At 46.1% G+C, this 72,089-nt stretch overlaps 1 protein-coding gene across 1 annotated transcript; it reads left to right on the forward strand.

Moving 5' to 3' along the window:
• Nucleotides 1–24,833: 24,833 nt before the first annotated feature.
• LOC142295536 (dysbindin domain-containing protein 2-like) lies at nt 24,834–56,887 on the forward strand. The gene is made up of 4 exons (XM_075338635.1): nt 24,834–24,937; nt 25,483–25,618; nt 54,308–54,445; nt 56,102–56,887. The coding sequence occupies exons 1-4, from the start codon at nt 24,920–24,922 to the stop codon at nt 56,290–56,292; spliced, it is 483 nt and encodes a 160-aa protein (XP_075194750.1). The 5' UTR covers nt 24,834–24,919; the 3' UTR covers nt 56,293–56,887.
• Nucleotides 56,888–72,089: the final 15,202 nt, after the last annotated feature.

The following is a 72,089-nucleotide window of genomic DNA, read 5'->3' on the forward strand; positions in this document are numbered from 1 at the left end:
AAATGCTGATTGGTGGGGTGCAGACATCTGACACTCCCACTAATCTGCTATTCATCGATGTCTCCCTGACAGAACCAGAAGCAGATGGCTTTGTTCACTGTGTAATGGATCTGCCAGGTTAATTTAGCTCAGTTCAGAGTCACTAGTATGGGAGCTGAGCTGCTGCAGTCTGGCATGGCCACTGCATAGTAAATTTAGCTATCTGCTTCGGGCTCCTTTCACAATGTAGATCTTGCTATGGTGGCTCTACACCCTCTGATCAGATTCAAGCCTATCCTGACGATATTGCATTAACATGCAAAACTCAAACTCATTTAAAAGGAAACCTGTCAGGTGGAATATACACAATAACTTACAGATTGAGAAAAAGAAATCTTGTGTGGCATGGCGCACCAGTGAGAAGCGCTGGTGCGCCATGCCACACAAGGCATTTACAGTTGCTGTACAGCTGCTATTGTTCGCTGCACAGCGAATGTAAATAGAACATGGCCGGTTCTATTGAGCTAGACGCGCCCTATTGTATTTGCAGCGGCGAATATAAATAGAACGTGGCCACGATTTTAATGGAACGTGGCCGCTTCTATTCAGCCGTCCGTGTTCTATTGTATATGCAGGACTGCCCGCGGCTAAAGTAAATTTGCCATGATTTATTTACTTTATTTACAGGTTTGTGTCCTGTCTTACTATGTAGGCGCAGAAAACAGACAGGCTGTTGCATTTCCTGGCCGACCCTGCTGGTGCTGGCTTGTTCTCAGCCGATCCAGCACATGAGGACTGTAGGAGGGCTCAGGGTATCTACAGGAGGGCATACAGGAGGTGACCTACAGGCTGGCTATAGGAGGGCGCAGAAGGGCACAGGCTGCTACATTTCCAGGCTAACCCTGCCGGTGCCGACTTGTTCTTGGCCAACCCAGCAAAGGAGGGCACAGGGTACCTACTGGCTGGCTACAGGAGGGTACAGGGGACTTACATACTGGTTACAGAAGAGCAGTGGGGGGCTACAGAGGGGCACAGGCTGCTGTATTTCCCACCCTCGGCTTATATGAGGGTCAAAGTTTTTTCCCACTTTTTTATGTTAAAAGTCAGGGGGGTTGGCTTATACACGAGTATATACAGTATTCATTTTATATATATAATCTTTTTCTTCTTTGGAACAAATTCAGCACCAAAGTGAGTCAGAGCTTGGGCAGGACCATAAACTAAAGAAATCAGAAGGCATGTGTTCTTTTAAATTTTATATTGTATTGGAATACTATATCATGCAATTCTCATATATTGATATGAAAACCGGTATTTTAAAATATATATTTTTTTTTTTATTTTTCAGGCCGAAAACCTGTAAAGAAGATACCTTGGAACAGGGAGGAAGTGAAGGCTATAGAGAAACATATGATTACATTTATGAATAAATGTAAAGTGCCTGGAAAAAATGACTGTGTGGCATGTATCGCTGCAGAACCATCTGCACTGAAAGACAGAAACTGGCTTGCTGTTAAGTTTTACATAAAGAACCGCATAACAGCTCTAAAACGCAATCCGATAGAATAAACACAACATTTTGAGCCAGGCACCGGGTTTTAAGTTTGGTTAAATTATAGGTTAGCATACTAGAAAAGAACAAAAGAAATTTAATTCTACCTAAAACCTAACAGTTCTATCCCCTACTCTGAGCCTCAAACTCATGGGGCTTATAGTAGGTGGGACAGGAAATCCGGTGATGTATTTTTTATACTTGCCCCCATTCCCATACTGTGCTAGTCCACTGTCAGTAGATGCACAAGAAGAGTGACTCTTTTCATTCTATTCTCTATGGGAAAGCAGAGTGAAAAGTCACTTTTCTGTTTATGCTCAGACTTTGGAACGACACAGTGCAAGAATTTACTATAGGGGTATAAAATGACAGTTGTTACACGGATATAAAATGAAAAGTTTTTATTAACAATAAATACTAGACCATGGTAATGTGGCAACGTTTCGGGCTACAAGCCCTTTGTCAAGCCGTAACATAAAATGCGCAGGGTCTAGAATGATAAAATACATATAATCAATTAAAATATTAATAAACACAAAAGAAGATATAAAAAAGTTTACATGTCGTACATACTATAAATGAAACCGGGGTATCCTGATTCTGAATCATAAACACACAATTATGTATATACACATATACACACATGTACATATGTCGTATCTCCACTAAATAATAGTACATCATAAATCATTTGTTTGTTGAATTAGTCATAGAAAATCCATTGATACACAGATATGCATAGGCTATTACCTTAAGCAGTGTATAATACCATAATATGTCCAGTTACATTATTCTATATAGGGGAGAGAGTTAAGAAACAGGTCCCAGTGACTCCTGTACAATAATGAGTTTTCAAAGATAGTGAGAAATAGCTTACCTAGAGTGCTTTAGTTATGTGACCAACGGCCCCATAGTGTAAAGTGTAGAGCTTCAGAGCAGTTGATAGGCAACACCTAAAAGTTAGCCAGAGTATTACAGACCGTTGTAAGGCTACGGTACACCCCACGTGGATGCCGGAGCCCGCTGCACCTAAGAGGCACGGGCTCCTTTGCTGCCCACATGCACACGCTGCTGTGACTCCGCATCACCCCTCAGATAGGTAAGATCACTCTTCACCAAGGGTCTCCTGTGGGTCTAATGCTTCTATACACGTGAGGACCGTAGCCTTACAACGCCCTGTAATACTCTAGCTAACTTTTAGGTGTTGCCTATCGACTGCTCTGAAGCTCTACACTTTACACTATGGGGCCGTTGGTCACATAACCAAAGCACTCTAGGTAAGCTATTCCTCACTATCTTTGAAAACTCATTATTGTACAGGAGTCACTGGGACCTGTTTCTTAACTCTCTCCCCTATATAGAATAATGTAACTGGACATATTATGGTATTATACACTGCTTAAGGTAATAGCCTATGCATATCTGTGTATCAATGGATTTTCTATGACTAATTCAACAAACAATGATTTATGATGTACTATTATTTAGTGGAGATACGACATATGTACGTGTGTGTATATGTGTATATACATAATTGTGTGTTTATGATTCAGAATCAGGATAACCCGGTTTTATTTATATTATGTACGACATGTAAACTTTTTTATATCTTCTTATGTGTTTATTAATATTTTAATTGATTATATGTATTCTCATTCTAGAACCTGCGCATTTTATGTTACGGCTTGACAAAGGGCTTGTATCCCGAAACGTTGCCACATTACCATGGTCTAGTATTTATTGTTAATAAAAACTTTTCATTTTATATCCGTCTAACAACTGTCATGTTATACCCCTATAGTAAATTTAGACCTACAGAAGTAATGGTTCCATCGACTTGATCGTGGGTGACTTTATTGGTTCTCTTGTTGTAAACTCTACGGAAACACGTATCAGTTTTCCGGTATACACCATGCGGTCCCACCACCAAGTGTGGGGTAGCCATTTAATTTGGCCAAGTCCTTCCAGGGGGTTATTGTGTGTATATATTTTTTACTGCTTTGGTCATCCCCAAGTGGCACCACTCTTTCCTTCCTTTTTAGTCAACTATTTTTGTTTTAGAACAGTGCAAGAATGGGTGACCATATGAGTATAAAAACCCAGACTCCTTGGTCCCCCTACTTTCAAGAGGTACTGCATTGCTGTGTTGGGCAGAGAGCATGCGCCTGGGTATTACAACCCGACACATAGCAGGCGGGCGGAGAACGGGGCCGTACGTATTGCAACCAGTACGGCATGGCCCCAGCTCTCTATCTTACTTGTCAAATGACAGTACCCCTTTAAGCCCTATATGTTACTTTATGGGATTCATAATAGCTGACAGAGCTCCTTTAATATATCCAAATAAAAGTCCATGTACCTGGGCAACATAAAAATAACTACAAAAATGAACCAATATAAATAGCAAATACACACAGTCAAGCATTGCAAGTGAGTTATTGATATGATAAGGCCAATTAATGTCCCTTTATTGAACAGCTGGCCCTACCCAGCAGCAGGACAACTGCCGCCATGATAATGAAATGTTTGTAAGTGATCAATAAAAACAAGCGACCCCACTGATGTTCGGGTCAAACCAGATTGACCTGATTTCACTTATAATCAGGATTGAGATGCCCAAATCTGATCTTTCTCTCTCCAGCATTAATTTGAAAAACATTTTTTTCCTTCAGTCTTCAAAGTCATCCCTAGTCAATAAAACAACAAAAATGTATAGCAATATACAAATGCAAGAGATGATGGGCAAGTAAAATTATAAAAGATTAAGGTGCTGGAAACAGTTATTACAGAAAACATTTGTGGCAATTGTTTAAAAAAAAACCTATAATCCCAAAAGTGTGTGTAACATGATGATCAATATGTGCTAACAATAACTGTCGAGTTGTTGAAGGGGTTCTGTTGTCACAACTTTTTTTCTGCAATATGATATAGTAATCGGTGTGCCATAGCATGTTGCAGAAATGCGACTTCCCTCCTCCCACCGCTCCTCCAGGTCTTCTCCGGTCCTCTTTGCCGTTGTTTACTGGCAGGTATTCCAGGATGCATTGGTGCGGAGCATTTGACTGCTGTGGAGCAAATCTCACGTTTACAGTGGTCACATGCTCTGCACCACCATCCCAGGCAATGCTTCCACTGTGCATGCCTGGGATTTCGTGAAGGTGCCGCCCCATTCATGGGTTGGAACGCCATCATATGATCGGATACACTGCACCTTCCGGCCTTTAGTCCTTCAGCCACAAGTGGCTAGAAATGCTCAAGAAGAGTGTTTCTAACAGAGGTGCTGGAGAGCCAGGATGCCAGAATTGCTCTGGGAACACCATTATTGTCCGGACCAGGACCTTGGGGCGCAACAATAGGCGAGTACACCTGTTTGGTTCCAGAACCCCTTTAGGTTTAATAATAAAAGACTTGTACCTGCATGTCTGAAAGTGGTATAGTACAAGCAAGTGTGCAATATAGCCGCTTGTCCTTTATTTGATATGGTACACTAGGGATATCAATAGGCCCTATTATATGAATAGCACACCTGTAAATCTTGACTGTGCGTTTTGTTTTTCACACTTATTTTCATAGTGCTGTAAGCTTATGTTGCTCAGTTACATAAGCTTTTACTTGGACATATTGAATGGTAAGTATTAGATAGAATGAAATTATTTTTGTTCTCGGTTTCTCTAAAGCATTTTACCATTGCTAACATTGTGTCTAGTTGTTTAGTCAACATGACTAAATAGTTTTGGGTTAATTTCAACTTAAATTTTAAATGGAAAGAAGGTTTCCCAAAAACCCAGGACCAACAAAGGTATTACTAAAAGAAACTCCAAGATTTTGATCTGTTTTACCAAAGGCTTTTTGTGACCTCAGTGTACTCGCCCTCCTTCCAGAGCTTGTGAACTGTTCTTACTCCACTCTGTTTCAACCCTGCAACTTCAATTGTTTTACATATGTATTTTATATAAAATGTTGAATAAATTTGTTACTTTGGCATTCAATATTTGTCTGTCACATTTATTTATTAATTTACCTACACTGTAGGTCTAACTGTATTACTGTCTAACTTCAGTACTGGGATCATAGTTCGCTCCAACCCCATCCATTGTAGCAATAGCCCAGCTGTATATTAGTACTGCTTTTGTGCTCACTTCATCCAAATCATGTTACCATATGTCAATTGTAAACTAGTCTCTTAAAAACTTAAAGGAGTATTCCGGGAATAGAGAATTCTTGTCAGCCGGCAGGACACCTGTAGGGATAGGAGGCGGACTGGTACTTACCATCATCCGCGGTCTCTTGTCCTGAGCAGGGGCTCCCGTCACCGGCGCTACAAAAACCGGAAGTGTCTGTTACCACGTCATTGTACACGTGATTGCCAGCCACTCACAGGCTTCAGAAGCAGATCGAGCCTAACCAGTGAAGCGTGAGTAGCCACTGGTAACATGAACGATAGATGCCGGCCCAACACTTTGGGACTTTGCGGCGCCGGTGATGGAGGCTGATGCATGGCATGGAAGGCCGCCGGTGACGAGACTATAAGCACCAGTCCCCCTTTTCTCCTTACAGGTGTCCTGCCAGGTACTGGGAATTCTGTATTCCCAGAATACCCCTTTAATGTAGAGTTAGGTCATTTTGCGGGAAGGAAATAATACATGAACTTTAAGGGCCTGAATGCAACATCAATGGTAAAATTGGTAAGGCTGGTGTTACACGCACCATTTTCTATAAAAATCCATTGGCCTGTACTTATCACTCTGTCTTAATCACCTATAGCAACTAATCAGAGGTTGATACCAAAGCTGTGATTGGTTATTATGGGCAAATCAAACAATTTTTGTTCTCAAACAGATTAAATGTTTATACCTGTTTTTTTTCGCAGAAAAATGCTGCTGACAGATTGGCTAGCACTGAACAGGGAAAGTATAATAACCACAAAATGAAAAGCATTGTAGATGGAGCATTTTCTCACTTTGTATTTCTTGGGTAATTGGCAGTTTGTTTAAAAAAACAGCATGGTCTTGGTGTGGTGATTTTTTTTTCAACAAGTTAGGACTCTCCCATACGAATGTATTTGCCCGTCTGTGCAGTGTCCGCAATTAGGGACCAAAGCTTTGGTCCCTATTTGCGGACACTGCACAGACGGGCAAATACGCTTGTAAGGGCGAGCCTTAAATGTAATTTCTCCTATAGACCTCCATTGTTAGTGACCTAACAGCAGAAAAATATCTTAGTCCCCAGGTGGTTAAAACCCTGAGATGTGTGTATTTACAGATGTCCTCAGATGGTCATTGTTCATGAAACGGTCCTCACAAGGATAGTAAAAGTCAGGTTCCTTATTTTAAGCAATATTGATTAGCTCAAGTGATAACTGTGGTTACACATTGCACTAAAATATTCCTATATGTTTGCCTTGTTAATATCACTGCAGGGAATGGTAGTCCCCACAATACATGTTCCAGTCAGGTGTCCCTCTAAACCACCAAAAACGAGTATGTGTGTGTGTGTGTGTGTGTGTGTGTGTATATATATATATATATATATATACACATACTAGAAGTTGGCCCGATTCTAACGTATCGGGTAGTCTAGTGTTACGTTCAGTCCAGGAGTGGACCCGCTGGGCTGTACATCGGACTCCCCCAGGGAGGCCACCAGGAGCAAACCCCTATGCAGGGACTGTCTGGCGACCACCCCAGAGGGCCTAGACGCACAGTGGCCGGAACACAGGCGGGATACCGGGAGCGTCCTCGGAAAGTCCGGAGGGAATAGTGAGGCCAGTCCCGTGATGACTTCGGACCGGAGGGAATCAGAACGGATGACCGGAGCCGGGTGAAGACAGCAGGCGGAGTCCGGGACCAGTGACGAGTGCAGGCTGGAGACTTCAGATGTAATCCGGAGCCGGTGGCTAAGTGAAGCAGAGGGACGATGGAGAGGTCCACTGCAAACGGACACCGGGGAATCTCCAGGGAGCCGGACCAGCTGTGGCACACACCGGGCGTCAGGTTCTGAGGACAGAAAAAGGGTTAATCCAGGAACAGAACACAGAGGGCTTGAACACTATCACAAGATACTAAGCTGTGAGAACTTGTTGAACAAGCACCGCCCGTATGTAACAGGAAGTATTTTATACCCTGCACCTGCAATCAGCCACATCCTGTTCCAGGGACGCCGGCCCTTTAAGAAAAGGTGAATGAGCGCGCCCGCACCCTAATGCGCATGCGCGAAGCCCGGGAGCCAGAGGCAAACACAGGAGGCCGGGTACAGGATGCAGAGGAGCCGGAGGCAGAGTCCCGAGTCGCAGCAAGCCGGGGGGACTGCCAAGCAGGGAGCACGGGGGATGCAGGGGAGCAGGAGCGGGAGCAGCGGCAGCGGTCGGTGAGCATGTGGACCGGGTCAGTGGGTACGGAGCGGCGCCGGGACCCCAGGGCCGGATCAGTGGGTAAGGAGTGGTGCCGGGACCCCGGGAGCGTGACATCTAGAATGTTTATGTAGGTTAGTAGATTGAATAATAAGGAAATGAATGGACTGGATGGGTTAGGTTTAATTTAGTATTCTTATAATTGTTGATTGGTTTTGTGTGTGTGTGTGTGTGTGTGTGTTCAGTGTATACATGCGGAGGGCGGAGTGCGGGTGGGGAAGAGCCGAGTGGGGTAATGTGTGCGGTGGGCGGAGTGGGGGGGTAGAGCCGAGCGTGGGCCATGACGCTGAGGACGTCAGTGTTGGGGACTGCATGGTTGGGGACAGGTCACTATTCGTCTGTGTTTGTGTGTGTGTTCAGTGTATACATGCGGAGGGCGGAGGGCGGGGGGGCGGAGCCGAGCGGGGTAATGTGTGCGGTGGGCGGAGTGCGGAGGGGTGGAGTCAAGCGGGGCCATGGCGCTGAGGACGTCAGTGCTGGGGACTGCATGGCTGGGGACGGGTGACTATTCGTGTGTGTGTGTGTTTGTGTGTGTATGTATGTGTATGTGTGTGTTCGTTCAGTGTATACGTGCGGAGGGCGGGGGGGCAGAGCCAAGTGGGGTAATCTGTGCGGGGGCGGAGGCGAGTGGTGAGTATGTGTCGGCTGGGTTCCCGGTGTGGGCTCCCGGGGGTGCAGCACTCACCGGGAAGTCGGGGCTCCGTGTGGGTGTGGGGAAAAGTGTAAGGCAATTTATATTTATATATATATATATATATATATAATACATACATACATACATACATACATACATACATACATACATACATTATATATATAATGTATATATATATATATATATAATGTAAATTTATATATACTGTTTTCTGTAAGGGCGGCTTTGCACGTGCGATGTCGGTGGGGTCAAATCGAAAGTGACGCACATCCGGCATCACTTTCGACATCGTAGTGTGTAAATCTTAGATGATACGATTAACGAACGCAAAAGCGTCATTATCGTATCATCGGTGCAGGCTCCGACTTTTTCAAAATTACGCTGCCGCGACAGGTACGATGTTGTTCCTCGTTCCTGCGGCAGCACACATCGCTGTGTGTGAAGCCGCAGGAGCGCGGAACATCACCTTACCTGCCACCGGCGGCTATACGGAAGGAAAAGGTGGGCGGGATGTTTACATCTTGCTCATCTCCGCCCCTGCGCTTTGATTGGCCCCCTGCCGTGTGACGTCGCTCTGACGACGTACGACCCGCCCCCTTAGGAAGGAGGCGGGACGCCGGCCAGAGCGACGTCGCAGGACAGGTGAAGCTGGCGTAGTGATAATGTTCGCTACGCCAGGAATCACAAGATATCGCTGCTGCAACGGGGGCGGGTACTATCGCGTGCGACATCGCAGCATCGGCTTGCGATGTCACAACGTGCAAAGCCCACCTAAGTGTGGCTAATCAATCAGAATATTACAAGACATGTGGTTTTGACATGTCATGCCCTACATTGGTAATCTGTATCCATGCTTGGGCTCGTTTTTGGGACAGAAATGTTCTGCCCTGTACCATGGAGATGTAGCTCATGGTTCTTTTTCATAATTCTGTAATTCCGCAGTATTCTGACTCAGGGATATGTAGAATGTGATGATGCCTGAAGTTTTCTTCCTTGACTATTCGTATCTCCTGTACTCACGTTCATATCAGTTCCTCAGATAGTTTAACTCAACCATGATCTCATTGTAAGAAAACTCCAGGAAAAGATGGATGTTTAATAGAGTTGATCGAACACCAAAAACCGGGACCGGCGGATCACAGCCAGATTTTAAAAAGAGCCCGATCCACTCCGGAATCCGGTGCCCATATAAGTCAATGGGAACCAGAATCCGGAAATTAAAAACGTTTGTGGAGGGGATAGGGGGGGTAGGACCGAGTGCGGCATACTCACCGAGGTGGTGTCATGGCGACACACTCCTTCCGTGTCACACTCTTCTTTTCCGGAGCCGACAATTCAATATTCACTACTTTGCCCGCCCATCAGCGCATGTAATTGGTTGCAGTTAGACGCGCCCCAAGCCTGAGTGTCAGGGTGTCAGCTGAGTGCAACCAATCACAGGCGCCAGGACGGCCGGTGGGCAGGGAAAGCAGTGTACCCCTTGCAAGTGTGACTCCGTTTTTTTTTTTTAAATAAATAATTAAAAAAAAACAAAAAAACGACGTGCGGTCCCCCTAATTTTCATCTCCAGCCATGATAACGCCGGCTGGTGGCTGGTATTCTCAGCTCGCAGCCGCTCGGTATTGCCGCGTCTATTTGATGTGACAATCCTGATGCGATACCGGCCCCTCCCGTTGGACTGATGTAGTGCCAATCGGGGTACTAAGCGGTTAATAGCAGCGCACAGCTGCTACTATGCCCTAGGTTTGTGATGGCACAGGCGTCTATCAGATACCTGCATCACACTAACCTGTAAGTAAATATAAAGAAGCACACACACATGGAAAAATCCTTTATTTGGAATAAAGTACAATCGTGCACCCAGAATCCTGTGGGGAATGCTGACATCACAGAGCTACAGGGAGGGGAAAGGGACAAAATACAAGGAAAGTCATTACAATACAAAGCAATAGAAACATTGAATAATTCCCAAGTCTGGAACATGACACGCAAGCTTCTATATTATTTTCAATTTGCATGATAAATCTAAAGATACAAATATGCAGCCAAGTCATGTCACAATCATTGCCAAGGGAAGACAAGTTTATTATTTCCTCAGATGTGAACCACCTCTGTGCTATTCTTGACCGAACTATTTAGGACATTGTGTTATCCATGTCAGACCCAGATGCTTTCTTCAACCCATTGGTTATTTATAGATAGATAAAAGTGATAGACAATTCCAGAATATCTCATGATACATTAGAATACAAGCATTACAATACTGTAACATGAAAACATACAGATAAATACAAGGCGGTGTGGAAAGACATTTGGCCAAGGCTAGAAAAAGAATACGTTTTCAAAGTAATACTAATTAATTCAACATAATCACCTCTCAGCTTGAAAAAAAGAAAACAATGTTATCTTATTCCGCAAACCATGACTCCACAGCAGTAATTATCATGTTTGTTGTAACTTTTTGTTCTGTTAATGATTTTTTTTAGTTTTATAAAGAAATAAATGGGACGAAATCATGAGAATATGGCAGATGATCGACAATTTTGAAGCCAATTTTATTGATTTTTTTTTTCAGGGCAATACAAGACTGGTGCATGGTGCATTATACTGCAAAAACAAGATGTCTTTGGAAAGTTTTTGCTGACGTTCCAATCTTCACCTGACAGGGTTAAATTTTCTTAATTACAATTTCAAAATGACGTAATCTTTTCTGTTTAAATTTAGCAAAGTTAATACTTTGTTTCCATAGCAATAGGATATACTGTATTTTTGGGACGGCCAAATATTGGTCAATACCGCCTCGTAATAGTAATAAAAATAGTAATCAGAAACAGCCGCACTTGTTTAGTTCCTGATTATGTCGGGCTGCTAGTCGCGGGACTAGTAATCATAATTGAGCCGGAAGGCTTGCATCATAAGAAGTCCTCAAAGAATGACATCACTATCTCACTACATGTCCAGACAATGCTCTTGGGTTCTTTATAATTCTTTCTAGGATACATGTTCCCATGCCACATATTTATTTACCTCTTTCTCATTGACATCAATTGGAGATCCTCTTTACACATCAGCACAATATTGGTAGGAGCAACACAATGCCAGGTGACAGCCAATAATATCCTGATTCTAAAATTTGCATTAAATATGAAATGAATCTCTGCCCAAATTGCTGATTGTGACTATTTTCTGAAATTATTGCCCGTCAGACACAGGTCTGATTTTACAATATACAATCTGAACATTTTCATCCATTGTATTAGAATTTTTGCGCTGATCGCTTTCACAATCAGTAGTTTAGGACACTATTACAGTAGTCAATCAGATGTTAGACATAAGGCCGCTTTACACGCTGCGACATCGCTCAAGCGATTTCGTTGGGGTCACGGAATTTGTGACGCACATCCGGTCGCATTAGCGATGTCGTTGCGTGTGACACCTTTGAGTGATTTTTTATCATTGTAAAAACGTGCAAAATCGCTCATCGGTGACATGGTGGTCCATTCTCTAATATCGTTGCTGCAGCAGTAACGAAGTTGTTCCTCGTGCCTGCGGCAGCACACATCGGTACGTGTCACACTGCAGGAACGAGGAACCTCTCCTTACCTGCGTCCCACCCGCAATGCGGAAGAAAGGAGGTGGGCGGGATGTTACGTCCTGCTCATCTCCGCCCCTCCGCTTCTATTGGGCGGCGGTTCGGTGACGTCACTGTGACGCTGTAGTGTAAAAGCGGCCTATATAGTTTATTTTTCTTTTTTTCCTCGCTGTATTTGATTATATTTAATTATCCAGTGGTGTTATTCTTTTAGTACTTATATGGTCTAAAAGTACATTAGGATGTTTTGAATTTCATCCGTTGTGATGCCCAGTTGGTACAAAATTTTAAAACCAAGTTTTGGGGCCCCTGGACATCCCAGATTACCGACTCTCAGATATAGGCAGCCAGGCACAGCATCTGCCATCACTACAGTAATATCATCTGATTAATTTTATTTTTCTAAGGTAACTTTTCATTTTTGTCTTGTTGTATTTGTTGTCATTTTTGCAAAATGGTGTATGTGGTTTCATAGTTTTTCAGGTTGAAGGTAGACATAAGTCCACCAGGTTCAATGAGTTTGTCAAAATCGCATGAGGCATGTGCTAATTTCCCCATATCAGAGGAAAAATTCCTTCCCGACTCCACATATGACAATCAAACTAGTTCCATTGATCAACAACCCTACACAATCTAGTGACCATAACCTGTAATATATTATTCAAGTAAAACGATCATATCCAAAATGGCAAATAGAGAAAATAAAAGATGAACAAATAGAAAATAGACTTAGGCTATGTGCGCACGTTGCGTCGGTGTACCTGCAGTTTATTCTGCACGTTTTCCTTCCCTTGGTTTTTGACCAAATGGCTTTTGACCATTTTTTAGCGCTAAAAACGCATGCGTTTTTACCGCGTTTTTAGTGCGTTTTTAGCGCTTTTTACCTGCGTTTTCACCTGCGTTTCTGCAGATGCGTTTTTGAGATCAAGACACTGAGAAATAAAGTTGAATTAGTCAAAAAGAATGAAAAAAGAGAAAAAATGTATAAAATAAACTTTTAATAAAATTATATGGGAAATTATCAATTTTAATGTAATAATAGTGGTTATGCACATTTTAACAGAAAAATAGCTAAAGTTTATTATTTTTTAACATTTAAATTTTCGGTTATTGTGTGTGTGTAAAGGAACATTAGAACCCATTACTTTTTGGCCAGAAAAGCATGCGTTTTTGGAGCCAAAAACGCAGTTGAAAAGCAGGTAAAAAGCATGAAAAACGCAGGAATTGTGATTTTGGTTGCTTTTTGCCATTTCTCATTGACTCCAATGTTAAGGAAACGCTGCAGAAATGGCAAAAACAACTGACATGCTGCTTCTTTTTCAGCATGGTTTTTGACCACAAATATGCAAATTAAACGCTGCAGAAAAAAAAGCAAAGTGCAGACAGGATTTCTGCTTTTCCCATAGACTTTGCTGGAAAACAAAAACGCATGCCTTTTTGCCCAAAAACGCTGCTGCCAAAAACGCTGCAGAAACGCGGGAAAAAACGCAACGTGCGAACATAGCCTTAAAGATAGGCACATCTTCAATGGATTTTCCATTACTTTGACAACCCCTACTTATAGTGATATAACTGGAATGTGATGGGCCCAGTACAAAATTTGGACCTGGCAACCTTCCTGGATTTTGGTCAGGGGTATGAGCACTTGTAGCATTCTAAATCCTATAAAGACATTCAAGATGCCCCCTCTCCCCCTTAATTCTGTAGTATTGTATTAATGTCCCCCATTATGGGCCCCTTCCTTGTAAAGATGTCCCCCATTCTGGCAGATATGGTAATATCCTAGGCCCATCTGGGTATATCTGTCCCCATCCTGGCATATACTTGTGCCGCCCCGGTGTTAGTCGGGCTGCTCGGATCCGGCATGTCGGCGGGTTCCTCCCCTGCAGCAGCAACAAGATGAGCACAGCTGTTCCGCAGCCGGGGTAGACGTGGCCGGGTTCTCTGCACCGAAGTACAGGTCCAGTGATGCGGCTTGGTCTGATCTGGCAGGGGATGGCATCGGAGGCATTGCGGCCTGGTCTGACCTGGCCGGAGATAGTACCGGAGACGTTGCAGCCTGGTGTGGTCTGGCCGGTGGTAGGGCCGGAGGGATGGGGTCTGCTTGTCTTCCACCGGGCAGGAGGCTCCACTACCGGTGTCAGGGGTAGCAGCTCTGCCATAGCTTCAGCCGAGGCTGGAGGAGGTGACATGGCTGTCGCAGTGGCCGGGGCCGTGTAGGCCGGATCAACCGGAACTGGGCTTCTGCTTACCCGCTCCACACGCAGGGCTTCTGTGGCGCCCCTGACCAGGTCAGGCACCACTGAGTACTGCACCCATGCTGGGTCAGTACAAACAGGTAATCCCAAAGGCTGAGTAGGGTGTGTACGCACAGACACGAAGTATCCAGGACACACACAGAGCTTAGAGGGGACCCCTGGGCAGACCCAGTGAGGGGGAATAGCCCTCGCATCCCAGCTAGTGGTGGGTGGTGGGACTGGAGATGGGAGTTGTGCAGTGGCAGTCGAAGGAGTAAGAGTGGAGCAGCCGAGTCTGAGGTGTAGAGCTAAAGAGCAAGACACTAGCCAGACCTTGCACCTGTAGTGGCTGCTGGCGGGGGAGTTTAGCCACAGAAGTTGGAAGGAAAGTCGTTGGGGAAATCAGTTAAAGTCTGGAGGACCCTGAGGGAACCAGCTGGTCGTGTACGGAGACTTCTGGAGAGGCAAGGCATGCAGGGGAAACAGGTTCCCGAAGTAGGCTCAAGTTTATCTACCTACTCAACCTGCCGGTGGGGTGGACAACAGGTCCCACACCAACTATCACAGAGCCCGAAGCATCAACAGCAACGAGGGGCCCATAAGGAGGATCGAGCCTGGAGCCATCTTATCCTTGGTCCACGCTGTCAGCAAACATGTCAGAAAGGGGAGGAAGGCAGTTGCGACTTCCCTGGGTGAAGCCCGCAATACTTCAAGTTAGGTGTTACCCGAAACAAGAAGTGCTAAGAAGGCGAGTCAGCAGTCACCCCTATATCAGCCTGAGGGATACCTGGTTCCACCTGGCTCATCATAGCATCGCCCGGGTTGCCTCACTCTACCATCAAAAAATGAGTAAAAACCCTGAAAGACATTGCTGCCTGTGTGTGAGTTCTTCTGCGACCTGTAGTACTACGCACTTACACTCGAGCCCCTGGGGCCAGCCTCACTCTCGGGAGGCCACACCATCTAACTGCACATACCAACAGCCCCAGACGCTCGCTAAACTGCAGTGGCGGTCATCCCCTGGCCGCAATTACCGAGAGTGGCGTCATGATTCCTATTGGAGTTAACCTGACCTACCTGTTGCCAGAAGGGTCCCTACAGAGAAGTCCCCGCAGGCGACCGCTGCAGCGCTGTGGTAGGTAACTCACTTCCACTTCGCGGGCCCGCACCGCCGCGGCCACACTCCTCATCTCGATCCTCCAGTCGTCCAACATGAACAGGAACTGCGTCCGCATCCTCCTGCAGAGCCGCTTCGTTTCCTCCTTGATCCAGGTAGCCATTCCGGGAATGGAACGCACAGGCGACTAGTCTCTCGGCTCAGACATCTTTCTATAATTTTAGCCAGGAACTTTTGTGCAGAATCCTGGTATCTCTGCGCCAATCTCCGCCCTCACATCCTGTTACTCCCATGGGGCGGAGCTCCAGCTTCGCGCCCTTTTTCGGGGATGATGGCGCAGTTGTTTTTAGGCACCAAAATGGCGGAAAAAAATGGCGGCAGTTCAAATGGCCAGTCACAGTTCAAATTTAGACAGTTCTGGAAGGCGCACGTCACCCGGGTTAATGGATCCTTATCCTGTTCGTGATGCCAGGTAAGATTCAAGGTGTGCCGCCCCGGTGTTAGTCGGGCTGCTCGGATGCAGGATCGTGGCTCGAGGGGAGTTCCAGACCCAGCTTGGCGGACACTTTGATCCATAAAAGGGGTTATTTACAGGGGAGAGAAGTTCGTGACGCCACCTGTGGGGTGCGGTAATGGGAGTACCGCCGCTGCTGGAGGGAGTACTGGAGCAGATGGTATGAAGCAGCAAGGTGTCAGTCCCTCCGCAGGTAGGGAAGGCCCCGGACTCTGGGGTTTGGTAGATTTGGGAGGACAGGATGCAGGGTACTCACTGCGGTTAGTCGTGGTGTTGGATAAGGTTTAGAAAGTAGACACACACACTCTAGAGGTAAACCAAAGTCTCTGAGTACCGCTGCCGTGAGCCCGTCCAAGTACCCGGTACCACCAGTGTCACTTAGTGATCTGGAGCCTGCCTCCGTGCACAATTTTGTGTATGTGGGGGTCCCTATAACTTGAAGCTGTAAGGTCCAGTTCTTAAGTTTTAAGTGACGTCTTGCTCCTAAGGGCTGGCACTTGGGACTTCAGTGGGTCGCTTTGTTTGGAAAACCCTGTCACCCGCGTTGTGCTGATGTCCTCAGTCTCTGAGCTCTGGGAAGGTCCCTGAAGGTCCCTTTCCTCTGCCGGTTAATTGCCAGGACGTTGAATCGGTTCCTGACCTAGGGTCCTGTACCCCGTTGTGGTCAGTACCGGTCAGCCAGCTCTGTCAATCCCTTTCTGGTGCCTGCAGTCCCTCCTAGACCACGTCTGTCGCACCCCAGACCGACGTCCCTGAACCCGGTCACCGACTCCTCCAGTCCCGGACCGACCACTGTCTGTGACCCAACCTCGGTCTGCATCGCTCCCCGAGAGCTAACACTCCAGCTCCTCTCACTTTGAAAGTTGACACTTGACTGACTTGTTCCCGCCACCAGTCTGCCTGACCCTTAGGTGGGTGGGCCTGTTTCAGCTAGACCAACCCACTGGTGTGTCTGACAGGTCATGATGTGAGGTGTTGGTTGGGGTTTGTGGTGCTGATGGAAGCGACACTGATTTTCCAGGTACCTGGAACCATGGGGGGTAGGCCCTGCACCCTGGGCAAAAGATGCAGTTCCCTGTAGCACCCTGATATCTTTAGGGGTGCTACTACTTATCTCTCAATCATCTCAGATTCAGTGGGACTGTACTGATTTTAGGTCTCAGTACCACTGCCCTGGCAGTCAGGGATTTGTCCTGATTTTCTCCCACCTCTCTTTGTTGGTACTTTAGCTTTTAATACTATGAAAAGCTATTTGTTTCTCTGCTCTCCCTGAGTCTCAAACTCTTGAACATGAACTTCTTGTCTGTAGACAGCAGCTGTACCATTGAGCCACAGCCTATACTGAGGGAGATAAGAGAATTTGGTATACCTGACCTGTAGTAAAGGCAGGCAACCCAGAAGCAGATTATTCAGGTACACAGAGATACATCTATACATAGCAGTGTATTTATATGTACCTGTATTCTAAAGGTAAATAAATAATCAGACTATTTTGTTCCTATAAAATTACTAAAGAATAAAAACAAAAATGTAAATTTCTTTCTAGTTGCAAAAAATGTCATTTTTCTTTTGTGAGTATCCCTGGGACTTAAATTGAAAACCTTTACAGTCCCCATCGAGAGTTAGAACTCTGAGCCACCAGCTCTGCTGATGTCAGTGGGAGAATTTTGTTTATTTGAAGCTGCAGTGGCGGATCTGACACCACAGGTTGATTATACTGGTAAATAGAGAGACATTGTATATAGCAGTGTATTTCAATGTCCCTATAAATTAGAGGGAGAATAAAAGATATTTTGTTTCCTATAAAATTACTAAACAATAATAAAAAGGAATTAAAATAGTCACATTATAACTCGCTTTTAAAAAAAATAAACTTCATAATTCAGCAAATAATGTGAACTTTTTGGTGTCCTTTTAATGGTAACAATTGGCAAAACACAGCAATTATAATATTAATAGTGATTGGAAAATGGCATGAAAACATGGCGTGATTATTTTTCTCTATTAAACGCAAAAAAATTAAATAAAAATGTAACGCTAATGTGACGCCCTGACCTATCAGGTTGTCACAGGGTATTGTGCAATCTGCCCTTCTGTGCAATAGCCACCTCCTCCTTGGTTACAGGTCCCTAACCAATTGGTGTTGCCAAAACCAGCTAATCAAAATCCTAGGAACACTCTGCACCACGCCCACTAGACACACCAGTGGACGGCCTGAGTGGAATAGGGTCGCCACTTGGGGGGTTGGTTAAGGGGAGGTCAGGAGTGTTAGCAGGAGCAGGAAGTAGATAGTAGAGTTGAGTGGTGACTCTCAAAGGGAGAGGTCACAAGTCAGTTGGAGTCAGGGAGTGTGTAGTGTTGGAGGTTGAAGTGAGAGGAGGTCAGGAGCTGGGCTCCTTGGAACTACTAGGTAGCAGACGTTGGTCTGGGCCTGGTAGGAGCTGGAACCTCGGTCGCAGGGGATCGTGACAAGAGGAACGGCATTGTCATGGAGGACAGCCGGCGGCCTTGTACCATCACCGGGCAGGGGCCAGGGCACGACGGGGGTACGTGGACCCTAGGTCAGGGAGTAGCTTCAGGCAACCTGACAATTTACCCGACGAAGACAGAGCCTTCAAGATCCGCTCTCCACCCGCTCCAAAATCGGGGTACTAGCACAACGAGGGGGATAGGACTTTCTACACATACGGTCCAGAAAATCGCAAGCATGAACCCTGAGAGCAAGCTCCCTCAGTTAGCCATACTGGGGAGCGGGACCTGACTAATTTCAGGTTACAGGGACCAACTAGTGAGAAACAAGGTGCCAAGGGAAAGGTCACAGATCAACAGGCAACATCAATGGAAACAGTACCCATGCATGCTCCCCCCTCAGCGGCAGCGGTCTCCAGAACTTTGGTTTACTACAGTTGTCGGTGTCAGCGTTATTGGACTGAGTGAGTACGCAAGTGACCCATATCTCCCCAACGGCATCTCCCTGTCACTGTCACGGAGTCCCGGGGCATCCCCCCTACTCGTGGAGGGGTTAAACACCTAGCTGCCCACTCCATAGCCACTGGGTACTCCCAGCTGCAGCGGTGGTACTCTATCTTACCACGCACCACGGGTGGCGTCACAAACTATTCAATACAACATTTTCTGTAAATACCCCCCCTTTATTGAGTGGCCGCATGACCCCTAGGTCCGGAGACCCTTCGAGGTACCGCGGATCCGGATCTGAGCAGCCCGGCTGCTGACATGGGGGCGGCATACTAAGGCCATGTTCCCATGTAGCGTAAATGCTGTGTTTTTTTCTCTGATGTCCCACGGACCACACTGTGGTGTGATCTGTGAAACACGTACCAGAAAAAAACGTACATTAAAAATAAAAAACATTTTTAACTTACTCGGCTCCAGCGACGCTCTGTGCAGCCTCTGCTCTCTGCTTCTTCCTGGCCGGCTCATTACTGGCTGCATATTCATGAATGCAGCCAGAGCCGACCCAGAAGTAGCTGCAGAGGTGAGGGGCAGCAGCGGCCGGATGCAGCAGAGCCAGAGACTTCAGCACTATGGACAGCAGGAACGGGGACAAGTGAGTTTATCTCCATGTGCAATCATGCAGTATGGATCACGTATCACGGATTACACATGGAGAACACACATGTCCCGTTAATCACGGAACACGGAGAGATTTGTGTTTTTCACTGACATGTGAAACAGGCCTTAAACAATGTCTTTAGATGAACAGCAGGCGGAGATTACATGAAATGACATCCACTTTGCTTGGACATTAAAGCTGAGTTCACATGTAACGTAAATGCAGCGTTTTTTTCTGCTGCTCTTTTTGGGCAGACATTCTGCTGTGCTTAACTGTCCAAGCAAAGTGAATGTGATTTTATGAAAAGTTCACCCACTGTGCGTCTAAAGAACTGTGCAGTTTTGGTGCTTTTTAGGTTCCTATGTGGAGCCTAAAATATAAACTCATTGTAAAAAACTGCAGCCACTTTTTTTAAGTGCAGAATCAAAGTTTTTCTATTCTAAAAAAAAACACTTAAAATGCCTATATAAAAATGAAAAAGTTCACTATGACTGAATGAATGAATGAAAAAAAATAAATCCTCAGGTCCCAACTAGAGATGGCCAGATGCATAGATGACCTCACAACTAGAGATGGGCGAACCTAAGGCTCTGTGCGCACTAGTGCGTTTTTCCCGCGGATTTACCCGCGGATTTGCCGCGGAAATTTCTTGAGAAATGTCTGCAATCTTTGTGCAGACATTTCCCAGCAAATTCTATGGTAAAAAAAAAAAGCTGTGCGCACTGGTGCGGATTTTTCTCAAGAAATTTCCTTGAGAAGAATTTCTCGAGAAACTTTCTTGAGAAAATGAACATGTCCATTATTTCCGCAGGTACCCTGCGGATTTCGGCAGTACAGCCTGTAAAAATCCGCAGGGAACCACCCGCGGGCAAATCGCGGCAATTCCGCGGCTAATCCGCGGCAAATCCGCATGCGGATTTGGTGCGGATTTTTTCCGGAGGTCCGGAAATCTTTAACTCCCAGAAGTTTCTCAAGAAATTTTCTTGAGAAACTTCACATTTCTAGTGCGCACATAGCCTTAGCCTTGAGGCTTGGGGTTCGGGCTCGGACAATGACGTGAATATCATCAAGGTGAATACAGAGCTGTACTCATGTGTGAATGATGCCCTGCATTGTGCGCACTGTGGTCAGTGTTTGATCAGCTAAAGTTTGGCTTACATTCAGCATTCTCAGATGTATAGAATAAAAAAAAGAAAAAAACACCGCCCACCCACCTCCAGAAGTGTTTTGCTTTTGGCCTTTAGAAAAACACTTCCGGAGGTAGGTGGGCGGTATTTGTGTTTTTTTGTTTATTTGTTTTTATTCTCTGAAGAATACATCTGAGAATGCTGAATGTAAGCCAAATTTGAGCCGATCAAACACTAACCGCAGTGCACAATGCAAGGCATCACTCACACACGAGAACAGCACTATATTCACCTTGGTGATTTTCACGTCATTTTCTGAGCCTCGAGCCTAAGGTTCTCTCATCTCTACTCCCAACAGCCCTGGCTAATCAAAAGCCAAGCCGGGACACTGGAAGGTAAGAGAGTCACGGTCTCCCATTAAGCCGCCAGGTACCACTGACTGAAATGCTGGACTAGAGTTCTGTGAATTGATCAGTTCAACTCAAGTTCCAACCGGCCTGAATACAGTGGACAGTCCTGGATTTAGGTCTACGCCCTGCGGTCTTGGGCATCTGCTTGATATCCCTCACTGCCACCGCCCCTCTGGCATCTCCTCTTGTAAGGGTAAAAAGAAATAATAAATGGGTGTGGCTATAGGGGCATGGTCATAATGTGTTCCTCTTTCTGTATTTTTTTTTTCAAAGTTGGGAGGTATGCATACACAGTATGTCCCAATCCTGGTATATGTGTCCTTATCCGGGGCCCCTTCGTGGTATATATAGACCCCGTTCAGTCTCTAACACATATTAAAAAAAAAAAGAACATTCTACTCACCTTCCTGGCTCCTCTGTAGTCAGTGCAGTGGCCGACAGCTGACATTGAGGCGTTCTTACCATGACGATGCATGACATCAGCTACTGGCCTCTTTTTGGCCGGCAGCATGTATGGCTGATGGGTCTCTGCGCAGCAATACATTTTGACTGGCTGTGTGTCCTCTGTGACTGCGATAGTTATGCCCCTGCCTTCTTAAATGCTGTATTACACCATTTAGAATTAAAAAAAAAGAAACAAAAAAAACCAGGTACTCACCTCTTACACTGGATTGCCCTAGCAATGTTTGAATTTTGTCCTAAGAAAGTGTGATTTGATTGGCAGTATTGGCAGCAGTGGTCATATGGTATAAAATGCCATTGCTAGAGCAGCACCTGTACTGGATATGAGCATCTTTTTTTAACCCCTTCATGACCAAGCAATTTTCCGTTTTTTTGCTCCCCTTCTTCCGAGAGTCGTAACTTTTTTATTTTTCCATAAGACCATGAGTTTTAACACATAGTGTACTGGAAAACAGCAACAAAATTCCAAGTGCGGAAAAATTGCAAAAAAAAAGTGCGATTTCACAATTGTGTTTGGGGTATTTTATTCACCCTGTTTACTAAATGGTAAAACTGATGTGTTGGTGTATAGGTTTACTTTTATCTAAGGAGTTAAAAAAATTTCAGAAGTTTGTCCCAAAAAAGTGGGGCACTTTTTGCACCAATTTCTGTAACCCGTAGCATTCTAATTATTCGGAATATGGGGGTTCTCTGATAGCTTAATTTTTGCATCTCGTGCTGATGTATATAATGGTACTATTTTTGCGCCGATGCACCATTTTGATCGCCTGTCATTGCATTTTACGCAAATTTGCGACAACCAAAAAACGTAATTTTGGAGTTTGGAATTTTTTTGCTGCTACGCCATTTAATGATCAGGTTAATTGATTTCACATTTCTGAACTCAACTATACTAAAAGTGTACACGTTTTTGTTTTTTTTTGATTGTTTAATTTTCAATGGGGTGAATGGGCAGTGATTTGAACTTTTAGGTTTTTTTAATTTTTTTAAAACTTTTTTTCTTTTTTTATTTTACTAGTCTCCCTAAGTGACTATAATGCGGGCTTTACATGTTACGATCTATCGTGCGATTGCAAATCGCTGCCCTTGTTGCACAAAGTCATTAAACCGCAATCACACGTACTTACCTGCTGAGCGACCTCGCTGTGGGCAGCGAACATCCTCTTCCTGAAGGGGGAGGGACGTTCAGCGTCACAGCGACGTCACACAGCCGCCGGCCAATAGAAGCGGAGGGGCGGAGATGAGCAGGACATAAACATCCCGCCCACCTCCTTCCTTCTGCATAGCCGGCGGGTGCCGTGGGACGCAGGTAAGCTGTGTTCATCATCTCACACGTCACACGGAGCAATGTGTGCTACTCCGGGTACGATAACAACCAGCGGCATGTTAAATAAACAATTTTTTAAAACTCAGCGACGAGTACGCGACTAACGATTTGTGAGCGATTCTGCGTCGCTCGGAGGTGTCACACGAGATGACCTCGTGAACGATGCCGGATGTGCGTCACGAAAACTGTGACCCTGATGATGCATCGCGCGATAGCTCATCTCGTGTAAAGCCCGCATAAGGATCAGCAGTCTGATTGCACGTTCATTTCTATTGATCAGAGCTGAACAGTTCTGATCAGCAGAAATGCTGCGTTCCTGTTTGAGCCACTGCTCTGCCGGCTCCAAGGCTGGAGTCACACTTGCGAGCAACTCGCACAAGTCTCGCATCGCATCACCCGGCACAGCCTGACGCTGTCTGGACACAAGCATCTCAGCTGCATAAAAATACAAGCAGCCAACCCGCTCCTGTCAGGAGAATGTGCGGTTGTGCTAGGTGATGCGATGTGAGACTCACGCGAGTCTCTCGCAAGTGTGACTCCGGCCTAACAGGAACTACGTCATGATAGCGACAGGAGCATGACATTATTACCATGGTAATCATCGTCTCCCTGTGATTGCATCAAGGGGCCTCCAAAGGCAGCTGGGAGAAAGGCGCGTTCCCCGCCGCAGCCATTTAAGTAGCGCCGTCACTTTTTGGACAGCGTGATCTAAGGGGTTAACAGGCGCGGGTGGATTGCGGCTCCACCTGCGCCTGATAGCTGCACATGTCTGCTATTCAAATCAGCAGACCTGCAGGGATCGCCGCCGACTCACCGCAGCAGGGTGATTACATTTAGGACATACTGGTAAGTCCTCGGTCGTGAAGAGGTTAAAAAACCATGAAAATGCAGAATTTGAAAAGGGCTGGTTAAGCTACTGGACAATCTTATTTTGAAGTCTATTCTCTACTTTTTCTCTGTTTACTATTGAGAGTTTGTTTTTGTAACCCATATGTTTTTGGTTGATTCATCATTTGCGACTTTTTAAAAAAAAACAAAAAAAAAACTTTTTTGCGCCAATGTACTCCAGTCCTCCCTTCCTGGTGTTTTTTCATGCAACTTTTTGCTCTTAAAAGGTGCAAAATTCATAAACCATGTGTGTACACTATTTTGAAGAATCTGTGTAAAAAAAAGAGCTACAAATAGGAAAAGATTAAAAAAAAAAAAAAGTACCTAAAAAAATTTTGTGCTTTTTTATTTTATTTGTTTTTGTCTTTGACCTTGTTTTGCACCTTTTTGGAGCAAAAAAAAAAAATCAATCCAGTGAGGACTGGAGTAAATTCGTATAAAAATAGTGACTTTTTAAAAAGTTGCCAATGATGAATAGGACGCAAATAACTAAGATACAAAAATCATTCACAAAAGAGAAAAAACAGATGAACAAATAGAAAATAAACGTCAAAATATGAGCAACCTAAAATAAGAATTTGGCGCAAAACAAAAAAAATAGCTTCAAATCAGGAAAAAAATAAGACACAAATATTAAAAAAATTGTTAAAAGAACTGAGTCCTCAGTGGTTGATACCTTTTAATGGCTAACTGAAAAGATGGTAATAATTGCAAGCTTTCCAGACTGCTCAGGTCTCTTCATCAGGCATGGTATAACACAAAAATATAGACGCAAATGCAATAATGAATCAAGCCCATACGCCCTTCTCAATACTCTATGAGAAATCCAAATAATCCGATTTTTATTTTATCTCATCCTAAAAACAATTAAACTGAATGAAGCCCCCAACGAGTTCCATGACAAATTCCGCTCTGCTCCATCTGTATATATAGTCAGCAGTGTGTGACACTCCATTCTCTGCGGATGAGTAATAAGACGTGAATGTTTCCGCCCAGCTCTGTGCTCACATTGTACTGAGAACTCCTGACAACTTGTGTACTAGGAGGGAGCTCCCACTCTGCGCCGCCGCTCAGCCATGACAGCCAGATCCCAGGTATGTCAGCTGGATTCTGTGTTCATTCTCCTATATATTCTCCTATATACACTGTCTCCTCTTCTGTGGATGATCATCATACATATTTATATGTCTAGCCCTCTAATAGCAGCATGCTCGTGCCTTGTAGTGACAATGGGGGGCTTCCGGTATGGTATCACAGCATGCACTCCACATGGCATTTAAATGGCCACATCATGATTATTCATGTACGTAAGGATCATAATGTTTTAATTTTGCAACCATTGTCTTTAAATGAATGATATTTTTCTATAAGTACTGTAACTTCTGTATTTTTCTATGTATGAACGATTTTATTCTCTAGTTTTACGTGCTCTAAATTGGAAAATCAGCAGGAGCACTTGATTGGAAAGGTAAAGACTATCAAGCAAAATGCTATCTTTAGGCAATTTTTATTAATTTTTCCCACTGGTTGAGCTAATTCCTTTGTCATAGATGCTTGAATTATTATATGGTATGGGTGGTTGACTTATGACCGTAAACTGTGTGTCTCCTCTAACCCGAAGTTCTCCCCTGTCTTGCAGGGACATCCAGTCTTCCAGAGCCAGAACTCCGGTGCGCAGCACCTGAGGGATCGTCAGCGCTTCTTTGAAGACGTCTTGGCACATGATGTAGACATGTACTACCCCCACAGCCACCTGCTGAACGAGCGATGGAGACGTGAGTCCAGGGTTCACGGTTGCGGATGGACAGTCTTCTCGCGTGGTCCTCTAGGGTTAGAAGAGACATAGCTTCTGCTCCTTGTGTTATCATTATATGTTAAGAGTGATTCAATGGAGTGCATAGGTTGTTTTTTTAACCTGGTTTCCTTACATGCAAACAGTGGAACCTTGGATTACGAGCATAATTGGTACCGGGAGTGTGCCCTCAAACCAAGTTACTCTTAAACCAAGGTTGCACTGTATATGCTTACAACTATTGCTGAAATCTTCTGTTCTTCCCATATATAATGTGCTGCACATAGTGAGAAAAAAAAGACTGCAATCCCCAACACCTCCCATGTAGCACTGAATAAATAATGGAGCAGTGATGAGGAATAAGATCTGTAAAGGACTAAGTGCATAATACAAGAATAGAAACGAGAATAAGAGTATAAGAGTGATATACAGGAATCTGAAAGAGCAGACAAAGAACAAGCCGAGCTTCCAGAAAGACCTCAGAAGTAGTAGTGAAAGATTCTTGAGCGTAAGTTCTTGTGTGGTGGACTTATAAGAAAATAATACAAATAGGAGCACCTGTTAGGTTAGGGAATCTTTACATTAACCTATAAATGTCTGTGCCCCCCTCCCACCAGGAGAATGAGGCTCTCATAACCCCCATCCTGCAAGCGGAACAGCCGGCTGCGGCAACATCCCGGCTGGGGCTGAGGGGAGCAATGGTCACGGTGAAGTCTAAACATTGACTTCCTAATGTAATGTATGTACATGGAAAGACCACAGTCCGGTATGAAGCAATGGTATATACTGGTAATTACTGCTGTATATTTCTATAGATTTATTAGATTGGAGAGAAAAGACGAAACATGCAGAGTCGGAATTAGTGGGAGACTGCAGATAGCAGCGGAGGTTGTAGTGTGGGATAGACATGGACACGAAGGTTACAGCTATTACTATTCTTCTCATGAAATATCCAGCTTTCCATCAACTTTAGTGAATATCAGTGAGTGTCAGGTTTATGGGTTGGGTGGGTGAGAGGGCACTGGGTGGAGAGGACAGGACAGACTCCTGTACCCATAGCACTGTGTCTAGGGTGTGTCTGCTCTATCACCACTGTCATGCAGGATTTTGACATAAGAGCATGTATTGTTTGTGTAGAGCCACATTCATCACCACATCTGTACAAATACTGGATGTCTTTAAGTCTTGTTTCTCTAAGGCCATGTCCGCACTTTACAGTTCAATTCTGCAGCGTGTAAGTCACTGCATGTGCGTCTCAGAACGCAGCCGAAAAGCTGCGTTCTGAGACGCATTCGGCAGAACGCAACATGCGCACATTCCTGGAGAATTCATGCGTTCTGGATGCTTTCTCTGCCATGGGAAAAGCATCCAGAATGCACATTTTTCACAGTACGCACCCACTGGGCTCTGCAGCATCCCCATAGACTTGCAGCAGAGTCGAGTGGGACCGCACTGTCACTGTCATGGCTGGCTGCGGGACAGTGCCGCGCGATCAGAATGAACTCGGATGAACTTCACCCGACTTTATTGTGATCACGCGGCTCTGTGCGTGTGTCGCAGCCTGATTTGCTGTCACATGTGAAGGACTCACCTGTGATCGCAAATCCCCTGAGTGACTGCAGTGAGCCACGCAATCAGCTGTGCTTTCACTCAGGTTACTCGCAGTCCTCCACCTGAGAGCGGTGGCCGCGAGTAACCACAGTGACAGCACAGCTGATCACGCGACTCACTTCAGTTGCTGCATGGAGCAGACAGGAGCGACGGTGTTCTACTGCCGCTCCTGTCAGCTTCCGATGTAGCAGAGCTGGAAGCTTCGTGGGACCTTGCGTGGATTATGTCGGACCTGGAGGTGTTTATGAGGGATTAGTAAAGTGGTGAAAGAGGGTGTATTTTTGTCTTTCATTACAAATAAAGGATTTTTTGGATGTGTGTGTTTATTTACTTTAACTTACAGGTTCATCATGGAAGGTATCTTGGGGAGACGCCTGCCATGATTAACCTAGGACTTCGTGACAGCTATGGGCTGCTGCCATTAACTCCTTATTACCCCGTTTGCCACCACAACAGGGCAATTCGGGATGAGCCGGTAAAGTCCCGGGACTGTCGCATCTAATGGATGCGGCAATTCCGGGCGTCTGCTGGCTGATATTGTTAGGCTGGGGGGCTCCCCATAACGTGGAGCTCACCATCCTGAGAATACCAGCCTCCAGAGGTATGGCTTTACCCTGGCTGGTATCCAAATGGGGGGATGCCGCACATAGTTTTTTTTTCATTTATTTATTTATTTTACTGCTCGATATAGACACGCCCACCGGCGGCTGTGATTGGTTGCAGTGAGACAGCTGTAACTCAGCGTGTTGGCGTGTCTGACTGCAACCATTCATAGGCGCCGGTGGGCGGGGGAAGGAGGGAATACTAGATTGAATAATGAGCGGCCGGCATTTTTAAGAGAAGAAGCCGCCACAGTGTGAACGCCATGCAGCGCCGCGCCGGTGATCCTGGATCGGTGAGTATGAGAGAGGGGGTGGGAAGGAGAGACAGACATGGACAGAGAGAGAGATAGAGACATAGAGAGAGACCGACCGACCGAGAGAGAAAGACCTGCCTTTGTTATGTTAAATAAAAACATGTGGATTGCAATAATAATGCAGTGCAAACGCTCTGCTTAACATTTTGGCAGCGATTTTCTACAACTCATTGATTTGAATGGGTGTAGAACGCCGCTAAAATGGCAAAAACAATTGACATGCTGCTTCTTTGAACGCAGAGTTTTTGCCCAAAATTATGCAAATTAAACGCAGCGTTTGGAAACACAAAGTGCGACAAGAAATTCACATTTTCCATAGACTTTGCTGGAAAATCAAAACGCATGCCTTTTGGCATGAAAACGCTGCAGTTCAAAACGGACCTAAAATGCAGCTGAAAAGCAGGTGGAAATGGAAAGTGCGGACACAGCCTTAAAGGGAACTTGTCACGATGGGCAGCCAGGCTCTGATTCATGCTGCCCTCAGTCTAGACAGTACAAATCAGAGCTTGGCTGCACATTTTTCCTCTGAAATACCACAGAATATAAGAGAAAATATACTTTAACCATCTGTCCGGAGACTGTAGGGAGAAATGAGACTGGTCCAGTAACCCCCTTGTCAGCTTGTCCCAGCACTTCTCTAGGTCATTGACAAGTCTCTTTCTTTGACAGACTCCTGTCAATCATATGCAGTGGTTCTGAGAGAAGTGGCATGAGGAAGACATCGGACTAGTCTGGTCTCTGGCTATGGTCCAGGGCCAAATATTTAAAGTATATATTTGTTTAAACGCTAGAGCATTTCAGATGACAAAATACCTGGATGCAATTGTGGTGCCAGGCTACGATTCATGCTGTCCACGGATAGGGGGGCAGCGTGTATCAGCTGACAGTATCGCTTTAAAGGGAATCTGTCACCAGGTTTTTGCTATCTCATCTGAGACCAGTATAATGAGACAGAGACCCTGATTCCAATGATTCGTCACTTACTGAGCTGTGTGCTGTCATTTTGATAAGACCAATGTTTTCTCTGCTGCAGATCTAGCAGTTATACAGAGCTCATGAATATGCTGGACTACCTGCAGCAGGCCAAGTAGTCCTGTAATGAAAATCTACTGCTGATTAATCAGTAATTTTATCACAACTACACTAAGCAGCCCAGTAAGTGACACACCACTGGAATCAGGGTCTATTTTTCTTCATCATGCTGCTCTTAGATTAGGTGGCAAAAACCTGGTGACAGAGTTCCTTTAAAGAGGACCTGTCACAAGGTCAAAAGAAGCCATTTCTCACAGGGTATTTATGTAGAGCAACCATTAAACCCCCCAGGGTCTATATCACAAGCTATACTGATAATAGCATTAAAGCAATTTTTAAAAAAATACAAATATTTGGTATTTTTGAGTTAGTAAAAGTTTGATCTATCAAAATATAAAGTATGCGTCCCAGTGTCCACCTGCAGAAAGCGCATATGCCCGAAAATGGTGCAAGACCGAGCACACGCTGACTCTGTCTGCTCCATTATAGTCAATGGCCCCGTTGGTGCATGTGTCCGAAACATGTTTTGTGAGGGTGTTTGGACGGAAGCTCCGACGGGGCCACTGAACGTAGGTAAAAACGCAATGTGAAAGCGGCTTTAGCCATCACACAGTCCCATATCCTAAAAAATGAAAATGTTCCAGGTCTCGGAAAATAGCGACAAAAAGCAAAAGGAAATTGTATAATCTTCAGAATATTTTTAACCACTTAAATATAAAAAGTATACATGTTTTTTTATCTGGATAATCATCTTGTGAGTTCAGTTTTATAGTTTAGTTAACATGGTAAATAATAACTCAAAAAACCATTGTGGAATTGCATATTTTTTGCACTTTCAACGCACTTGGAATTTTTTTACCGTTTTCCAGTATATCATGTGGTAGAATGAATGGTGTCACTCAAAAGTATAACCAAGCCCTCATATGGCTATATTGATGGACAAATATCAAAGTTATGGTTCTTGGAATAAGAGAAAGAAAAAACAAAAAAAAACGAAAAAAAAATGGAAAATAGCCCAGGGGTGAAAAGGTTAAAATCCCTGTAATAGCCATATAATAACAGTACGAGAGCTCCATGCAGGCTTCATTCTTCAAATATTCATGATGGGTTTACTAACAAACTAAAAAAATATTCCTATCTATAAAATGTAATTAGGGTTAGGGTGCCGCCTTAAAGGGCATTAAGTTTAAAATTTACACTAGTGACCCCATAACAACACAAGACAGGAAGTGTTGTCATAGGGATTTAAGAACACAAGGATAATGCATAATAATTCAAATTATTTTTGTTTGTAAAAATAGACTTTAGTATGAAGCATACAGGAGCTCTTTGTTACAAATTATATTTAAGTAGATAATCCTATGAAAATGTTCTTATTACTCACTCTCCATTCTTAATTAATATAAGGAGTCCTGTGTTCAGAATCCCCATCTCTTGATCAGAGTATAAGTGGTTACAAAGAGCGTCTCTTCCCATCCTGTATGACACAGACAGCACAATGATGTGAATGGACGTGTTTGGTAGAGCCTAGAATGTATAGACTCTTATGTGAAGACATATGTGTATGTATGTGATCTGTATACATGTGTGTGTGTGCTTGGCGTATAAATGCATGTGTTCTTTGTGTATGTGTGACTCCCCTGGACTATCAGGGCGTCACAGGGTACTTACTGCACAAGCTGCCCTTCCATGCAGTATTCCGCCTCCCTCTTGGTTCTGTGTCCCTATCTAAATGGTGTTGCCTCCAACAGCAAATCAAATCCTAGATACACCCTGCACCACACCCACTAGACACACCAGTGGACGGCTTGAGTGGAATAGAGTCGCCCACCTGGGGGGTCAGGGAGGGGAGGTGAGGAGTGTAGTCAGTCTGTGAGTGGAGAGAGAGAGAAGAGAAGAAGCCCTCAAGCTGTGAGGAGCTCAGAGGAGGTCAGGAGTGGTGGCTCCTGGAAGAGCTGTCTAGGTTGCAGACGGTGGTCTGGGCCTAGAGGAGTCGGACCCCCAGTCGCAAGGTGCCTGGACTTGTCGAGGAGGACAGCCGGCAGCCAAGCACTATCACCGGTCCGGGACTGAAGGCACGACGGGTCGTGGAGTAGCTTCAGGCAACCCGACAATTCAACTGAGGAGAACGGAGACTTTATGATCTGTTCCCACCCGCTCCAGAATTGGGGCATTACCGCAACGAGGGGGATAGGACTTTCCAATCCAAAACGGTCCAGAAAATCCCAAGCGTGAGCCCTTAGAGCAAGCTCTCACACTTAGCCATAGTGGGGAGCTAGTTCCATACTACTGGGCCACAAAGTTGAAGTCAAACTTAGTGCCAGGAGACAGGTTACGGATCACCAGGCAACACTATTGGGGACAGGACCCGGACGAGCTCACCTCAGTGGCAGCGGAACCCAGAAACTTGGTTTACCCGGTTGTCAGCGTCTGCTTATGGACTGAGTGACTACGAGAGTGACCCCTGCATCTCACGGCACCCCCTTCAACGAGTCCTGGGGCATTCCCCTTACCCGTGGAGGGTTACGACACCTTGCTGCCCCACTTCATCACCCCGGGTACTCCCAACGTCAGCGGCAGTACTTCCCAAATTACCATACACCACGGGTGGCGTCACGAACTTTATATCAACTCCCCTGTAAATTTCCCCCTTACATTTGAGTGGCCGCACGACCCCCGGGTCCGGAGACCCTCGAGCCACAGCGAACCCGGATCCAAGCAGCTCGGCTGCTTCCACGGGGACGGCACATATGTATACATATATGTGCGTCTGTGTGTGCTATGCCTGTGTATATGTGCTCGGTATGTATACATATTCGTGTGGTTGTGCATATGTGCTTGGTGTATACATGCATGTGTCCTATATGTGTGTGTATGTGCTCTGTGTATATATAATATATATATATATATATATATATATGTGTGTGTGATCGGCGTATAGATTCTTGTGTGCTATATGTTTGTATACATATGTTTGTATGTGCGCAGTGCATACATCTGTGTGTGCTATGTGTGTCGCGGGCGGAGGAGGGGACGCTGCGATCACCCACTGCTCGGGTCCGGCTGCTGCTCGGTGGTGGCTCGAGCGGTGGGCCGGATCCCGGGGACTCGAGCGGCGTTGCTCACCCATGAGTGAAAGGGGGGTGGTGTGTAGTTTGGGGATATTGTCCGTGACGCCACCCACGGTTGTGGTGAGGTTGTGACACCACCGCTGCTCTGGATGGGGATCCCTGGAGCGATGACAGGGAGCAGCTTGGATGTTGGTTCTCCCCTCCGTGGGTAGGGGGTTGGTTGTCCCGGGGCCCCAGTGAGGGTTTGGGGATGACAGGCGGGTTACGGGGCCTGGTGAGGTGCAGGGTCGCGGGGGCAGCGCGGTGCCGCACGGCACGGTGGTACTCACTCAGCCAGTAATTTACACGGAGTCTCTGGTCAAACAAACGGCTGGATGGACGGGTCCCACAGGCGGCTGCGGTGTTTTGCCCCTGACCCAGTTTAGTAGTGTAAGTCCTTTCCTGCCCCTTCGTGTACGCTCCTCCTGCGCTCCGGTTTCCAGCTGGCTCCACGGTTCGGTACCGGTGGGCCACCGCCCAGCCCCGGCTACCTACGGTTCCACCAAGACTGTCTTCCCGGCTCCCACAGACGGCCACTTCCGTCTGCCTCACTGGCTACACGAGGGACCTAGGCTCCAACCTAGGCCCCAGTCTGCATCTGCCTCTCTGCAGACCTCCTCTCTCTTCCTCTGCCTGGACTTGTCTGAGCTCGTTTTTGCCTCAGTCCAGCTAGACTCCTCGGTGGGCGTGCCTATCTGCTTGACTCCGCCCTCCTGGTGTGTCTGTCTTAACCCGAGGAAAGAAATCAGGTCTCACTGGGGATGACTGCTGTGAACTGCTGGGGGTGGGGGTGTGTGTGTGTTGTTACCTGTGGCCCCTGGCTTGTCCAGGGCGCCACATGTGTGTATATACTTTTGCGTATACGAGTGTGTGTGTGTGTGTGTGTGTGCTATGAGTATGAGTGCTCGGTGTATATGTGCGGCCCCAGCAGCGGATCGAACCGCTCGGATCCGTGGGCAATGTCCATTCGTGGCTCGAGGGTCTCCGGACCTGGGGGCTTGGGGACACACTCTAAAGTAAAAGAGGTATATACAGTCAGGGCCAGAAATATTTGGACAGTGACACAAGTTTTGTTATTTTAGCTGTTTACAAAAACATGTTCAGAAATACAATTATATATATAATATGGGCTGAAAGTGCACACTCCCAGCTGCAATATGAGAGTTTTCACATCCAAATCGGAGAAAGGGTTTAGGAATCATAGCTCTGTAATGCATAGCCTCCTCTTTTTCAAGGGACCAAAAGTAATTGGACAAAGGACTCTAAGGGCTGCAATTAACGCTGAAGGCATCTCCCTCGTTAACCTGTAATCAATTAAGTAGTTAAAAGGTCTGGGGTTGATTACAGGTGTGTGGTTTTGCATTTGGAAGCTGTTGCTGTGACCAGACAACATGCGGTATAAGGAACTCTCAATTGAGGTGAAGCAGAACATCCTGAGGCTGAAAAAAAAGAAAAAATCCATCAGAGAGATAGCAGACATGCTTGGAGTAGCAAAATCAACAGTCGGGTACATTCTGAGAAAAAAGGAATTGACTGGTGAGCTTGGGAACTCAAAAAGGCCTGGGTGTCCACGGATGACAACAGTGGTGGATGATCGCCGCATACTTTCTTTGGTGAAGAAGAAACCTTTCACAACATCAACTGAAGTCCAGAACATTCTCAGTGAAGTAGGTGTATCTGTCTCTAAGTCAACAGTAAAGAGAAGACTCCATGAAAGTAAATACAAAGGGTTCACATCTAGATGCAAACCAGTCATCAATTCCAAAAATAGACAGGCCAGAGTTAAATTTGCTGAAAAACACCTCATGAAGCCAGCTCAGTTCTGGAAAAGTATTCTATGGACAGATGAGACAAAGATCAACCTGTACCAGAATGATGGGAAGAAAAAAGTTTGGAGAAGAAAGGGAACGGCACATGATCCAAGGCACACCACATCCTCTGTAAAACATGGTGGAGGCAACGTGATGGCATGGGCATGCATGGCTTTCAATGGCACTGGGTCACTTGTGTTTATTGATGACATAACAGCAGACAAGAGTAGCCGGATGAATTCTGAAGTGTACCGGGATATACTTTCAGCCCAGATTCAGCCAAATGCCGCAAAGTTGATCGGACGGCGCTTCATAGTACAGATGGACAATGACCCCAAGCATACAGCCAAAGCTACCCAGGAGTTCATGAGTGCAAAAAAGTGGAACATTCTGCAATGGCCAAGTCAATCACCAGATCTTAACCCAATTGAGCATGCATTTCACTTGCTCAAATCCAGACTTAAGACGGAAAGACCCACAAACAAGCAAGACCTGAAGGCTGCGGCTGTAAAGGCCTGGCAAAGCATTAAGAAGGAGGAAACCCAGCGTTTGGTGATGTCCATGGGTTCCAGACTTAAGGCAGTGATTGCCTCCAAAGGATTCGCAACAAAATATTGAAAATAAAAATATTTTGTTTGGGTTTGGTTTATTTGTCCAATTACTTTTGACCTCCTAAAATGTGGAGTGTTTGTAAAGAAATGTGTACAATTCCTACAATTTCTATCAGATATTTTTGTTCAAACCTTCAAATTAAACGTTACAATCTGCACTTGAATTCTGTTGTAGAGGTTTCATTTCAAATCCAATGTGGTGGCATGCAGAGCCCAACTCGCGAAAATTGTGTCACTGTCCAAATATTTCTGGACCTAACTGTATATATATATATATATATATATATATTTATTTAAGGGGAGTTATAGTTCGTGATGTCACTCGTGGTGTGCGGTAATTGGGAGTACCGCCGCTGCCATGGTTGGGATTACCCGGGGTGATGGAATGCGGCAGCAAGGTGTCGTTACCCTACACGGGTAGGGGTATGCCCCGGGGATCTGGAAGATGATACTGGGTGCCGTTATGGGGGAATCACTCATGTACTCACTCAGCCAATAAGCAGACCCTGACAACTGGGTAAACCAAGTCTCTAGGTGCCGCTGCCTCTCAAGGGGTCCCGTCCCCTGCAGTGCTGCCTGGTGATCCGTGACCTGCCTCCTGGCACAAAGTTTAGATTTACTGTAGTGGCCCGATAGTATGGAACTTGCCGGGCCCCGCACACCACTGTGGCTAAGTGTGGGAGCCTGCTCTCAGGGCTCACGCTTGGGATTTCAGTGGGCTGCATATGTGGAAGGCCCTATCCCCCTCGTTGCGCTAGTGCCCCGATTTTGGAGCTGGTGGGAACAGTCCATAAAGGCTCTGCTCTCCGCAGATTAATTGCCGGGTTGCATGAAGCTTCTCCCCGACCTAGGGTCCGTGTACCCCGCCGTGCCTTCGATCCCGGACCGGTAATAGGACCAGGCTGCTTACCGTTCACTCAACAGGTCCAGGCACCTTGCCTCAATCCCCTGCGACCGGGGGTCCGACTCCTCTAGGTCCAGACCACCGTCTGCAACCTAGACAGCTACTCCGGGGAGCCACCGCTCCCTGCTTCCTCCACTAGGTGGGCGACCCTATTCCGCTCAAGACGCCCACTGTTATGTCTGGTGGATGTGGTACAGGGTGTTCCTAGGATTTCATTTGCTGTTGGAGGCAACACTGTAAGATGGGGACCCAGAACATGAGGGATTTGAATACTGCACTAAGGGAAAAGAGCGTGCAGTACCCTGTGACGACCTGATAATCCAGGGGCGTCACATATACTGTACATGTTTGTGTAATATGTAATTGGTGTATACGTGTGTGTGTGTGTGTGTGTGTGCTATGTGCGTTTATACATATGTGTGCAACACACAGTGTTTGTGTCACATACTATGTTTACTGTATGTAGCATTCACATTTATAAATCCCAGCACCACAGACAAAAGGTGATAGGTGTAAACAGATCGGCAATCATCCAACAAACAATGAAAATGCTGCTCAGTCATCAGGTAATTGGTTTGTTTATGGGTGAACAGAAATCCTTGTTCTCAGCAGCACATTGCCTGGTACAAACTGCAGAAGTGCTGCTGATAACATGATACTGTGGCGCCCCTGACCTGGTCAGGCACCACAGAGTATTGCACCCATGCGGGGACAATGCCTCCAGGTAATCTCCAAAGGCCAGGATGAGGTGCACACACAAACACATAGTGACCAGGTCTCCCACATCACTAGAGGGGACCCTTGGGTAGCCAGTAGGGGTTAACTTTCAATTCCCAGCAAGGGGTGTGCTCAGAGGCTGGTTGCTAGGAAGCAGGGCAGAGAGGAAGTGAAGGTGGTCTGGAGCTGGAGGTGGAGGTGTGTGGAAGGGAGCAGAGGGGCTCTCGTGTCAGACAGGTCCTGAGGAGTGCAGTAGCTGAAAGCGGGGGAGAAAGGGCACCGTGGGTCGGCCTGAAAGACATCCAGAGAGAGGGGTGGCTGAGTACGGAGATCCTGGTATCCGAGCACGCAAGGGGAAACAGATCCCCAGTACGGGCAGCAAATCATCCAGAGCTGCTTAACCTACAGGTGGGGGGGGTACTTCATGCCCTCACCACGACTACACAGAGCTCGAGCCAAGCAGCAATCACCAGGCCCATAAGGGGACAGGGCCAGAAGCCATCCCACCAAGGCCACGCTGCCGGCAGACGGGCCGGAGAGAGGGGAGCAGGGTAGTAACAGCTTCCCTGGAGGAGTCCTACCACGCTTCAGGCAAGGGATCCTCCCAAACAGAAAGAGTGCAAGGAGGGCGAGTGGACAGCTACCCTCAGAACGGCCTCCTGGAATTCCTGGTTCCACCTGGTTATCACAGTGTCGCCCGGGCATCTCACCGTGACCTCTAAACAGTGAGTAAACACGTTAAAAGACTTCTTGGACTGTGTTTGAGTCATTCTGCGACCTGTGGTCCCACACACATACACAGGGGCCTGGGGCTTGCCTCACTCTCAGGAGGCTATTATACTGACTGCACCCACCATCAGCCCCAGGCATCCCTTAACCTGCAGTGGTGGTCCTCACTGACCGCAATTCTGAGAGTGGCGTCACGGCAAATCCCAAAACGAAGGTTCCCTACCTGTGACCCGACCGTTCCATCCCATGGAGTCCCTAAGAGTAATACCCTGCTGCACCGCACCTGTAGGGCTCTACAGTTCTGGCGTCACGAACAGGATTAGGACTAGACCTGTTCAGACAGGTGACCGTGTGCCTCAGAGGTCCGACCGCAAAAATTGAACCGCCGCCATATTGCCATCTTCAAAAGCGCGCGCTGCAGCCCGCGCGAGGGAGAAGAGCACCGCCCACGAAGAGGTGTGGCCGCCCCAGAATCCCCACAATTCGGAGAGCGTACTGACCCAGGAAGTGGAAAGGGAGCGCGCAGATTTTTGAAGAAAAATGGACGCTGCAGGAGGTAATGCCCCTGGTCAGGGCGACGCAGCCCAAGCGATGCCAGCCCCCGTCGCGCTGGACGCAGCAGCGCCTGGTGCCGGTGCCGCGGTCGCAGCTGCGCCGGCCGAAATTTCCCCCATAATGCCAGTTTCCTTACTGTATGTCCCAGGAGCGCAATGGCTGCCCCAATACGCCGGTAAAATAGACACGCTGACCGGGTTTAAGAAGAAGATCAACACCCTGCTAGACATGCACGCGATGACTGGTAAGCAGAGGGCCGCTGTGGTGCTGGGACAATTGACTGAAGCAGCAGAATTGGAGGCTGAGTCCTGGACCAATGATGACCGGGGCTCTGTTGAGACCATCTTTGCCAAACTAGCAGCTGCTTTTGAACACCGCACAGAGGGAGAGCTGAGGACGGACTTCTATAACTGCCGTCAGAAGCCCCAAGATAGTATAAGAGACTATGCCCTCAGGCTGCAGGCTGCACTACGGGCTCTCAAGCTGGTGGACCCTGTCAGTGATCAGGAAGGAAACCGGATGATGAAGGAACAATTCTTGCGGGGCCTGCGCTCTCCTGAGGATGGGAAGCAGATGAAGCTGTGGTCCCTGGAACACCCTGACGTGGACTTTGCCATTCTGAAAGACAGGGCAGTGAAAGCACTCCAACCTCCTGTGGACACAGACCCCGTCACACCAGCATGGCCTGCCAGTTCCACGGCTGCAGGAGCGGAATCCTCCTCGCAGGCCCTGATAACTGCAAAAGGACTCAACGCGCCAGCAGAGACCATAAATACACTATCCTCCCAGGTGCAACAGCTCACTAAGGACGTCGCACAAATCCTGAAAGCAATGCAGTTGCCCTCAGAAACCAAAGTCCCTCATCGGATCCTGCTAGCTGACAGCCCAGAGGACGTCCCGTGGATGCGGAGGAGAAGAGGTCCTACAACCCGAGGCAGGAGCAGTGATCGCTATGACTCATCTGGACAACCCATCTGTCGTCGTTGCCAGGAGGCAGGTCACTATGCAAGGGCTTGCCCTTTAAACGAGCCAAACCTGGGGCCGAGGGCCAGTCCTCAGGATTAAGAAGGTCAGGCCCAGGTCGCTGCCATGATCAGTACGTGGGTGGACGTCCTGTCCTGTCCATCGTCCTGGATGGGATCCCTACCCCGGCATTATTGGACACCGGCTCTCAGGTAACCACGATCCCGTATGTCCTTTATCGTAGGTTTTGGTCGGACGACGAACTCCGACCCCCGGACCCCTCCCTCACCATCTATGCTGCCAACGGACAACCTATAGGCCAGATTGGGGTCAAAGAGGTAACCATAAAGGTGGGAAGGCAGGAAATGAAGGGACAAGGACTGATTGTTGTGGACACTGATATTAGAGAAAGGAACCCGCAAATGATTTTAGGCACTAATGTCATAGAAAATTGCCTAGGGGAAGTGTTGTTGTTGCTTCACCAGATTGTTGAAGGTGCTGAGGGCGGGTCGCAAAGAGCCTTGCAAAAGGAGATCCGAATCATTCTGAGGAAGCAACAGGTAAAACAGACTGGCGGTGAGATTGGTAGTGTACGGGTGATGGATGCTAACCCCATTGTGATACCCCCACGGAGTGAAATGATGATGTGGTGTAGAGCAGCGGTAGGTCTCAGAGGACAGGATTACCAGGCTGTACTAGAGCCCACTCATTCAGACCACTGGCCCACGATTCTGACAGCCAGGGGGGTAGTTGATGTACACAAGGGACGAGTGCCTGTACGAGTGTTGAACTGTGGGGAGGAGGAAGCCAGACTACCAAGGTACGCTACCATAGCCAAACTGTTTACATGCTCAAATGACGCCATAACACCTGTAGGTCCCCTGACACAAGCTGACTCAAAAGAGGACGAGACCTCCCAAAAGCAGTTAGAGGACTGGTGCCAGAAACTCCACGTGGGGACTGACTCTACACCCGTCTACCAGAAACATGGGGTTTACAGGGTCGTGCAGGAATACGAGCAGGTCTTTAGTAAGAACCCACTAGACTTTGGTAGGATCAAAGGGGTGCAACATCACATACCCACAGGCAGTCATCCTCCCATTAAGGAAAGACATAGGCCTATTCCACCAGCCCATTACCAGCGCACAAAGGACATGCTGAAGGACATGAAGGAGGCAGGAGTCATAAGGGACAGTTGCAGCCCCTGGGCGGCTCCCCTGGTCCTGGTGAGAAAGAAGGATGGCACGATGAGGATGTGTGTGGATTACAGACGGATAAATCAGATAACACACAAGGATGCCTACCCTTTGCCAAGGATAGAGGAATCCCTCGCTGCCTTAAAAACCTCCAACTACTTTTCTACCCTAGATCTTACTAGTGGCTACTGGCAAGTATCTGTAGCAGAGGAAGATCGGGAGAAGACGGCCTTCACCACCCCAATGGGCCTCTGTGAGTTCAACAGCATGCCATTTGAACTCTGCAATGCCCCCGGGACCTTCCAGAGGCTTATGGAATGCTGCCTAGGGCACCTCAACTTTGAAACCGTCCTGCTCTACCTGGATGATGTCATCGTGTACTCCAAGACCTACGAGGACCACCTGAAACACCTGGCTGAAGTCTTTGAAGCGCTATCCCGATATGGAATGAAGCTGAAACCATCCAAGTGCCATTTACTGAAGCCAAAGGTCCAGTACCTAGGTCACGTGGTCAGTGCAGAAGGAGTAGCACCGGACCCAGAGAAGGTCACAGTCATCCAGGAATGGCCCACACCTACTACCGTCCGGGAGGTACGTCAGTTCCTTGGCTTGGTAGGCTACTACAGAAGGTTCATCAAGGGCTACACGAAAATGGCAGCGCCTTTGCAAGAGCTCCTGGTAGGCCACCCAAAGAAGAAAGGAAAGATCTCCGGCCCGCCATTTCACTGGGGAGAAGCAGAAGAACACTCCTTCAGACAAATGAAAGGGGCCTTGACGGGTGAAGAGATCCTAGCCTACCCTGACTACAGTCTGCCATTCGTACTGTATACAGATGCCAGTAATGTGGGACTGGGAGCAGTGCTTTCACAGGTGCAGGGAGGCAAAGAGCGTGTGATTGCTTACGCCAGCAGGAAGCTCAGGCCTACTGAAAGAAACCCAGAGAATTATAGCTCATTTAAGCTAGAGTTCCTGGCCATGGTATGGGCTATCACAGAGCGGTTCAAGCACTACCTGGCAGCCACCAAATTCACTGTCTTCACGGACAACAACCCCCTGACCCACTTGGATACTGCTAAATTGGGTGCCATGGAGCAGCGTTGGGTAGCCCGACTGGCGAATTATGACTTTACTGTCAAGTATCGAGCTGGCCGCAAGAACGGCAACGCAGATGCTCTGTCCAGGATGCCTCACCTAGCAGACGAGGGTGAAGATGTAGATGATCTTGAAGAGATTGAGCTGCCAGCGTTCCATCGCCATGGAGCAAAACAGTGTCGGCAGTTGCGTGCCAACCGCCAAGAGGTGACCCTGAACCCACTACCTCACTACAACTGGAAGGAGACCCAGGAAAATGATCCAGCGGTAGGCTTGGTAAAGAAACTGATCAACCAGCCTGGCGCCAGCCTTGACAAAGGAGCCCCACCTGAGGCACAGTACCTATGGAAGGAGAGGGGTCGATTATTCATCTATCAAGACAAACTTTACAGGAGCATCATTGACCCGAGGACGCATGAGAAGGTGTGGCAAGTGATTGTACCACAGAAGGATACGAGGATGGTGCTAGAAGCCTATCACAATGGTGCAGGCCACTTTGGTTGGAAGAAACTGGAGGCCCTACTTAAAGTAAGATTCTACTGGGTGGGCATGAGATCTGCCCTAGAGAAGTGGTGTCGAAACTGCGGGCCCTGCAATCTTAGAAGAAAAGACCAGCACAGCCAGAGAGCACCACTCCAGCCAATCCAAACTAAACGGCCCCTGGAGATCGTGGCCCTGGACCATGTAAAGTTGGCACCCAGCAGACAAGGCTACAACTACGCTCTCACTATGGTTGACCACTACTCCAGATTCCTGGTGGTAGTACCAGTCAAGGACTTGACCGGTCAGACTGCAGCCAAAGCTTTCCAGACACATTTCTGTCGACCACATGGCTATCCAGACCAAGTGCTCACTGACCAAGGACCAGCCTTTGAAGCTGAAGTGTTTAAGGAGTTTTGTAACCTTTACAGCTGCAAGAAGATCCGTACCACGCCTTACCATCCTCAGACCAATGGCATGTGTGAGAAGATGAACCACATCATTCTCGACCTTCTGAAGACTCTCCCACTAGAAGAACGAAGTCGGTGGCCGGAAAAACTGCCCGATCTAGTGGACATGTATAACAACATCCCTGTGAGTTCCACGAACTGCACACCGGCATACCTGATGAGGGCCAGACCAGGGAGATTGCCAGTAGATCTGGAAATGGGAGTTGAGACCCCTGAAGACCATCTACAAGGTGCTGATTGGGATTCCAACCGCCAAGCCCAATACAAGAAAGTACAAGAGTGTGTGGAGCGAAGCCTGACTCAGCAGCGTGAGAAACAAGAAAAGGCCTACAATCGAAAAGCACCTGCTGTTCCTTTGCTGCCAGGAGATATAGTTCTCAAGAGAAAGAGAAGACATCATAAACTTGACAATCACTGGGAAGAAGAACCCTATACTGTGTTACCATCGACGCTTAGCAATGAAAAGACATGCCGTATCAGCAAGGATGGAGGAAAAACAACAGCTGTCGTTTCTAGAGATCGCCTAAAGAAATGTCCTGAACAACTAAGAACCCCTGAAGAAATTCCCAACCCTTTGCCAGTTCAAGAACCAAAAGAAAAGATGATCCATACTGTACTTGGAGATTTTCCAGCAAGTTGGCCTCAATACAATGGAGCAGTAGTCATTCCGGTTATTACATTCCCTCAATCTGGAGAAGTAAGAGACCCAGAAGAACCTGTTCAGAACCTGGAAGAGCCAAATGTAGCTGAAGCAGAAGACCATGCACTGGTATCAATACCTAGTACACCTATTATTCACATTGAGACACGTACATCGGGTGGGAGGATACAACCTCAGACAGATGACAGTATAGTACTGCGTAGGTCAACCCGCAGCAACTTTGGTCAGCTCCCATTACGCTATAGAGAAAGTACAGTTTAGTTCAAAGTGACGGTATGAAATGTAATGTTTAACCTGTTTACAGTTAGGTAACGTTTAAGTGAAATGTGCCCACAAGGACTATTGTGAGACCTCTTTAAAATGTTTTCTTTGCACTAGTTCACGTGCACTAAAAAAAATGGACCACCGGTTATGAACTGGCTTTAACCACAAACTTTTGCATTGTAAAAAGTTACCTCCTTGGTATCAACCACAGAGTCTGCCTGTTGAGGGGCATGGCTCTGCACCAACAAGGGGGCACGCCTGTTTATGGGGCCTGCCCTCCAACACTCGGAAGCGGGTACGCCTGTTTATGGGGCCTACCTTACACCACTCTCCTCAGGAGAGGAAGATTGGAGGAAAGGTCTGGGGAATGTGATGGCCCAGCCCTGGTCACCAAAAGGACCGGCGACCTACCTCCTGGAGGTTTTTGGGTGGGGTTCGGACATGTGGGTGGTTGGTGGTGGAATGGTACCTGGTATGTTTAAATGTAAATAATTGCCCCTGTGTGGGAAAAGTTTGTATTTACCTTTTTTTTCTTTTCTCTTGTCTTTGCAGCCCGAGGACGTGCTGATGATAACTAAGGGGGAATGTGGCGCCCCTGACCTGGTCAGGCACCACAGAGTATTGCACCCATGCGGGGACAATGCCTCCAGGTAATCTCCAAAGGCCAGGATGAGGTGCACACACAAACACATAGTGACCAGGTCTCCCACATCACTAGAGGGGACCCTTGGGTAGCCAGTAGGGGTTAACTTTCAATTCCCAGCAAGGGGTGTGCTCAGAGGCTGGTTGCTAGGAAGCAGGGCAGAGAGGAAGTGAAGGTGGTCTGGAGCTGGAGGTGGAGGTGTGTGGAAGGGAGCAGAGGGGCTCTCGTGTCAGACAGGTCCTGAGGAGTGCAGTAGCTGAAAGCGGGGGAGAAAGGGCACCGTGGGTCGGCCTGAAAGACATCCAGAGAGAGGGGTGGCTGAGTACGGAGATCCTGGTATCCGAGCACGCAAGGGGAAACAGATCCCCAGTACGGGCAGCAAATCATCCAGAGCTGCTTAACCTACAGGTGGGGGGGGTACTTCATGCCCTCACCACGACTACACAGAGCTCGAGCCAAGCAGCAATCACCAGGCCCATAAGGGGACAGGGCCAGAAGCCATCCCACCAAGGCCACGCTGCCGGCAGACGGGCCGGAGAGAGGGGAGCAGGGTAGTAACAGCTTCCCTGGAGGAGTCCTACCACGCTTCAGGCAAGGGATCCTCCCAAACAGAAAGAGTGCAAGGAGGGCGAGTGGACAGCTACCCTCAGAACGGCCTCCTGGAATTCCTGGTTCCACCTGGTTATCACAGTGTCGCCCGGGCATCTCACCGTGACCTCTAAACAGTGAGTAAACACGTTAAAAGACTTCTTGGACTGTGTTTGAGTCATTCTGCGACCTGTGGTCCCACACACATACACAGGGGCCTGGGGCTTGCCTCACTCTCAGGAGGCTATTATACTGACTGCACCCACCATCAGCCCCAGGCATCCCTTAACCTGCAGTGGTGGTCCTCACTGACCGCAATTCTGAGAGTGGCGTCACGGCAAATCCCAAAACGAAGGTTCCCTACCTGTGACCCGACCGTTCCATCCCGTGGAGTCCCTAAGGGTAATACCCTGCTGCACCGCACCTGTAGGGCTCTACAATACTGCAGGGGACAGATTGATTAGTGATCGTCCTGTGCCCACCAGTCTCCATCATTCTGTGTAAAGAGGCCGGAAACAAGCACCAAAAGACTTGAATACTGTGGATTGCGCTCACTTACCAGTCTGAACTCAGCATATATAAATACAATCTAAATAATTGAGTGTGATGGAGCAATATGTGAGTATTTAGGGCCCCACTTTAAACTTTTGCCCAGGGCCCCACTTTGTCTAAAACCTGTCCTGTCCCTGTGAGCAACGCCCCCTTGTTAAAGACCATGAAAATTAGCAATGAGCAAAAAAGCCCCATATCTCTGGAACCATGTGGCAGTTTAAAAAAAATGATTAGTTGGTAGCAGCACCGACTAAAAGAAGTGCAGAACAAACTGTCTACCTTTGGCTATGTGCGCACGTTGCTTTTTACCTGCTTTTTTGCTGCTTTTTCAACTGCAGCGTTTAATGACATGTCAATTGTTTTTGCCATTTGGGTTTTGCACTGCAAAGCTGAGTTTTTGACCAAAGTTCTGCAACAAAAAGGCAGCAGTTTGAACTGCATAGTGCGGACAAGAAACCCAAATTCCCATAGACGTTGCTTGAAAAGCAGAACACAACCATTTTGGCATTAAACGCTGCAGTTGAAAAAGCAGCAAAAAAGCAGGTAAAAAGCAGGTAAAAAGCAACGTGCGGACATAGCCTTTGACTTGGTGACTAGTCCTCTGTAAGTATATGGGTATCATACATACTGTACTGCCAACGCCCCCCCCCCCCCCAAAAAAAGAGGCAAAAATATAGAAGAATGTTATATATTACAAACATTGCTGAAAAATATGTTCAGTATCTCAAATTATGCTGAAAATGTGATAGTGTACAGTGTGCTCCTGGGGCATACAGGTCTGTAATGGAATGCATGGAATTCTTCAGCTGCACTTACATTACTGTGATATAATGCAGAAATCATATGCAATTCTCCTGGGCATGACCAACCAATGGTTTTCAGCTCATTAGTCATCTAAATAAAATGATCTAATATGTAATTGTCATATTGAACACTGAGTCCAATCTCTGGTCATCATATTATAGAGCTGGATAAACTATGCTGATTTACATATAGTTTGTAGGAGTAACATTCAGTAGAACATGTGAGATCATTGAGTGGTCCTAATCCATGACAGACAGCTATCTCTTTATGTGTACCTGTAACATGGCAGAGGGGGCAAGATACTTGTCTCTTACGCCCCGCCATGTTTTATAAAGGTGGGGGACCTGGATGGGTTTATGAACTTGTGCTATGGGGCCGCTACGCCCTTGCAGGCTTCATGATGGCAGGGTCTTCTGCTGGCCTGGACCAAATGTTGAACAGTTAGAGACCACCACTCTACTGAAATATAAACTTAACATAACTTCACAAACATTTCCTTTCCAACTTGGAGCATTTTCACACACAGTCTCTTTACTTCTTCAAGTTTACTTGTTTCTGCTTCAGCTAGTCTTGTTTCTTTCACCAAACCCTAGCACTATATTATGGGCAAGTGAGTGAAGCTACTATTCTCAACCCACAGTACCGTGTCCTCTTTTCCTCTTAAAGGAACTTGTGATGGTGGGATATGGTGTACTCTGTATCAGGCTGTGTAGGTTCATATTTTACGCTTGGTTCACTGTATATTATTTGTATTGCTTGTGTGTACATTGTATTGTCTGTAGGTAATTACCTCCTGTAGTGTTCCTGTCCCTAAGTCTGGGGGAGGGGGCCTTGAATCCACCTACTGTAAACTCTCTACTTGGGGGGATTTGTCATTCTGGGTGAGACTTACAAGAGAGAAGAAGCAGGATTGATCCTTTGAGGGAAAAGCTGCGGCTCCTCAGAGAGACCTGGACATTTATACTATTACTGGACTATATTCATGTTTCTTTACTACTGTATTTTTATCCTCTGTATGGTGTATTATGTTATGGACCATTTGATTTGCTTGGCATAAATGCTCTTTAGATTCTTCAGCCATCTCTCGCTCTGTTGATTGTGTGATATGGGAGAAGGACCCCGTCACAGAACTATTCTGCCAATATGGCCTGTAATTAGCTTCTCTACTTGTGACGCCTTGGAACTCCCATCGGGAGACTCTCTTCATCTGATGTTTTCTGTTCCATCTTGGCCCGTTACCTCTCAGAGTGATAAACCCAGTGCCGTATTGCTTGGCGTCCTGTCCCAGTACCCATCTCCGGTTGACCACTCTGTCCTTCTGTCCATTTTCCTTCCTCTTTACTCAGGATTACGCTATCCACTGTCTTGGTCTCCACTCATGTCAAGGACACCCACATCACGAGGCATTTCATACTATTCAGGCCATAGGTCCAGTTTTACTGCCCGCTAGCCCTATCTAATCTCCTGGCAGGAAACTATCTGACCCTTCACTTTAACCCCTCCCACTCTGGGCTAGTCCCAAACATTAATCCTAACTTTCCCCACTGTTGGGCAAAATACAATCTATCACTAATAATGCATTTCACAATACACATTACACATCATAACTGTACTCGTGTCTTCAAGGTGGAATGTGGGCAGTATGCCCATCTCCTTCCAATCGCTGTGTAGGGTCACCCACTCAGTTATAAAAAATAGTTGCAACTTTCTTAGTCGTTTTCCCATTATTGCAAGTTATATTCTATCTGTTCGATAGGAGATAACTTGCAGATCACAGGTGTCCGACTGCTTGGAATCTGTTATCCCAAGTTCAAGGCTTTTGAATGCCAAGAACACTTCACTAGAGCTTCATCTTGAATGGAGTGAAGGAGAGCATGGTTAGCCTCTGCTCCATTAATTGTCAATGGCATTGCAAGAGAAAGCTGAGTACAGCTCTCTGCTATTTCAGGCAGTCGCATTGACAATGAATGGAGTGGCGGCCAACCATGCGCTCTTCCACGTAATTCAAGATGAGGATCTACAGTTTCAGTGGTCAAAACCTCAGCATTTAGCAAGTTACCCTGTCTCCTATGGATAGAGAATAACTTGTGATTTTGGGGAAATCCACTTTGAATACTTGATCTTTAACCCCTTAAAGGCAATCTGTCGCCAGGTTTTTGCTACCTCATCTGAGAGCAGCATAATGTAGAGACAGAGTTCCTGTCTCCAGTGATGTATCACTTATTGAGCTGTTTGCTGTCATTTTGATAAAATAATTGTTTTCTCTGCTTCAAATATAGCAGATTTACAGAGCTCATGAATAAGCGGGACTACCTGGCAGCATGCCAAGTAGTCCTCTAATGATAATTCTACTGCTGATTAAATAGTGATTTTATCAAAACTACCCTAAGCAGCCCATTAAGTGGCCCATAGCTGGAATCAGGATATCTGCCTCTACAGAATGCTGCTCTCAGATGAGGTGGCTAAAACCTGGCGACTAATTCCCTTTAACGACATCCACTATACATGTATGGCGTAAGTCAGGAGTGTGTGTATGGAGTGGGATCTTGGGCTGTGGCTGTGTGTCACAGCTAGGACCTCATCTAACAGCCGCAAATGTGGAATGGAGCACAATCAGTAAAAATTGTAAACAGAAGAAATTAAACAAACCAATATTGTGTTTTGTTTGCAGCAAAAGATGCTGTAAAAAGGCATCAATATATCATGACTATCCCAAAATAATCTATCAATAAAAAAGTCTCACCCTGCACAAAATAAGCCCTGACATACTTCTATCAGCCGTAAAATGAACATTGCAGGTCTCAGAAAATGGCCACACAATCAACATTTTTTTTATTTTCAAGATTTCTGCTTACTTTCAGTAACATTGTTCACATTCAGGGTATGCTCACTTATTAGGTATTTTCTGCAGATTTGAGTGCAATGCAGTAGAAGTGACTCTCCTACATGCTACAGAAAATTAAAGCACAGAGACTGATATGTGGTGTGGATTTTTACTATGCAACAGTTGCAATCTGCTGAAAATCTGCATGAATTACATGACAATTTTGCTACAGATGTAGCTTCAGACATTTTAGCTCAGCCAAGCACCACATACAGGCCCCCAAATGGTTTGCTGCGGCCCACGGACCTGTCGAGGTGTCGCTGCACCCTGCTTCCAATATTCAAATGTATTTGCTTCTCTCAGGCGATAATACATTTGAAAAGCTGAGTGCCGGAACTGTCGTAGAGCAGAAGACTACTTGTCAGCCCCTGCCCCGACCTACAGCAGCATGCTGACATCATCACGCTGCTGCCGTCACCGCAAAGACATCAGAGACATCGGCCCCAGTAAGCACTCTATGGAGGAACTAAATTAAATATGTGCCAAGACACACACACTATGGGGAGATATTGTTAAAGGGAGCACAATATAGCCAGTGTTGTGGGAGGAATATTAGGGAAAGGGGTCGTTTGAGGGGATATTTTGGAGAGTGTGTGGGGTGTTGATATTATAAAGATGTTCAGAATGAGGGGGACAAAAAAATTGTTTAAACGAACTGAGAGCCCTCAGTGTTTGATACCTTTTAATGGCCAACTGAAAAGATGGTCATAATAGCAAGCTTTCAAGACTACTCAGGTCTCTTCATCAGGCTCAGTATAATACAAAATCTGAAGAGTCACATATTTATACACAACAGGACATAGAATAGTGCAGTAAAGAACACAAGTTATGTGAAGCAGAACAATCAGTATAGCAAGGGGACAAAAAGTTGTGGCCATAAATATTGTAGCAGTTCATAGATAAGCAGTGTGAAAGTTTTATTGTCCTCTGATTGGGGTCTGGTCCAGAGCTGTGATGCCCCAGATGCTCTGAGAAGCACATTTTTTAATTTATGTAAAAAGACATATGAGGGGGACAATAAGGAGAGAGGCAGTGTGGGGGTATATTATAGAGGGGCAGTGTGAGGGAGGAATAATATGGAGGGGCAGTGTGGGGGGATATTATGGAGTGGGTAACGTATTATGGAGAGGGGCAGTGTAAGGAGATAAGGAGAGAGGCAATGTGTGGGAGGGATTTTATGGAGAGGGGCAGTGTGGGGGAGATAATATGGATAGAAGCAGTGTGAATAGATGACATTATGGAGAGGGGCAGTATGGGGGACAATATGGAAAGGGGCAGTGTGGGGGGCATATTGTCTAGAGGGGCAGTGTGGGGGAGGGATATTTAGTGCAGGAAACACAGTAACAGTAAGTTCTTATTTAGGAGTGCAGGATGTGAGATATTTTTTCTAGATTGCTGTATAGAAGTGCCCAGACCACTCTTTGCAATGAAAAAAACACCTTTATTATACACACCTGCGGGGCGATCGGGTCCGATAAGCGTCACTGGTCTCGGTCCAGTGCCTCCTCTCTTCCTTTAATCTCCATCCTCCTTCCCTGCTCTGTGTGGATGACGTGTCTTACATCATCCACACAGAGGTGTCCATTGTGCTCCTGACCACTCACTCTTCTCTCTCCCCACTGAGGGCAGAGCAAACTACTGTAATGCGCAGGTGCGGATAAAGGTCAAAGACTAAAATACTTTGATCTGTCCTCAGCAGGGCAGAGAGGAGCGCAATTTACCCTCTTTGTGGATAATTAGGATGCATTATCCACAAGGAGCAGGGAAGGAGGACGGTGATTGCAAGAAGATAGGAGGCACTGGACCAAGACCAGCAATGCACAGGTGAGTATCATAAAAGGTGCTTTATACATTATACAAAGCAGCCTGGGCTCTTATATATACTGTAGTATTCTAGAATGCTATGTATAGGGGCTTACTGGTGGCAGGTTCCTTTTAAGGGAATCATGTTGGGGAGTGCTTCTGAAGGCGAAGAAGAGGGAAGTCTGCAGAGACGAGCTGTGGGCATGCAATCTCATCATGGGATCTGTACTACGTGGAGACAAAAGGGACGGAAATGAATCCAATCAGGGAAGATGTCATCTATAAGGTCCCTGGATGTAAAGTAAATGCTTATTTGTGATAGATACTGACTACGTTTTGTCAATACTGAGGTTCCCTATGGTTCCCAGTCTGGTGATTACTAGTAATAGCAACTCTCAGCATCTCATAATGTTAAGCGTATACTGGGAATTGTAGGTTTCTACATAAAATATATGGGGCTGACCTTAATCTCAAATCTCTAAATTTTGAGTATTTTTATGAGGATTTGGTGAGTCTCTGTTCCAAAAACGCAGTTTAAATTAGCATGTGTTCACACTGATTTTTTGGGAGCAGAAACTTTCCAAATCCTCCTCATACTTAAAAGCTGCTTCTGGAGATGTATTAATTTACTGATGGTGGTTCTGGTGATGTTTACATGTACCTACCCCTTTAAAATGAGATTGGTTCAGTATGGCATTTTGGCCCTTGGACCAAAAACTGTTGTGCATCCCTGTGTACGCTTCATGGCTTCAGATAAGCCCTAAGGGCATGCTCGCCTATTGCAGTTTCGTTGCATTTTTCCATTGCATCTTAGTAAACCAACAAAGAGAATAAGATTTCCTAAAAATCTCATTCACATGCTGCTTCTTTTTAGCTTGCTGATTTGAAGCAGTTTGAAATCTGCAGCATGTCAGTTCTGCAGGCGTTTTTGCTTCATTTTTAACCCATTCAAATGAACCCACTATCTGATAGCTCAACACTGATACCCTATAGAGCCAGCTTTCAGTCAGAGCCGCAGAGCCGGTGCAAGGTTACAGCCGCCACTTACTATATACTGAATGGTGACTGAAGCTGCACCTGCATGACTGAAATCCAGAGGCTGCTGGGAAGAATAAAGTTCATTTTCTCCAAGTAGCCAGCTTTCAATGCAGATACCAGGCAGTTTCAAAACGCGATTAACCTGCAGATTAACCTGCCAAGTTCATGGCGTTTTGAGATGTGACAGGTTCTCTTTAAACAGTGTTGGATCAGGAGTCATCTATTTTATTTACACTGATATATTTTTAAAATGTCTGGCATTTCTTGGATTCGTATGTCTGATACATGCAGGTTTCTCCGCTGGGTTCAATGGGAGGTGTCCTCCCAAAATTTAAATCAGGGTGAGGCAGTGTTCACACGACTGTATTATTTCTATCTGAGAAAAACGGTCCAATAATGCTAATCAGACTCTGATTGGAATTTGATCATAGTCTCATCAGAATGTGATCCGTTTTTCTCAGAGGTGGAGAATAATTGAAAAAAAGTTTCTCCACCTTATCCATCGTGTCAGTCGATAAAAATTAGACCACACTAGGATTTCATCCCAATCGGTGGGGTCCCATTGTTTATCACAGACCCGTAGACTTAAATGGTGTCTGATTCTCAGAAACACTCATACTGAAAGTACGGATGTCTGTGAAAGAGGGAGCCAGGTGATGGCCAGCAGGGCTCCACTCTCCTTTCTTAATCTGGATTTGTGCATGTGTTGCACCCCGGCTGGGGGGTGCGACACTTACTTGCGTCCTCTGCGGTACGTCCTCCACCCTGTCACCAGTCTCCCCATTGGAGACGTAGTTGGGCAACACATCACAAACGCAGTTTCTTTGCAACTCAACCACAAACTTTGTATTTGATTAGCAATCTTCATAACAGGCGGCTCCTGGACAGACATGGCCAATTTCCGTCTACATTCCTGTCCTGCTGCCGCTGTTCTATGGAGTATCTTCTTGTCTAGCCCTCCAGCGGCCGAGTCTGACTTCTGTTCTTCCCCGTGTCTTGGCTCTGCGGCTACCCGTGTCTTTAGGGCACAATGGAGGAGACCTCCCGGTTCATGGGCAGACCCTGAAAACACAGCTTGTTTGCCCCAGGAACCTCTCTGCAGAACTCAATTGACTTCCTGGCCTGTCTGGCTACCTACCCCCTGTCACTCCTCCCTCTGTGCTCCGAGTCTCCCATGTTACCAAAGTACTGTATCTATCTCTAGATCTGCTGCACCTGCGCATATTACTCTTCCTATGGCTAACAAACTAGCTATCTGCCACTTACATCCCCTCCTGCACTCTTGGTCCCTACGTTACAATAAATCTTAGCATACAGCATTACACATCATCCAAATACCTATCAGCTAACACTTATACGATTATACATTTAATCATACATAACAACTTACACTTTAATATAACAAAATAGGATATCTCCCTGCAATAACACACATTACATATAACACACATTAAGAAGGAGTGGGGGAATCCGACCACCTCTTTACATCTGCACAAGGCCTTATAGAGAGATCCAAGCAATCAGACTTCACCTTTTTATTTCCTAGCAGCAAGTAGAGACCAGAAATAAGGAACTGAAAGACAAAGTATATTAAAGAATAACATAAATTGTCACTAAGCAATGAGTAGGTTTCCTGTATGGGATCCCCTTTTGAAAGGGATGCCCCTGTGCTGTCATTTACGTGCTTTTGTATAGGGCAAAACAGTGCAACATTTTCAAAGCCTAGCGCCCTCTCCCATGAGGATGAGCTGCACCCGAAACAGCTATTTCTTCTAATGCTCTATTTAAAACTGACCCATAGAAGTTAGCGAGTCCCATGCAAAGGAGAAACAGCACACGTTCTCCAGAACTTATATAGATGGCCTATCTTTACAATATGTCATTAATATCAGATTGGTGGGGTACGACATCCAGCATCTTGCCTATTCAAATGAATGGGAATTGATTTGCAATACTCTGCTGCATCTATGCCCCAGTTTCAAGTCATTTGCAGCTTCTAACAGGTTTTCCTCAAGAATTTTCCTTTATTTAGCTCCATCCATCTTTCAATCAACTCTGACCAACTTCCATATCCCTGCTGAAGAAAAGCATCCCCACAGCATGATGCTGCCACCACTGTGTTTGACAGTGGGAATGCTGTTTTCAGGTTGATGAGCAGTGATAGTTTTCCACCACACCTAATGTTTTGCATTTAGCTAAAAACAAAGTTCTACTTTGTTCTCATCTGACCAAAGCAACTTCTTCCACATGCTAGCTGTGTCCCTATTGTCTCCCAGGGAGGAAGGAGACAAACTCTAGCGCCACCTATTGGAAGTAGCAATTCTAAAAGTCAAAAGTGGCTTTTTAACAAGCCTTTTCAAATGACTAAGGATTAATGCCAGATCAGAACCCCAATTTGCAGACACGGTGTTTCGGGGTGATTGCCCCTTGTCAGTGCAAAGTATGGGTATCTGATCTGGCTTATGAGAAGCTATAGTTCTTTGTGCAGAGACAGTCATGTGGATGTAGACAAACCAATGTTATAGTTTCCCTTGGGCTCAGTTCCACTTGCGCATAGCTTTCGATGCGAGAGCATCGGAAGCGATATGCTAATGACCCTCTGCTGTGAGCGTCAGCAAAGGGACGTCTGGTCTGACTGATCTGCTGCATTCGTATCACAGCTGCGGAGAAGATGGGAGGAACACTTTCTCCCATCTCCTCTGCGGCCTGTCTCTACATACATCGCACTGCGGTCAGATGACATGTGAGTGCAGTGTGATGTTTCACACTCTCCCATAGACTTGTATGGGGGTGCATGAGCCGAGAATCGCTGCCAAACACAGTATACTGCAATTCACTCCGCATGCCGATATGGCATGAGATATCAATTGCAGATGGACGCTGCCCCATAGTTTTGCACTAGAGTGAGAGCAATCCAATGTTTTATCAGATTGCACTTGTTCGTGCAAAACACATGTGGAACTGAGCCCATTAGAACCAGTTTTACTCCAGGAAGAAAAGACATAAAGACCGGTATGAATTGGGGTCCCATTGTTTATCATGCGTCAAGAGTAACTAAACATTTTTAATCTGTCCACCACAAAAGAAAAACTCATGCACACTGTGGAGATGCCGAAACCAAAAAATATAAGGAATAATACTGGACACATAGATTGAATGTGAGCATCATTCATCAGATATTAGTCCTACTTTGTGCACTGGGCATAGTTAAGGTGAATCTTTCTTTTCTCTCCTGCAGCTCCACTGGACAGTGTATCATCGATGGAAGTGAATATTGACTCCCTGGAACTGTCTGAACCACTGGACATTAGTGAGCTGGAGCCCAGTGATGCCTTTCACCAGTCTGAAGACCCCATCAGCCCGTTACTTACTCCTGGTTAGTAGTATACTCTTTAATTAGGTTGTCAAAAGTTTAACATAAAGATCCAGCGTAAGCCTGATAGAAAGTAATAACAAATAATCAACTTTCATACAACTAGAAAAAAATGTATTTAGTTTAAATTTTTTGATAAATAGATGTAACCTGGAAATGTTTCTTTAAGGCCATGTGCACACATTGAGTATATCTCTATTTACTCACCTATTAATTCCACAGCGCTTTACAGACAGCACTTCACAGCCCATTGGGGCTCACAATCTATTTCCCTATCAATATATCTTTATAGTGTGGTAAGAAACCGGAGGAAATCCACGCAAACACGGGGAGCATGTACCAACTCCTTGCAGATGTTGTCCTTGGTGGGATTTGAACCCAGGAAAACTGCAATGCTAACAACTGAGCTACCATGCTGCCCATTTTTATCTCAGGATTTGTAAGGCAAAACCAGGAGTGGAACAATCACAAGAAAAGCATAATAGAAACACATCACCACTTCTGGATTTATCACCCACTTGTCTTATCTTACAAATACTGAAATAAAAACTCACCAAACGCTCAATGTGTGAATGTGGCCTAACATCAGTCTGGCGGTATACTCTATATACTCTATACCACCCTATATAACAGCAGTCTGGCAGTATACTCTATATACTCTATACCACCCTATATAACATCAGTCTGGCGGTATACTCTATATACTCTATACCACCCTATATAACAGCAGTCTGGCGGTATACTCTATACCACCCTATATAACATCAGTCTGGCGGTATACTCTATATACTCTATACCACCCTATATAACAGCAGTCTGGCGGTATACTCTATACCACCCTATATAACAGCAGTCTGGCGGTATATTCTATACCACCCTATATAACAGCAGTCTGGCGGTATACTCTATACCACCCTATATAACAGCAGTCTAGTAGTATATTCTATACCACCCTATATAACAGCAATCTGGCGGTATACTCTATACCACCCTATATAACAGCAATCTGGCGGTATACTCTATACCACCCTATATAACAGCAATCTGGCGGTATACTCTATACCACCCTATATAACAGCAATCTGGCGGTATACTGTATACCACCCTATATAACCGCAGTCTGGCGGTATACTCTATACAACCCTATATAACAGCAGTTTGCAGTTGTATGCAGCCTGCCTGCATGCTACTGCGTTACCATGTTGAAGACCTTAATTTACATTTTCCTTCCGACAATAGCATTAGTTTGCAGTGTCAGACGTCTTCAGAACACGTCTGGCGTTCAGAACAGATTAATACACCAGTGTTGGATATAGTGCCATATTGTACAGTATGAGATTTGGAAGGAGCTAATCACACGTGAGTGATATCAATGAAGGGTTACCTCTGCATTAATATGAGAAGTCAGGAACTAGTCCTTCATAAAGGAAAGCGGTCGGCATGCAGACATATGCCAGCTAAGCAGAAACCAAAAGGACATTCTTGTGGTCCCCGTCTGATAAATTAGGGGAAAATATGGCCGCAGTAAAGTATAAAATGGGAACGTCGCCTAGTGGACATGAGCTAAGTGCCCAGAAAGATATTTTATTGTTTTGCGTTTGGAAACTTAGCATCAGTGCCTTGTGTAAGATGTGTTTTTTTTTTCCATTTTTGTTACAGGGGATTTCCAAGGAATGGACTATTTTAGACTTCGCTTCCCATTTTCTCCTAGTCCCGGCCAGCAGCATCCAGCACAGGCCAGTGGTGACAGACAAGAAGATGGGCCAGATGAGCAATCCAAAGAACGCATCCTCCATCTGGAATCTGACCACAACGACCACAGCAAGGCGGCCTTGTCTGACCCTCAATAACCTGCTGCCTCCTCTGCATAGACTATGGTGCTCGCCTGTGCCCACCACGGCTGCTGTTCTGGGTTACAAATGTATAATGGTAGATTATAAATGGGGAAAATGCTAAGCGTTCCTCATGAATTGTTGCTGATGGCTGTATAGGATGGGCATTTTATAGCTCCAAAGTTGTGTTTTAATAATTAGGGTTTTTAATGCATTCCAGTGTTTTTTCACAGCACATTTCTGTTCTGGTTTGTTGGTGAGTAAGGTCAGGCTGCCCTTTCAAGGCCCCATCTATTAATAATCATGTTCTAGGAACAAAAGTGTAACATCCTTCTATTTCCGTCCGCACCATGTGAAGTCAGATGAAGCAGTAACGTGATCATAATCCTCCAGAGATTACCGTATATCAGAGATTGAAGGCTACCTATGGCGCCCCCTAGTGAAATTACTAATGATGACAAGTGGCAATCCTCAGTATTCAGCTTCTTTCAGGTATGGATTGTTACACCGTAGAATTTGCTTTTATTGAAACCCTATTTCAGTATAAAAGCTTTGTACATCGATTACTTCAAATGGTACAAAAATGATGCATTTAATAAATGTCAGTGGCGATGAGGATGAGTGAATCCAGGAGGTTATTTCTACTGTAACTGTGATGTTGTCATTATTCCTTTTGATACAATGTACTAGTATTGATGATTCTGGGAAAAACAGAATCAACATTCCAAGGAATTCTGTTAGATAAACAAATATGTACATGCCATCGGATAATCCTGAAAATCTGTTAATCTGGCATCTGTTTCTAGAGTAAAAGATGAATTTACAGGCATAGTAAAATTGTCTCTCCAGTAAAGGAGACAAACTCTAGCACAGCGCCACCTATTGGAAGTAGCGATCCTAAAAGTCACAAGTGGATTTTCAACAATCCTTTGCAATATGACTCAGGATATATAAGCCAGATCAGAATCCCAATTTGCAGACACAGTGTTTCGGGGTGCTTGCCCCTCGTCAGTGCAAAGTATGGGGGTGTCTGATCTGGCTCATGAGAAAGCTATGTGGGGACCACGGGGGAACACTATTCTCCTTAAGGAGACTTTGCAAGCCAGTCTGGCTGCCAGGTAAGGGGACTTATAGCTGCCACGCCCCTCTAGGAAATATTCAAATTGTCTCTCCAGTAAAGGAGACAAACTCTAGCACAGCGCCACCTATTGGAAGTAGCGATCCTAAAAGTGAGGCATAGTAAATGAGTCATACACTTATATACGATACTCAGCTCATATAAAATCATACTAGTTCAACAGTGCCTGAGAAAATGACTTTTAACTCATATACAAATGAGGGGGCTTTGTTGCAGCCTTGGCATGGCCAAGGGCTCAGTGATCTCTTATACTCCTCAATATTTGTACTGCCCCTCGGAGCAGGTGGTTAACATATTCGTTGTTGGGCCGTTGCAGATCGGGTCAGGCGATGTCACGGGTGGCCTTGCCCGTATCCGTTGCCCCGAGGCGTACAGTAAAAGGAAGGGATAGCGGGGTGATGGGGACAGTTTGTCGTGACGCCACCTGTGGTATGCGGCCAGGGAGTAGCCACCGCTGCAGAATTCCTCACCGGGGCGGGTGTTATGGCAGCCGGGATGGTGTCGCTCCCCACAGGCGTAGCAGGCCCCGGGTGGGATGACGGGGATTGGCAGTCCATTGGAATTGCCGGAGCGCAGGGTGACGACGTCGCTAATCAGAGTCTGAGTCGCCAACTGCGGTTCCAGGTTCTTTTACTCACTGCTTTAAAGCTGCACCCGGGTGCTGGTCTCTGCCGTTGTGGGCTCCGGTCAATCCCAAGCAAGTAAAGAGCCACCACCGGTGTTTGAAGAGAGAAAGTGTCCTTTTCCTAGGATGTCTCCCTCGGCAGTTAGGAACCCGGGCCTAGTGAAGTCCAAGAGTTCCAGAAGTATCTTGTCAGAACAATGGTCCCGACTTATCTGTCTGTATGAGTGTGTTGCGCCTACCTCTACCCCCAATGGTGCCCGCCCCCTAGTGGTTGCCCTAGCAACTGGAAAGTCCCATGACTCTAGATTCATATTGTGGATGACAAATTAAATTTTATGCAAAATTTCACAAGATCTGAGCACATTAGCAGATGACAACAAAAACATATATGGTACTTCTTTTAACAATAATCCTGAACATGATTTGACAACTGTCATATTGTGTTGATGCCAGATTACAGAAAGTTTTATGATCTTAAGGCCTGGTATGTTTGGCAATATTCCTAATAAATGAAATCTAACAACTGTAATCTGACATAAGAATTATATGTTCCATAATTTTTGTGCTATTTATAATTTTGCAGAAATGATGCTTCAGCAAAAAAAGTAGACTGGCCATGGCTCTACAAGTTACAACACAGTGACGCACATTTTTGGAGCACTCCATTGCACCCTGGATCAAGACTGGCATACAAAACACCAGCGCCCCCCATATGCGTCCATACAATTACCTATTTTTTAACCACTAATATGCCTATTTACTGACCTTAGATATAAGAGAATACCATCCCCTGACAAGTGAATATGCAGCAGCTGTCGGCTGTACACTATAGGTGACATCCTGCTGCATCATCCGCGATCATGTTTGCACCAACCATGGCTGTTTGATCCCCTAGACAGGGCCGTATTTACCATTAGGCACCCGTGGTCCGGTGCCTAGGGCGGCAGATTGTGAGGGGCGGCACCTTCTGGCAGCAAAAAAAAAAAATTTTTTTTTTTTACATTTTTTTTTGTGGCCGTCGAGCACAGGGAGCTGATTGACCCCGGAACTGCCGGCGCCTGCACTTCCGTGGTCACGGGCGCGCGCCAATCAGCTCCTTCCTCTGTGCTGCGTCCACTGCTGTGTGGACGTCACATGCAGAGCTCACAGCAGGACGCCGCGGAGGACGCCGTGATGGAAGCCGGTGTCAGAGGAGGATACTCACGTGAGCCAGGAAGATGGCGGCGGGCACTGGAGCAGGTAAGTGGATTCATAAGGAGCGTGGGAGTGTCTCTAATGCAGACCAGAGATCTGCGCATGCGGGGGGGGGGAGGCGGCAAAGGCTGATACTGGAGGGAGGCAGAGGCTGAGACTGGGGGGAGGCTGGAGGGAGGCAGAGGCTGAGACTGGGGGGAGGCTGGAGGGAGGCAGAGGCTGAGACTGGGGGGAGGCTGGAGGGAGGCAGAGGCTGAGACTGGAGAGAGGCAAAGGCTGAGACTGGGGGGAGGCTGGAGGGAGGCAGAGGCTGAGACTGGAGGGAGGCAGAAGCTGAGACTGGGGGGAGGCTGGAGAGAGGCAGAGGCTGAGACTGGGGGGAGGCTGGAGGGAGGCAGAGGCAGAGACTGGGGGGAGGCTGGAGGGAGGCAGAGGCAGAGACTGGGGGGAGGCTGGAGGGAGGCAGAGGCAGAGACTGGGGGGAGGCTGGAGGGAGGCAGAGGCTGAGACTGGGGGGAGGCTGGAGGGAGGCAGAGGCTGAGACTGGGGGGAGGCTGGAGGGAGGCAGAGGCAGAGACTGGGGGAGGCTGGAGGGAGGCAGAGGCAGAGACTGGGGGGAGGCTGGAGGGAGGCAGAGGCAGAGACTGGGGGGAGGCTGGAGGGAGGCAGAGGCAGAGACTGGGGGGAGGCTGGAGGGAGGCAGAGGCAGAGACTGGGGGGAGGCTGGAGGGAGGCAGAGGCAGAGACTGGGGGGAGGCTGGAGGGAGGCAGAGACTGGGGGAGGCTGGAGGGAGGCAGAGGCAGAGACTGGGGGGAGGCTGGAGGGAGGCAGAGGCTGAGACTGGGGGGAGGCTGGAGAGAGGCAGAGGCAGAGACTGGGGGGAGGCTGGAGGGAGGCAGAGGCAGAGACTGTGGGGAGGCTGGAGGGAGGCAGAGGCTGAGACTGGGGGGAGGGAGGCAGAGGCAGAGACTGGGGGGAGGCTGGAGGGAGGCAGAGGCAGAGACTGGGGGGAGTCTGGAGGGAGGCAGAGGCAAAGACTGGGGGGAGTCTGGAGGGAGGCAGAGGCAGAGACTGGGGGGAGGCTGGAGGGAGGCAGAGGCAGAGACTGGGGGGAGGCTGGAGGGAGGCAGAGGCAGAGACTGGGGGGAGGCTGGAGGGAGGCAGAGGCAGAGACTGGGGGGAGTCTGGAGGGAGGCAGAGGCAGAGACTGGGGGGAGTCTGGAGGGAGGCAGAGGCTGAGACTTGGGGGAGGCTGGAGGGAGGCAGAGGCTGGGACTGGGGGGAGGCTGGAGGGAGGCTGAGACTGGAATGAGGCTGGAGGGAGGCTGAGACTGGGGTGAGGCTGGAGGGAGGCTGAGACTGGAGGGAGGCTGGAGGGAGGCTGAGACTGGAGGGAGGCTGAGACTGGGGGGAGGCTGGAGGGAGGCTGAGACTGGGGGGAGGCTGGAGGGAGACTGAGGCTGAGACTGGGGGGAGGCTGGAGGGAGGCTGAGGCTGAGACTGGAGGGAGGCTGGAGGGAGGCTGAGGCGGAGACTGGGGCAGGCTGAGGCTGGGGAGAGGCAAAGGCTGAGACTGGGGGAGAGAGGCTGATGCTGAGGGAAGATAGAGGCTGATGCTGGGGGAGAGAGGCTGATGCTGGGGGAGTGGGAGAGAGGGGCTAATGCTAGAGACAGAGGACAAGGGATGAGGGATAGTGCAATGACAAAATCGATTGAGTGGGGGGAGTGTAAGGACTCAGAATAAGAGGGGGCAGCATTGGGAGCTCATTGTGAAGAAGGGGCAGCATGTGTGGGATCAGTATGGAGTGGAGAAATGGGAGTCAATATCAAGAGTGGGGTAGTGTGTGTGTGGGGGGGGTCTCAGCATAAGCGTTAGTGTGGTGGTCTTAGCATGAGTGGGGCAACATGAAGGTCTCATTATGGAAAAGAGGAAGGCAGCATTAGGAGCTCATGGAGAGGGACAGCATGCATGGGACATTGTGAGGAGGGAGCAGCATGCATGGGACATTGTGAAGAGGGGGCAGCATGCATGGGACATTGTGAGGAGAGAGCAGCATGCATGGGACATTGTGAGGAGGGGGCAGCATGCATGGGACATTGTGAGGAGAGAGCAGCATGCATGGGACATTGTGAGGAGGGGGCAGCATGCAAGGGACATTGTGAGGAGGGGGCAGTATGCATGGGACATTGTGAGGCGGGAGCAGCATGCATGAGACATTGTGAGGAGGGAGCAGCATGCATGGGACATTGTGACAAGGGAGCAGCATGCATGGGACATTGTGAGGAGGGGGCAGCATGCATGGGACATTGTGAGGAGGGGGCAGCATGCATGGGACATTGTGAGGAGGGGGCAGCATGCATGGGACATTGTGAGGAGGGAGCAGCATGCATGGGACATTGTGAAGAGGGGGCAGCATGCATGGGACATTGTGAGGAGGGAGCAGCATGCATGGGACATTGTGAGGAGGGGCAGCATGCATGGGACATTGTGAGGAGAGGGCAGCATGCATGGGACATTGTGAGGAGAGGGCAGCATGCATGGGACATTGTGAGGAGGGGGCAGCATGCATGTGACATTGTCCTCACATCATGCTGCTCTCTCCTCACAATGTACAGATCATATTTCATAATCGAGGAAGGTGTGGTGGATATACAGTAGTTTATAAGGGAGGGCAGAGTGGTGTTTTAGTTTATTAGGGGCAGTGTCACAGTCCTAGTATATAAGTGGGGATGGTGTGGTGGGAATATTTTATACTCATGCTATGTTTTGATGTGCCTGTGGTGATTCCCATTGGGGGGGGGTTAGTTTCTTATTGATACTTTTTAAAGTGTGCTACAGAGTAGATCTGCCTTAAACAGATGTCGTGTGCGAAAACTCAGTTTTACGTTGTCACTAAGGGGCGCGACCACTTAAAGTGCCTAGGGCAGCATGAAGGCAAAATACAGCCCTGCCCCTAGATGCTGCTATCAATAGTGAATGTGACATCTACGGTAGATGGTTAACAGAGCATAATGGCTCCCACCTTAACCCAATCAGCACCCTGAGATCATGATTCTGTGGTCTTGATGGTATCCATGGGAATCCAAGGCCAAGTATTTGCCCTATTGTCTGCCAGCTATAGTGACCTGTTCAGATGTTAGCATCATTTTAGTGGTAAAATATAATTTTTCATTCCCACCATGTCACTTTATGTTAATTCCTGAACAGCACCAGAAGGGTGCGGTGTGGTGGCAATCAAGTTAATAGAAGAGGTTAATGACAGCTCACAGCTGCCACAAAACCCTAGATAAGCAATGTGAGGCGTCTATGAGACTCACTCCCATTACTAATATGTAAGTGAAAAGAAATAAACATAAACACTGCAAAAAAATCCTTTATTTGAAATAAAATACAAAAACACCACCCTCTTTTACCAATTTATTGACCCCCAACACCCAGTTCCGAAATAATCCATATGAGGTCCCACAATGATTCTGGCTCTGATACACACTGAAGTCACAGCACGTGGCACAGAACATATCCGCACGCTTTTTCTTCAGGCATAGACTGACTGAGTCTCAGCTATGAGTGGTGATGTCACTCAGTTTATCTGCGGTCACAGCTGGAGGTTCCCACGGTACCCCACCGGTAACCATGGGTAAACTGACCTCAGGTGACCTCATTGAACTCGGAGACCTCACCTCAGGTTAACTGAGTTCACAGACCTACATCTTCTGGCAGAAAACAGCGTGTTTTTTTGCCAAGAGATGCAGATTTGGGGCTGAAATTTATACACCATATTCCTGCATCAAATCTGCATCTTCTGGCAAAGTAATGCATTAAAACACAATGCGGTTTTGATGCGATATTGATATGATTTTTTTACCGGGAGATGTAGATTCGGTGCAGAAATATGGTGTATAAATTTCAGCACCAAATCTGCATCTCTTGGCAATAAAACACAAAAACGGTTTAGATGCCGTTTTGGTGCGGTTCTCTGCCAGGAGATGCAAATTTGGTGCTGAAATACAATCTGGCTGTGATGCCCCACTTTAGCTTTATCTTGTTTCTTAGGATACACAAGGTGATCCTGCCAACTACTTCAAATATTGCGGGGGTAGCACAGGACGAGGGAGAACCATTGCTGCTGCGCAGCCCTGCAAGATCAGTTTGCTTCCTGGCCATCTCCACAGTGCGAAAGGGTTAAGTGCTGATCACATTCTTTCAAGCACACTTCATACACGGACACAGAGCTTCTTTTAACTTTAAACGTTCTTTACTAGAGGTCTCACACAGTGCCTCTAGGACACATCCACTTCGGGCATGGTTCTTTAACGTTACATCTTTAGCATGGTTTGTTTCCATAATACAATTTACAGCAGACTGCTCCCATGGCTGTGCTACCTTCACTGTTACTTGCACTTGACTCATTTTACCTTAAACATCAAAACTATGCACCGCAAAGTCAATAAGTCCCTCTAGGCTTCAATCCCATCCTACCCACAGGAATTTTAGTTCCTAAAAACTACTAGGACCACTGTGGGGAACAAGGCTTGTCCACTATTGCGTCTCTATATCGTTGGCCTGAGCTTCAGTTGCAGGGAACTTCAAGGCTTTACCAGATGGAGACAATCGCAACCCAGGAATCTTCTCAAATTCAGGGACTGCTACTCACAAATACGGGAAGGACAATTCGCTAAAAACCAGCTACGTTAGGGACGTTTTCCATGTACTCCGGATTCTGTGGTGTGACCCTCATTGTCTGGTCGAATCCCTACTGTTGGCCCACTCCTTGCTACAGCTCCCATAGTTGCAGCTTTTTCAACTCTGACTCTCCTCCACGACTCACTAAAACATGGCTGCTGCCTATCTTTTACTTACTATGCAGGGCGATGTCTATCAAGCCTTAAACATTTCCTGCCTAAAAGGAACCAGGAAGTAGTTATTGAAAACCCGGCCACTAGAGGCCCACATTAGACACTGAAATATAATATCACATTTACTTTAATACACACTGGATTGCAGGACAGGGGCAGTCAAAGCCGTACACCGCGCTACAATCCGACATCAATCTGAAGATTTGCTGAAGATACTTCCTCTTGACATTAGCTGTATATTTGGAGTCTTTTACCTGGTGCAGAATAAACTTGGTGGAAATCAGTTGCCTCCCTGATGGCACGCATTATCTTTTAGCATATGTCGTGTGGAGGGGTCGGTTACATAACATTTACAGAGTATATTTACACGTTCATTCAGATTTTTCTGGCAGCTTTCGGTCAGATTATTGAGACAGGATGGAAGTCTGCAGAAGAAAACAACCGGGTCTGAGCTTCCTTCTTATACAATAAGCCCCCATGAGGATAGTGGGCTTTTTATTTACTCTGCTATAGTTAGATGTCTGTTGGCAGCCAAAACAAGGATTTAGAATAGATCTCTGTAAATGTGTTTGATAAATGATTTTTATTTTTTTTTAAGCCTCATAAATGATGATTTTTGTAGGGTACGGAGGCCAACAACATGTTGCCCCAAGGCATACAAAATAAATTGTTTTAAGGGTGCTTTACACGCTGCGACATTGCTACTGATATATCATCGGGGTCACGTCGTTAGGGACGCACATCCAGCGCCGGTAGCGATATTGCAGCGTGTGACACCAAGAAGCGACGATCAACGATCGCAAAATCGTTCAAAAACGGTGATCGTTGACACATCACTCCTTTTCTTAATATCGCTGCTGCCACACGTACAATGTTGTTTGTCGTTCCTGCGGCATCACACATCGTTATGTGTGACACCGCAGGAACGGCGAACATCTCCTTACCTGCGTCCACCGGCAATGCACATGGTAGCTTACTGTGGTTTAGGCAGAGTGGGGCTCAGAAGGAGGGTAGCATTTAGATATGGGAGCGCAAATTTCACTGGATTTTATTTGAGGGGGTGGGAGACTTTGCGTATTCAGAATTGTCTTCTACCAGTTGTTGGTATATGCAACAGATGAGGACTTCTTTGACTGTGTGAAGGAGGACTTTATACTGATCTAACAGTAGATGGCGATGTTGTGTAAAGTTTCCTTACTCACTGTATTGTAAAAAGTATTTTGTTTTTCTCTCTGGTTTCACTTTCTCTTCCTGATGCAAAGCTGTATGATTGTGCTTATTATTACCTCATGGTCCAACAGTAAAGAGGTTTTTATCCCATGTAATCTGCTCTGTAAACTTTCTTCTGCAACTGCGAAGCTAGAATCTGTGCAACAGGTTATGGGCCCAGGCACCCCAAGGTCCCAGGATCCCAGGCACACAAAGATCCCAGGCACCCAGGATACCAGGCACACAAAGATCCCAGGCACCCAGGATACCAGGCACCAAAGATCCCAGACACCAAAGATCCCAGACACCCAAGATCCCAGACATCCAGGACACAAGAAAGCTCAGCAAGATCATGGTAAATGCAGAAGAATTCTTCAGAACAATTCTCTCCAAACAAGTAAGTCAAATTAAAGCTAATGTGTAGCACAGAGCCAAAGCTCACAGTAGCTAAGCTGAATAATGAGAACTATCAGTTATGGAAGTTCAAAGTGGAGATGTTATTGTCTAAAGATGATTTATGGAAAGTATTCACTACAGATAGACCCAATGATAATAATCAGACATGGTGTTAGAAAAATAGACAAGCAAGAGCTACTATCAGACTATTAGTGGAAGATTCTCAATTAATCCACGTAAGGAATAAGAATACAGTACAGGGAATGTGGGAAGCATTAAGAAAGCTACATGAAAGACCTAGCTTAAATCACAAGTTATTTCTGCTAAGAAAGCTTTACAGCATGAGTCTGAGTGAAGGCAATGACATGCAGGAGCATATATTCTCCATGATGGAAGTGATATCACAGCTTTGATCAATTGGTGAAGATATTGAGGAAAGCAATGTAGCAGCAATATTGTCGTGCAGTTTACCAGATTCATACACTGCTTTAATAAATGCATTAGAGACAAGACCTGAAACAGACATTACATTTGAGTTTGCAAAGACCAGACTGCTAAACTGTTCTAATAAGTTTGCGCATGATTCAAAAATACTTGTACAGAATGTGTTATATGTTCCAGGATTAGAAGGAGGATTGTTATCTGTAAAACGTCTAACAGCTAAAGAACTTACTGTCAGTTTCAAAGATGATGAATGTACAATCCTAGTGGGAAATAAGATAATAACTAATGTTAAGGCAGATGAATAATTATATCATCTAAACACATTAAAGGAACAGATAAAGTTGTGTACACATGATCACTAGAATTCTATTCACATGTGGCATAGACGTCTAGGACACAGACATCCTGAAAGTATAATGGAGCTACAAAAGAAGGAATTGACAAAGGATCTATTGATATCTGATTGCTCAATTACAGTAAGATGTGAATGTTGTATAAAATCTAAAGCTACAAGAATATCTATACCTAAGAAAAGTGAGACGAAAAGCACAAGACCACTTGATTTGGTGCATACTGACATATGTGGACCCATGAAAGTGTTTACATCAGGAGGCAATAGATACATAGTGACTTTTATAGATGACTACTCAAGATACACAGTCACATACTTGATCAAGAACAAAAGTGAAGTTTGCAATAAATTAGTAGACTACATGACAATGTCGAATAACAAGTTTCAGAGGAGCCAATTGTCATTAGAAGTGATAATGGAGGTGAATTCACAGGGCACGAAATAGAAAACTACTTAAGACAAAATTGTATAGAGCATCAAAAGTCTGTTCCATTCACACCTGAACAAAATGGAGTAGCAGAAAGGAAAAACAGAACTCTGACTGAAATGATAAGATGTATGCTAACAGATTCCAAACTACCAGAGAAATATTGGGGTGAAGCAGCAATGACAGCTACTTACCTACAAAACCGACTTTTTTCTAGAAAACTGAAAAAAAAAACATATGAACTGTGGCAGGGCAAGAAACCAAGTGTGAATCATTTAAGAGTTTTTGGATGTAAAGTTTTTGTATTAATTCCAACAGAAAAAGGTTGCAAACTTCAAAACAGATCCATAGAATGAATATTTGTTGGATATAGTGAAAATTGCAAAGGATATAAAATCCTAGATCCCAAAACAGACAGAGTTACGGTAACAGTGTGACATTCATTGACGATCTAAATGAAGACACTATGATTTCACTGGAAACAAAAAAATGAGAGAAACAGCAGTGATATAGCTGAAAGAACATCTGATGAAAAAAAAATGAAATTGATCATCAAAAGTTATCTTAAAGAGATGAATAGCGAGCAAAATGTGTTACCAAATAATGAAGAGTACAGAACGGCAATGGGAAAATGACTGTATCTAGCAACTGTTACAAGGCCAGACATCGCAGCAGTAGGATTTCTGAGAAGAAAAGTGTCGAAGCCAAATAAAAAGGATTGGAATGCCGTGAAGAGAGTAATACGTTATTTGAAAGGAACTAGCAACGTTAAACTGAAACTACCGTATTTTTCGGATCATAAGACGCACTTTTTTTCCCCCAAATGTTGGGGGAAAGTTGGAGGTGCGTCTTATGGTCTGACTGTGGCTGCGGGGAATGAGGTGCTGCGGTGGAGCGGGTCATCGGGGGCACGAGCAGGCTACAGCAGCCTGCTGTGACCACGTGGGCCCGCTCATTACATATGCACGCCCATCCTCCCGCCCATTTCTCAGCGCAGAAGCCGGCGCTGACAGGTGGGCGGGAGGACGAGCGGTGATGCGTGCATAGTAAAGAGCCGGTCCGCATGATCACCCCTGGCAACCACAGCCTGGAGTGATCATGTGCGGCTGTATTCACTGCCCCCCGCGTGTCATCATCAGCGCGGGGTGCAGTGAATCAGTACACTCACCCGTCCCCGTGTGTGGAGCCGTCCCCCTGCAGCACGCGATGTCTTCCTGTCTGTGCCGGTCAGCTGATCTGTGCTGATCAGCTGATCGGCACAGACAGGAAGACATCGCGTGCTGCAGGGGAACGGCTCCACACACACACACATACACACACACACAGGTCAGTGGTGCAGAGAGGAAGATGATCGGCTGCAGGGAGTGAGGAAAAGGTGAGTATAAACGTTTGTTTTTTTTTCTCTGTGCTATAGGATACAGGCCATATACCAGGATGGTATATGAGCACAATAGGGGCATATAGCAGGATGGGAGTATATGAGCAGGATGGGGGTATATGAACAGGATGGGGTATATGAACAGGATGGCAGTATATGAGCAGGATGGATGGGGGGTATATGAACAGGATGGGGGTATATGAACAGGATGGGAGTATATGAGCAGGATGGATGGGGGGTATATGAACAGGATGGATGGGGGGTATATGAACAGGATGGGGGTATATGAACAGGATGGGGGGTATATGAACAGGATGGGGGGTATATGAACAGGATGGGGTATATGAACAGGATGGCAGTATATGAACAGGATGGATGGGGGGTATATGAACAGGATGGGGGTATATGAACAGGATGGATGGGGGGTATATAAACAGGATGGGGGGTATATGAACAGGATGGGGGTATATGAGCCGGATGGATGGGGGTATATGAACAGGATGGGGGTATATGAACAGGATGGGGGAATATGAGCAGGATGCTGGTATATAAGCAGGATGGGGGTATATGAGCAGGATGGGGGTTTATAGCAGGATCATATACAAGGCAGGAGGATCATTACCAGGATGGGGTACCTTAGTAGAGAATTTGGGGACATTATCCCCATAATAGTGTCAGCAGCAGATCCTCGCCCCATAACAGTGTGTCATGACCACATTTTTTTGCTTAAAGCTTTATTTTCCTATTTTCCTCCTCTAAAACCAGGATGCGTCTTATAGTCCGGTGCGTCTTATAGTCCGAAAAATACGGTACCTACAAGTGATAAATGCACTTTAACTGGATATGTTGATGCAAATTGGGCTAGAGATCCAACTAACAGGAAATCTACCAGTGGCTATCTTTTCTTTCTCTCAAAAATAAGAAAATAGTGTGCACACACTTAGAATTAGAAGTATGGGGGAGGTGCTAGTGTAAGAGGATCAAAAATCCTTGATAAATCATATATAAATATAACACTGCACTCTCAATGGGCAAGAATGAATAAAGATATAACTCTTTTTCTCAATGCTAATAGATTTTTAATACAGAAGGCAAGATAGCAACAATTGAAAAACATGTGACACTTGCGATAATTTTGCGACAATATACAACAAAATACATTGTCGCAAAATTATCGCAAGTGTCACATGTTTTTCAATTGTTGCTATCTTGCCTTCTATATTAAAAATCTATTAGCATTGAGAAAAAGAGTTATATCTTTTTTCTTTCTCTCAGGCGGACCAATTAGTTGGACTAGTAAAAAGCAATATATAGTAATGCTGTCATCAACAGAAGCAGAATATGTTGCAGCAGCACATGCGAGTCAAGAAGTTCTATGGTTAAGACAATTGCTATAAGACCTAGGACAACCGCAGTTGGAACCAACAAAAATAAATGAGGACAATCAAGGATGTCTTGTTCTTGCTCAGGTAGAAAGAATGAACCCAAGCACCAAACACATTGATGTGAAGTATCATTTCTTGAGGGATCACCAGGAACAATGAATCCTGAAATTAGAATATTGTCCAACTGAAGATATGACAGCAGATATTTTCACAAAGACATTGAATGCTGAAAGATATCAGAGACTAAAGAAGAAATTAGTCTTAACTGAATAAGTCCTTACTGTTGAGAAAGGATGTTGGTATATGCAACAGATGAGGACTTCTTTGACTGTGTGAAGGAGGACTTTATACTGATCTAACAGTAGATGGTGATGTTGTGTAAAGTTTCCTTACTCACTGTATTGTAAAAAGTATTTTGTTTTTCTTTCTGGTTTCACTTTCTCTTCCTGATGCAATGCTGTATGACTGTGCTTATTATTACCTCATCTTCCAGAAGTAAAGAGGTTGTTGTCCCATGTAATCTGCTCTGTGAACTTTCTTCTGCAATTGCAAAGTTAGAAGCTGTGCAAAACGTGGGGACCCCGATATTTCTAGTGACAGATAACGGACCTGAGTGGTAGCTGGGTTTGTATGCACAAGTTAGGGTTTCTATTGGTAACATTTTGGGGTATAGAACATTTGTTGAACGCTTTCAGTATAATGCTGGAATCATATTCTTGTGTTCTGCGCTGAGCAATTACGGCGGTTTCTGTGTAAATCTCACAAAAATGCAATTCAGACGAAACCCCAGATAGAACCACTCACTGTAATGAGGCAGATGGAGACACTTTGGACTCCGTTTGGCGTCTGTTTCATTGGTGTTCATCTTTTTAAGTGTGCACATAATTCTGGTTGTCCACATTTGTGTTCTAAAAAGACACATAAAATGGGGGGACATTTTCGGGCCGGAACCAAGACCACATGGAGTTCGAAGTGTCTCAATCTACCTCATTATAGTGAGTAGATTTGTCTGAATTGCGGTTTTTTTTGGGAGGGGATTTACACAAAACCCCGACTTAAGCACTTAGTAGAGATCACTTATTCCGATTTTTATGGAATAAATAACTTGACAGTTTTATAGTTTGGATTGTTCCGGAAGTGGAGATACCAATTATATGTACTTTTTTAAAATTTTTGTTTTAACACAAAGGCTGTGTTTTTGTGATTTGTGTGTGCTTTTATTTTGTGGTTTTTTTTTTTTTACTTTTTTACATATTTTATTTCACTTTTTTTACTTTTTCACTTAGTCCCAGTGAGGAACATGAATATTTTTTTCTTTGATTGGTGGTCTCATGCACTGCAGCACTCATGTACTGCAAGCCTGAAACCTGTTAGTGTCTCACTGACTGTGCCTGTTAGACCATGCTTATAGCAGGATCTAACAGGCCACCGTACCCTGGGGTCATCAATTGTCACACGATGTTTGGTACTAAACTCGCTGAGTGTCATGGCGTCATGTGACGCCATTCACACTATAGAGTCTGACACTCCTCACCATGCCTCCTTTGGTGCTTCTGAGTTACACAGACAGGCTTGGGCATCGACCAGCTGTGTTCTCTTTAGTGATCGGGCATGCAGGAGTCAATTTCTACTAACTTACTGGTTACCTCTTGGATAACATGTTGTGGGAGACCTATCACAGTCATTCCCCACCTTTTTAAGATGGAGAAGTCAGTCTTCCCATGCCGACTATAGCTTTAGCTACACCACTCTGTGTGTGGTGGTATCCCAGTCCTGCTGGTGATTGTATTGCTTTGTGCATGGTCTTGTTGTGGAATTCTCTGTTCGTCTTAATATTCTCCTTATCATTTAATATCTAATTCCTCTGTGTGAGCGTGCTGTGTGATGAAGTTTTGGTTTCCCTTGTTTGTCCTTATCTTTTACCACTCCTGTCCAGGCCTACTCCTGTGGTGAGGGTGAGGGGGTATCAGATCAGGACTGTGCAGAAACAGAGCAAGGAAAGGCGGCTCAGACATTGTCACCATCAGACGTATTTCTGGGAGCAGGGACAGCTAGGGCCCCCTAGCCTGAGGACCAGTTTAGGAGCCCCAGTCCCTGGTTATCTCATCACACCCCGTGATACAAATCATCTTGAGGTACCATAGCAACTATCGTCAATTGCGATCACTGGGGGGCTGATGGTGTTAAAGTGGGTCTTTTAGCTACCTTTTAGCCACTTAGATGCATCTATCGTGATTGACAGTGGCATTAATGGTGTTAATCTGCCTCGATCACTTCCAAAATCAGCTGGGGACGATGCTGCAGGATGTCAGCAATCATATACAGCCATCAAACACAGAATTTTCGACGGCAGAAAATTTTCTCACTGTCGTTTTAAAAGAAAATTATGAATAAAGCCCCATAACAATG

Source organism: Anomaloglossus baeobatrachus, chromosome 3 (genome assembly GCF_048569485.1).
Source record: "Anomaloglossus baeobatrachus isolate aAnoBae1 chromosome 3, aAnoBae1.hap1, whole genome shotgun sequence".
Lineage (NCBI taxonomy): Eukaryota > Metazoa > Chordata > Amphibia > Anura > Aromobatidae > Anomaloglossus > Anomaloglossus baeobatrachus.

Coding starts and splice junctions, on each gene's coding strand:
- LOC142295536 (XM_075338635.1), top strand. Junction 25,619..54,307: donor GCTGAACGAGCGATGGAGAC/GTGAGTCCAGGG, acceptor TCTCTCCTGCAG/CTCCACTGGACAGTGTATCA. Junction 54,446..56,101: donor CAGCCCGTTACTTACTCCTG/GTTAGTAGTATA, acceptor TTTTTGTTACAG/GGGATTTCCAAGGAATGGAC.